This window comes from Erigeron canadensis, chromosome 1 (genome assembly GCF_010389155.1).
Source record: "Erigeron canadensis isolate Cc75 chromosome 1, C_canadensis_v1, whole genome shotgun sequence".
NCBI lineage: Eukaryota > Viridiplantae > Streptophyta > Magnoliopsida > Asterales > Asteraceae > Erigeron > Erigeron canadensis.
This window is the reverse complement of record NC_057761.1, coordinates 30,975,220-31,047,308: the sequence shown is the minus strand read 5'-3', so window position 1 is coordinate 31,047,308 and position 72,089 is coordinate 30,975,220. Positions and strand designations below refer to the sequence as shown.

General features: G+C 33.3%; 2 protein-coding genes, 1 non-coding gene and 1 pseudogene across 6 annotated transcripts; 1 reads left to right on the top strand and 3 right to left on the bottom strand.

Annotated features, from left to right (window-relative positions):
* The first annotated feature begins 1,170 nt into the window (after window positions 1–1,170).
* Window positions 1,171–4,656, top strand: LOC122589732 (annotated as a pseudogene).
* A 338-nt stretch (window positions 4,657–4,994) lies between these two features.
* LOC122585542 (general transcription factor IIF subunit 2-like) lies at window positions 4,995–9,701 on the bottom strand. Its single transcript, XM_043757671.1, has 6 exons — window positions 9,239–9,701; window positions 6,835–6,943; window positions 6,482–6,612; window positions 6,028–6,099; window positions 5,765–5,911; window positions 4,995–5,283 (listed from the first exon to the last, which is right to left on the bottom strand). The coding sequence occupies exons 1-6, from the start codon at window positions 9,509–9,511 to the stop codon at window positions 5,158–5,160; spliced, it is 858 nt and encodes a 285-aa protein (XP_043613606.1). The 5' UTR covers window positions 9,512–9,701; the 3' UTR covers window positions 4,995–5,157.
* Window positions 9,702–34,996: 25,295 nt separating this feature from the next.
* Window positions 34,997–49,059, bottom strand: LOC122585468 (E3 SUMO-protein ligase SIZ1-like). 4 transcript variants are annotated; one of them, XM_043757596.1, is made up of 18 exons: window positions 48,915–49,049; window positions 48,758–48,793; window positions 47,101–47,181; window positions 44,256–44,298; window positions 44,007–44,085; window positions 43,633–43,780; window positions 43,180–43,310; window positions 41,678–41,746; window positions 41,223–41,310; window positions 41,073–41,148; window positions 40,231–40,304; window positions 40,007–40,114; window positions 39,658–39,819; window positions 38,361–38,465; window positions 38,197–38,277; window positions 37,525–38,098; window positions 36,172–36,311; window positions 34,997–35,279 (listed from the first exon to the last, which is right to left on the bottom strand). In XM_043757596.1, exons 2-17 carry the CDS (start codon window positions 48,782–48,784, stop codon window positions 36,175–36,177), a joined length of 1,983 nt encoding a protein of 660 aa, XP_043613531.1. In that variant the 5' UTR covers window positions 48,785–48,793; window positions 48,915–49,049; the 3' UTR covers window positions 34,997–35,279; window positions 36,172–36,174. The 4 variants fall into 4 exon arrangements, 3 of the variants coding, with proteins under 3 accessions (XP_043613531.1, XP_043613530.1, XP_043613532.1); XM_043757595.1 differs by having other exon boundaries at window positions 34,997–35,290; window positions 48,915–49,046; XM_043757597.1 differs by having other exon boundaries at window positions 34,997–35,290; window positions 44,007–44,079; window positions 48,915–49,046.
* A 5,088-nt stretch (window positions 49,060–54,147) lies between these two features.
* On the bottom strand, window positions 54,148–54,219 carry TRNAP-AGG. Its single transcript has one exon. It is a non-coding gene; the product is annotated as a tRNA-Pro (tRNA).
* Window positions 54,220–72,089: the final 17,870 nt, after the last annotated feature.

Sequence of the window (72,089 nt, the reverse complement as noted above, 5' to 3'; positions counted from 1 at the left end):
TAAAATAAAATGATAAAAATAGAATTATAAAGTAGAAATACATAGAAAATAAGTTTCTAACAAATAAAACTATTCTTACTGAAATTGAATAAAAGCAAAACAAACAAGATGGTATAATGCGAAAATATGTTTGATGACTACATTCTCGCCCTAGGTTTGTCACCGGTCCAAGTGATTACAGCTAGTCGATCAGTGTTTTCGATTATCAGCAGTCTGCGTTCATTTAACGATTTGCAAACACTTGCTGATCCTATTAAAATAGGCAAACTGTGTAATCACGGATAGTTAAAAAAAAAAAAAGAAAAAAAGAAAAACAAGCTAAAAGTTTAAGCATCCACAAAACCAATTGAAATTGAAATATCATGATACTGTGATGGGTGTGCCTGTGGTAGGACCTAATATGTTTCCATTAGCTATGGTTGATTCCTTGCAATCTTCATTAATAATATTTATTGAAACCTTTTTAACTAAAAGAATTATATTATACTGTATTACAAATCAATTGCAATCTCCATAGTGCGACTTATGTACAGTTCCCCATTTGGATATGAAGCAAGTATAACAATAATAATGTTAAAATTTTTGGACCCTTCAGTCAACACGATATATTTCTCGTTCGATCTTACTAATATGAACCATTTTTTATTGTAATTTGTAAGCTGAGTCTGGTTTTGTTATGACATTTTAACTAATTAATCATCATACTTACATAAAATGTAACATGAAAGTTTTCGATCGTATAACAATTTTTGGATTGTAATTAGGAAAATGACTAATCCTCTTAACAAAATAGCCTAAAAATCCTCCTAACATTCTAAGAAAGTAACATGTGGTATCCACTAATTCTCTTTTCTAATTTTCCCCTGATTTTTTCACATGTCATCATGGAGGATTTTTAGGCTATTTTGTTAGAAGGATTTATCATTTCCCTTTGTAATTAACATATGCATAGAATATCTAAATTGATAAAACCGCTTAAATATGATAAATCATTACAAGTTTTTTTCTGTTTAGTAGATAGAAACATAAACATTTCTTTCATGATAGATCACATCAGATACATAATAAAGCTAAATAATGTATACAAACCATCATCACTTTCCCACTAGATTATGATATATAACTTTGTAATTAGTTAATTATTAATCTCCACATAAACAAAAACCAATAATGAAGATACAATCCATGTTTCTTGTATTATTTTCATATGCTTTAGTTGTTCTGCAGTCAAGTAGTTATCTAACTGCAGTAGTAGACAGTACCATATATGCAAATCAAGCTATCAAAGATGATGGCACCACACTTATTTCACCTTCCGGGGTGTTCGAATTAGGACTTTTTAGCCCCGGAAAGTCCAAGAATCGGTACGTAGGAATATGGTACAAGAATATATCAGTGTTTACTCCAGTATGGGTTGCTAACAGGGAGACACCTATTCTTGCTGATGAAAAAAGCAAATTTAAACTCACTCAAAAAGGCAACTTGATCATCTTGGGTTGCAGAAAGACTAAAATAATTTGGACATCCAATTCGTCGTTATTCGTTAGAAGCATTGGTCCTATGGCTCGGCTTTTGGACACTGGAAATCTTGTTGTGTTGGATAAAAATAGTAGTTCTAATGAAACCCTGATCATTTGGCAAAGTTTTGATTATCCAGGTGACACATTACTACCAGGAATGAAATTTGGAAAGGACTTAGTAACGGGTAAAGAAAGGTTTATCACGTCATGGAAGAGTCCTGATGATCCTTCTCGAGGTAGATATACACATTGGATAGATACAAATGGATATCCGCAATGGTTGGGGAAGAAAGATGATTTTTGCTATCGAGAATTGGACCATGGAACGGTGTAGGATTTAGTGGCCGGCCTAGTGACCCTTCAAATACAGTGTACATTACAGAGTTTGTTGTTAATGAGAAAGAAATATATTTCAAATTTGAACTTTTAAGTTCAGTTATGCAACAGGCACATTGGACATGGGACGGAAAGTGCCTTCTGATGCATTGGATAGAGCGGTTACAAAAATGGGTTGTGTATTCAGATATTGAAGTGGGCAGTTTTAATCGTTATGGAGTGTGTGGTCCTTATGGAAGAAGTAATATTAATAGGCGTCCCCTTTGTGAATGTATGGAAGGTTTTGAACCAAAACATCTTGATGAATGGGAAGCATCAGAGTGGTCAAGTGGTTGTCAACGAATAAAGCCTTTAGATTGCGGCAGGGGAGATGGCTTTCAGAAAATATCAGGAGTGAAACTTCCAGACACACGACGTTCATGGTACGATGTGAGCATGACCCTTGCAGAATGTGAGACAACGTGCAGAAGGAATTGCTCTTGTACAGCTTATGCAAATTTAGATATAAGAAAAGGAGGAAGTGGTTGTTTGTTGTGGTTTGATGAGCTGATGGATACCGGAGAATATGATGGACAGGAAGAACTTTACTTCCGAATGGCTGCCTCTGAATTAGCAGGTACACACCTAATGATCTAAAACAATCTTTCTATAACTAGCTAGGTGATTTTATTTTGTGCTCAAAACTTCCTAAAAATAGAGAGATAGATAGGATGTCAGTTAAAGTTTATGTAAGCTTTATCCAGTTGTAGCAAAACTGTACTGACTGTAGTTATCCCTCCTAATTTGTAGATAATAAAGTACAGCAATTTAGCTACAACCAGAAGAAAGGAATACTCACAGTAGCTGTCTCAACTTCGTCAGTTGTGTTGCTGTTGTTCGCAGTCATTGCTTATGCTTGTAAGAAGAAAAGACCTTACATGAAAGGAAGAGGTAACGGAATTTAGTTTTAATGCATCTAGAAATGAAACAGTAGTAATCAGCTATAACGTTTGATACATGCTTGTGATGAACTAAAATAAAACGTATTACATTGTAGGAATATGATATGCACTTGATAAAAAGAATAGCAATGTTCAGATGGAAGATATCGATGAGCTACCCTTTTTTAGCATATATGATATAGCCAAAGCTACTCATAACTTTAGTATCAGCAAGCAGATTGGAGAAGGTGGCTTCGGTCCTGTCTACAAGGTAACTTATTAATAAGTTATTAGAAAACGCAAGATGCCAACATGTACATATCGGTATCATGAATCGAAATTTGGGTTAAGGGCTTCAAAATGCAATCAATTATGCACGAATGTCTATTGTATGTACCCAGCATAAACTCTGTTTATCGTGTGTTTCCAACTTTCAAATATTTGTAATTGGATGTATCTGGATATATCGCTGCCATGTAAGTGGCACATCAATGGCACATTGTCAGTTAGAAAGTTTTTGATTGGCCATGTACATCCGATAACAAAAAAGTTGAAACTTAAATATCTACATTAGACAAATTCTTAGTTGGAATGTTGGATACACATGATAGACATATCTGCATAGTTGGTTGCATTTACAAATCCCTAAACCTCAAAATTTTGATATAAACTTACCAGAAATACAAGCATCATAAACTTTATCCTCAATATTTCAGGGTGAGTTGGAAGATGAGCAAGAGATAGCTGTAAAGAGGCTGTCAGAAACATCACAGCAAGGGATTGAGGAATTCAAGAATGAAATCATTTGTATTGCAAAACTGCAGCACCGCAATCTTGTGAAGCTTCTGGGATACTGCATTCGTGGAAATGATCTGATTTTGATATATGAATACATGACCAACGGAAGCTTGGACTCATTTCTATTTGGTTAGCTTCTCTCTCCTAGGCTTCAGTTACTACATTACTTTCACTCTTCATGTTATAAAGATGTTGGGCTTTATACCAAAATTAGGCTCAATTAAGTAGTTATGTTTTGTTAGATGGAACCAGAGAATCAATGCTTGACTGGCCTCAACGTTTCCACATCATGAATGGCATGGCTCGGGGGATTCTATATCTACATCAAAATTCCCGCCTTCAAATCATCCACAGAGATCTCAAGGCAAGTAATATCCTGTTGGATGCTGACATGAACCCAAAAATCTCAGACTTTGGCCTTGCTAGGAAGTTTGTAGGCCTTGATACTGCTGATAAGACAAAAAAAGTGGTTGGAACATAGTAAGAATCTTGGACCATGTTCTGTTTAAATTAATATTTCTATTAGTCCTCCTAATTTAGTCTCTAATCTTTAACTTTTTCTACAGTGGTTGCATATCTCCAGAATATGCAGTACACGGACGATTCTCTACAAAGTCGGATGTATTTAGCTTTGGTGTTCTGGTTTTGGAGATAGTGAGTGGTAAGAAAAACAGAGAATTCTCTCATGAAGATCACAATGATAACCTTCTTGGACACGTAAGTTACTCTGATAGAAAGCTAGTAGTTGCTTATAACAAAATGTTTCTAATGTATACTTATTATCATATATTTGGTATGATTCAGGCATAGAGACTCTACAAAGAAAATAGGTCAACTGAACTCATGAGTACGTCTTTACATGACTCATGCATCATATCTGAAGTACTGCGATCAATACATGTTGGACTGTTATGTGTGCAACATAACGCAAAAGATAGGCCAACTATGATGTCGGTGGTTCTGATGTTGGTCAGTGTGGGTGTGTTGCCTCAACCTAAACAACCTGCCTTTTTCACAGGAGAAAGTCATGGCGAAGTTCGGTCCATGTCATCAGCCGACTAATACATGATAACACAAGTTAATGCTCGATAGTAACCATACGCTAATGTGAAAAGTTCATGGTGAGTTTGACTTTGACCGTAAGAGCCAAAAGTTGATGCAAATAGTTTTTATCTGATCTGATGTTTCTTTAAAATCACAGTCAGATAGTTTCATCTGATATTGATCAATCGACGAATCATTGTATTTCGTTAGTATAGAATCTTCTATGTATGTGCTTGTAATGTAATTTAGATTAGATATATTGTATATGAATTAGGCCAATGAACCATATTGTATTTTTGTAAGTGTGTTTAGTCAAAGTTATAACCGGTAGATGGGTTGTCATTAGAAAGATTTCCAGCAGAATGCAATTATAGAATGCAAAGTAAAAAGAGCACGATAGCTCACATATTTTTCCCAAATTCATATGCAACAAAAAAAAACTAGTTGCTTAATTTCCTTGAAATGGGGAGGAATGATAAAATCTGTTATCAAAAAACATAAAGACCAATGTTAGAGCTTTTTTCTCTGGATTCCAGATGCTATTTTGATGGCAGTTCTTGTTCATCTGTTGATTTCTTGTATTCCGGCTTCAGCTCATATTTCCCTTGGTTTGATCCTTTGTTGTTGTAAATGCATAGGTCCTTAAGTATATCTTTCAGAAATTGCTGAAAGCAAACATAGTATAATGTTTTTTCTGTCAATTGTACATGCCCAGTTCATTTTATAGTCTCAATATAAAGATTCATGATCAACTTTGATTGCAATGGTAATACACTAGGTATATATTTGTAATGGTAGTGCATAGTGTATACCCTAGTCGGCCACTAGATAACTGGCCTCTCGAACAACTAACCATGATTCTTGTGATCATACGACAACAAAAACACTATAACTTGCAAAATAGCGACTTTGAACCTTTTGCTCAATAGCACTACTTTAGTAATTTTATGAAGTCCAGTGTTTTGTTTTTGCATTTTTGCAAGAACGATAGCCATCTTATAACAAAAAGACAAATTTGTTTGAAAAGTCTATCATTCTCTTATCGGAAATGGAAGTCATTTCATCTGATCTGATAATCAAACATTCATTAATATAGTCATTTTAGACCATTGATCTGTTTTGGAATAAGGAAAGGAGAAAACATACTTCAGGTTGGTCTGTCTCGGAAATAAGATGCTTTAAGGTCCAATTGGATTGTCTCTCAAAGAGTTTGAACATTATCTCTTCCATCTCTCCACGATCCCTTCTAGTTCTTTTTGTGTCTGATCCTTTCACTAGACCTTTCTTCCTTTCCTGTAAAATGGTTGCCATGTTTCATTCAGGTCTAATACAAGATTTATTGATAAACAGAACTTGAAATACTAAACTGGATGATAATCAAAAAATACAAAGAAAGAAGTATCAATTACAGTCTGTGAGAGTGGTTTGACGATAAACCCTGGCATCGGCCTCATATGTGCTCCATTATCATTGTCAATAAACTGAACAAAAAAAGGATATAACTCTAAATGTCAACACATTTATGCATAAACATGTTAATTGGCGTTATAGGAATCAAATGGGTAAAACTGAAATAGATTAACTATAAGGAAAACCACTTCAATCATTTTATTCAAAAATGTAGATTATCATTGTCACAATACAATTTCTTTTGAACATTTATATACTTGTAGTTTATTATTTAAGTATTCAAGGAAAAAAGTGTTTGTCGGTTGGGTCAACCCTGCCCTGCCCAACGTGACCCTTTTTTTATCCAAACCCATTTGACTCGTTACAGACCCAGATTGACCCGTCCATTTTTCTGCATCAAGCCACCAGCAATCCCAAGCATGTAGCAGTCATTTATAGGAAAAGAAAGAAGACCTGTATTTGTCGTGTTTTGGTCATATACTTGTTTGTTCTTTCACGACAGAGTTTCCCATATTCTTCTATGTTTTCGTTATGGGGCTTCATGTCAAATTTATGATATATTTTCCCTTCAACAGAAAGCCGACCTGAAGTAGAGGAGTGTTACATTACCATTTTTATCCCAAAAACAAGTCTCGGGTAATAAGGAAAATGACCAAACATAACTCATGCTTTAAGGAATAAACAACAACCATTTACTTTCAGCTAGAAGTAGACACATTAAATGTACATTCCAGAGTATGATCCATAGCAAACACGAGTATATATATGACTCGTCATACAAAAAGTTGAAGAAGGCCAACGCTCACCTTGTTTGGACTCAGAAAATACAGACATCGGAATGAAATCTGTTGACATGTCCATAGAGTAACATTTGGGAACTTTCCCTGACTCAGTGCCAAGTAGCTCCATAGTAAACTGGTAATGTAAGGATTGCATAAGTTGCAAAGAAAAACAGGACAGAGACAAGATTAAATAAAAGTTCCATTAGCAGAACAAGGCTTTTATACTCTTATTTGTTTACTTCATTAAGCATAGAACAAAGCGTTACACAACAAAGAAAATCACAAGCAGATTGGCAAATCAGGCGTAATTATCAGCAGGGAGTAAAAATCCCATCATTGTGGAACTAAGACATGGTAGTGCCACTTTTGGTCTTAAATTTGCAGATTATAATAACAACATAATCCAGCCTTATCTCTTAAGAGGCCAACATTAAACTTCTTATAATGAAAATCGAAGTATATATTTTGCATCACTCAATATCTGCATATGCTCTAAAAAACATGTAGCCTCCCACTGTCCCACATGTAGTCTTGGGAATTTTGTTTATAGTCTTTTTCTTTTTCCCTTTTTCCGTTTTATTATTTACCTTTGTTTCCTTAGGATGGCTTAGGATGCTATCCGAGGAAATTTCTGGGATATGGTAGTCATTTTTCCCTTTCAATTTTCCTTCCTACTTCTCACTTTTGCTTTCTTCTTTATATTTTTTTCATTTTGTTTCTACCACACATACTTGTTTTATGTAATTAATCATCTTCGCCTCGATTTAATATGAAAAGAAATTCTAAAATTCTCACAAGTTTTCATTCTTGGTAACATATTACGCTGACAGTGTGCACATCTAAAGCATCAAAACCAATAGTCCTTAATCCCAACCCGGCTAATTCCAGCAAACATATATGTTTCTCTAGACAAGTACAACAATTAGGTAGAATAAAGAGAAAAGAGAAAGCAAACAACAAAAGAAAATAAAATAACAATTATTCTTTCTTTCTTTCTTTATTCACTTCAGTTAACATGTATCTTGAAACAATTTCAGATAACACAAACTCCCTTTACTTTTGCTGCCTTTTTCTTTCAATTAGCAAACTTCATCAATCAAACATTTATAGCCCAAATGAAGCGTAAAATGAACATCCATTACATTATTTGTAATAACCCGTGTCATCTCGGAATAAGTCAATACGAATAGAACTTCTAGGCCTTATAAAACGAATATCTGGGTATCCTAAGACTTCTGAACCCCCCAAAAAATAATGGTCCACCTTTACAAATGTAAGAAGTAGGACTCGAACATGAGTGGAATACCCCTAGGTCGAAAGACCTTATTAATGGGACACTAACTCCATTGTCAATTTTAAGTTAATCGTTATCTGAAAGTATTAGACCAGTCAATGTCTTTCGGCTTTTGGGGTGTTCTAAAACAACATAATAATAAAATTACGCGCCATCATTGCACCTCATTAACACACACAATCACATATTTCATGCAAATCCACCATTTTAGGTCAATTAAGCTCGAATTAATTCGTTTCAGCATGCATGCATACATACATACATACATAAATCAAACTTCAAACCAAAACCAATTAAAACACACATTTAGGTCACAGTTTCAACCCACCTACTTCACTGCAACACGAAACAGTATATATTTACTGCCTATATATATATAGATATATAGATATGGGGATGGGAATGTAAGGCTGTTAGGTAGCTAAGCACATATTGTTTTTTTAATCCATATAAATCAGGGGCCATGTGTTTTAATTAAAATTCAACAAATATTAAAAAATTAGTATGTGAGGGGTTTCATACCTAAGCTTAGGTACCGAACAGCCTTATATTCACTTTTCTATATATATATATATATATATATATAGGGAAGTGAGTATGGGGTTGTCCCCCATCTAAGCTTAGATGGGGAACCCTCACATTTGGTTTTTATAATCATAAAAATCATGGGGGCATATATATATATATATATGGGAAAGGGAATATAAGGCTGTCCGGCACCTAAGCTTAGGTGTGAAACCCTCACATACTAATATTTTATTATTTTTTGTTTAATGAATAAATGCATGGGCCCCCATGATTTTAATGGATTAAAAAAACAATATGTGAGTGTTCCACACCTAAGCTTAGATACCCGATAGCCTTATATTCCCATCACCTATATATATAATATATATATAGGCATATATGTATATACAAAGGGAAAAGTGAATATCCGGCACCTAAGCTTATGTTTTTTTAATACTTTTTGTTTAATATATAAATGATTGGACCTCCATTAATTTTATGGAATAAAAAATTATTATGTGAACACCTATGACCATGCCCCACAAACAAAATAGGGTTCGTATGTTGATAAAATTTACAACTTTGAAACAAACAATAAAACACAATGACAATGTATAATGTAAATACCTGAGTGGACGAAAAATCGTTATTGGGAAGTAGCGGATCAACGGTCACGATAACTTTGGCACCAACTGGACCAGCAGATGAATCTGTTTGCATTGTTATTTCTGATTGGGAGAGTGACCGAGATACAATTGGAGGACATTTCATTAGCCATACGTGTCTCTCCGATTTCATTGTTTCCAACGGCGGCGGCGGCGGTGGTGCATTGCAGTTGTTCGCCTTGACAGCAGCGGTGTTGAAGGATTTCGCGTCGGTGATTGTGATTTCATCGTCCATTTTTGTAACGGTTTTTTTTTTCCTTTTACGAGGTTGTTTGTGTTTGTATTGATGTATATAGATTGTAGAAGTTGTGAATGTATGTGAATGGGCCCTTTGGTTTTACTTGAACTCACGCTTATAATCGTCAAATACATTGCCTGCACAATCGATGGTAGTCGTGTATATTGGTGGAGCGGTAGTTGTGTATATTGGTGGAGCGACTCTTAGTAACAGATGCCGTGTCAAGTGACGTAAATTATTAATATAAAAGTAATTGAAGTAAACATTAAAAAAATATTTTAAAAAATAAATGAATAATAGTGTAAGGGTTAATGTAAGTGAATATATATTTTGAGGAGTGATAAGTGCAAATATAACAAAGGTTTCAATATTTCCAAAAAAAAAGAAAATTACGACTATTTAGGAAGATTTACATATATATCTTATTTTTTAGGCATAATTACATATTTACCCAAAGTACAAGTTTTTAATGCATAAATACAATGCATCTACACATAGGAGAACAAATCTTTTAGGACATTGCCAAGATTCGAATCCAGCGTGGGCGCATCAAAGTTGGGAGTGTTAGACATTTATCCGTTCTGCCTTTCAAAAAAAAATACAATGCTTCTAAAACATGGTTTGAGTAAATATGTAATTATGCTTAAAAAATAGGATATATATATAAATCTCCCTTTTTTATTATACAGTATAGAATTATAGATAAGGACGTGTTTAGTTGTGTCAAAAGTTTTTTAGTTTTGTATTTTTAATTTTTTTATTAAAAGGGTTTTTTATTTCTTGAAAACATATAAAAATTTTGAAAACACGTTTTAATTAGTAAGTGGTATTTTCTTTTTTATTTTAGAAAACTAAAAAAAATGTCAAAAAGGGATTGAGAAGAGGAGAGGGAAGAAGGAAAATGAAAATGAAAAAAAATAATAAAAAGATCTTTTAAATTTTCTGTTGAAAAGTGGAAAACATTATTTTTTGTGATTTTGGAAAAAATTTGAAAAAACTATCATTAGATACCGTTTTCTATTTTTATGTTTTAATGGAAACAAAAATAGAAAATAAATGTGTTTTCTGAAACTAAAGGTACCCTAAATATTTTTGTTTCGTTAATCTCAACTTTATGTTGAGCTAGATTTATATGTCATCTTCCCATATAATAAAGTAAAACCATGTGAATAGTAACTCGTTTATTTGGCGAGTGCTATTCGTTCATGTAGTACAGTATTCAAATTTTACTATATTACATCCTTTTGGATTTTCTATTACGGGTTGTTTTTTGATTTTTTTTTCCACACTTTTATCTCATCGAGTCATCTAATCTTTTGTGGTCACACCCTGTACCATTACTTGCATTTTACTACATCATGTCCGTTTGAACTCTTAACTAATATATTGAGATCTTTGCCTTATCACATCCTACTTGAGTTTTCAACTATCGGATATTTTCCGGATCTTTGCACACTTTTAGAAAATTTGGGCGATCATTGTTCGTCCACGTCACACACCCCATACCACCACTTAGATTTTGTCATATCGTATCTCTTTCGGGTTTTTCTTATTATGGTTTACTTCTTGAGTTTTTTTCCCCTGTACCGCTATTTGGAGTTTGTCTAATTGCATCACGCCTTGAATTCACAACTAATATATTGAAGATTTTACCACATTGCATTTGGTTTGGGTTTTTTACTACGGGTTACTTATTGGTTTCTTGCACACTTTTAAACAAATTAAACATATTCATGAGCAGATGATTTTTAATTAAATGGTTGAAAGTTCAATGCAAATACACTAAGATAACGTAACAGTTTTAATAAGACAATTGAGCCCCAAAACGCGGGGACTGAAATCTACTAGTTTTGTTTATGAAAAAAATTGAATGTTAACGGTGAATATTCACATAACTTTATCCGTTGTTAAGTTATGTAGTTGAAATCGGGCTTTACTTTTCATATGTTAAATCTTTTTCAAGTGATAGTCTAGTCCATTTCCGGGCTGCACTTCCAAAAAGAACCCATATTAGTATCATGTTTTTTTATCCATATACCAATTGATACAACTGTAGCACACTGTATAAACATGATATGCATAGGATTGGTGGATTGATCAAATGTTATGGTACGAGTGTACGACTATCGATTCATTTCCAAAAATGAACCTTCATGTGGAGAACTGGAGATTAACATGAAGTATAAGGAAACAGAACCATGGTACATAGATACATTATACACACTAACAAGACAGCCTAAGGTGACTCGAAACAGTAGCATAGATGACCCGATACCATATGATTTGAACCTCTTTGATTTCCATTCCCCCTTTTTTTTATTAGTGAAGACCTGCTCGTTGCTACTTGCTAGTATCAAAAGGCCCCAAAACCCATTCATTTTCGGGTTTTACAGGTCAAACCGAGTTTTTCCCGGGTTTTAACACGACTAGGATTGAAACCCGAAAATTACATTTTCTATGAAGCGAAGACTGGCCCCTATGATGGTCGGGTTGGTCCAGGCTCGATCGGGCCTGAATCAGGCTTTGGGTCTCCAGTTAAAAGAAGGGTTTAGTGCCCCGGAATGCAACAAACTATGCCCAAAAGGTTATAGTGTGCACGAATTAACGTTTTTCTTTATTGTATGCATAAACTTAATAAAAATGTTTATATCATGCAACTTTTTGTGACCGACCAATAAAAACCTTACACGTGGCCTGTTCAAAAAAAAATTTACATGTGGCAGCTCATACGGGCAGCCACGTATACAAATTACATGATTTGAACATTTTTACTAAGTTTATGTATACAATAGAAAAAAACTTTAGTTCGTGCACACGATAACCTTTTGGGTTTAGTTTGTTACATTCCGGCACACTAATCCCTTAAAAGAAACTGAACACACCCCAAAAGAAACATGTATGTCATGTAAGGCTGGCATAATAGGTCACACGAAACCTGTTAAGACACGAACTTGTTAAGGTCAAACACGAACACGACATGTTAACTAATCGTGTCACTTTTCAAACACGAACACGACACGAAAATTAGGGTGTACCTGTTAAGACCTGTTAAGGAACCTGTTAACATGTATATTATAGAATTCTTGACTAATATTAAAAAAAAAAAACTTAAGGATACAAAAACTCTTACAAATCTCAACTATTATATAGTAACAATAATCCTTACATTACAAAAGTTCATAAACATCTTACCTTATAAAAATTATATATCAAATCATAATATCAATTCTTAGTATTTTATATATATATATATATATATATATGTATAATCTTAACAGGTCTTAACAAGTCCAGACCTGTTAAGACATGAAACCTGTTAAGGTCAAATACGAAACCTGTTAAGAGCAGGTCGTGTCATGTCGTATCGTGTTAGCAGGTTCCGTGTCAAAATTGCATGCCTTAATGTCATATTAAAAGAAACGGTAAGTCGGTAACACAAAAGAAAAGTAAAGAGCGTAAAACTGAAATTGCATGTATGTCTAGCTAGTAATATAGATTCCAGATTTAATGAAGAAAATGAAAGAAGCATAGTCTAATGCAACAATGAACTAATGGTAATCTCGGTAATAGATTTAACAAAGATAACACGAATTTAATTTGATGCCTTGAATCTTGTAGCTGATCGTTTTATCAACCAGATTCCGGGGAATTTTTTCTTTACAACTGCTAGTAGAGAAACGTTGATCTCATGCTTAGCGGGTGCTACCCACGCGAGGCTGTCAACATACGGAACAACTTTGGTACACATAACAACGCTAAACTCACGGGGTGCCGTCATCTCTAAGGATTTCACTTTAGCTGTAACCGGATCATACAAAGCTAAAGACCTATCATCAGCTTCAAAAAGAAACTTGTTGTTGATCGTGAATCCAAACAGTCTTTCAATGCGAACATGTTGTGGGAAAACATGGTGTCTCACCCAGGATTCAGCCACCCGATACTCGTTCATCACCCAAACCTCACACGCATCATTTTCAAAGTGTGACACTAAACAAAGTTTTCCGGCCATAAAAGCCATAACAATTAAGTGAGCGATAATGTTGTATTGAATTGAAGCAGGAAGAGATATCTCGTGAAATCTTTCCATACCTAAATCAAATGCAATGAATATGTCCATTCTGCCCATCAGAACAAACTTCATTTTGATAGAAAATTCTTTTGAATTTATGAATGATCCTTCTGTTTAGTGTCACACTTTGAATGATCAAGATATGAATTTATGTATTGAATGATCAAGATATGAATTTATGAAAGACGGTTGAGATAAAAGAGCATTCCATGATTTAGAGACACACCTCATTCGAGCAACAAGTTTTGAAGGTAACCGCATTGCATAAAACTGTTAGAATATGAACACATAAACATACAAGATCACGAATAAGCGCAACGGAAGAAATTGAAACATATATGCAATCACATTAATTAACAAAGAGAGAATCGAGATGTGTACCTTATATGCAAAGATCCAATAAGAAAATAATAATAAGATTATTATTAATGCTTAGGGTTTAAAGCAAAACCTCTCCACGATCGCACACTAGACACTCCGAATAATGTATGCTAGTACCCCGATCACGAACCTAAACAACCCTTTGTTTAAAACCCTTAAACTTAAAACCGAAACCGAAAACCCTTTTGAATGGGGTGTTCGGCCGAACTAAAGAAAAGAGGGAGAGAGGAGAGAATTTGTTTTGTGAATGAATGAATGAAAACCTTGTAATTAACCCTTGTATTTATAGGGAAAATTAGGTTAACAATAACTTGGAAATTAAGCAAACATCAAGGCTTTGGAAAGCCTTAATGTAGCCGTCCCCCATGATGGACTTAGGTCCAAGTCCACTTTCCAATTTTCATATTTTAATCCTCCTTTTTAATCAATTATATATAATTAACTCTTTAATTATGTTTAATTAATTATTTCGTGATCAAACTAATTAATATATTACTTTAATATATCAATTGTTATTATCGAGTTACCGAGTCATATCGTGTGACCCCGTAGGCTTAAACTATTCCCGGACATGCGACTTATAGTAATATGATCATATGCCAACAGCTCCCACTTAAGCATGTTATTATAAAAGCAATAACATTGGTTGGCATCTAGCAACACTCCAATGCTCCTGGAAATATTTAAGAATAGATTCTTAAACTTGCCAAGTTGAAATGATTTAGTCTTTAATATCCCTTTGTTCAGATACCCTTGTTAAATATGAATATGGATCAATGTCATTTCATAATTTAACAATTATGTTTCTCATTTCTACAATTAATCAAGATTACCAAATTAGTCAAGACTCCTCTTGAGTTCATTTGGGTATGGTCATACAAACATCTTAATTAATCAATGAGGGCGCCAAATGGTATCATACTTCAGTTGCAAATTGAAGGAACAAATCCTGTATTGACTACAAGTGTCTGGCCATGTCGTTTCTTAACATTTCTGAAAATAGCCCTTTATTACTGCCTTGTTCAGGACAGTTAGGAACTATATCAAGAAATGCAATCCTCACATGCATAACTCACTTGTATCTCAAGTCAAAGGATAAATAAAGTAACCATTTCACGAATTTCATTTAATGACGCCGATCCATAAAATGATATTTCGTTCTGTGGGGTAAGTCCAATATTCACCTTTTGAATATCATGTGAGTTTGGTACGATCTACCATTTTCAAAATATTCCCTTAAATATTTTCACCAATCTCTCACAATTGTCTTACTTCAATTATATTCCCATATAATTAATCGACAATAGACATTTAGAATATTCAACTAATATTCATGGATTTAAACATGCAAATATAGGACACAATTATTATAAAAATGAAACCACTTATACCGCGTATAAAAATTCATTTATTGAAAATAACAATTGTTTAACATCCCATTATCCAAATACTAATCACAGATTTACATGAAATAACTTAGCAATATCTAAGACCTAAGCCTTCTGCATGCTTGTTGAGCTTTCCCTTTGACAATGCCTTTGTAAAAGGATCCGCGAAGTTATTATCTGTGTGAACTTTGAGTAAATTGATTTCACGTGATTCGATTTGCTCTCGAACATAGTGATATCTCCTTTGGTAATGTCTGGCACCTTTTTGAACCCCAGGTTCATTGGCAATGACAATTGCTCCAGAATTGTCACAGTACAGATCCATAGGTGTATTATTCGATGACATCACATCAAGCCCAGAAATAAACTTTCTGATCCAGACAGCTTCCATTGCTGCATCTGAAGCAGCTATATACTCAGACTCTGTAGCAGACATAGCAACGGTAGATTGCTTCTTGCTCTTCCAATCTACTGCTCCTCCATTTAAAATGAAGACATACCCTGACTGAGACTTGGTATCATCCTTATCAGTTTGAAATCCAGCATCACAGTATCTAGTGACTTTAAGCTCTTGATCCGGATTTCCTCCATACACCAAAAATAATTCTTTAGTAGCACGCATGTACTTAAGAATGTTTTTCACAGCAGTCCAATGATCCTCTCCGGGATTTTGCTGATATCGGCTTACAATATTTTGCGCGAATGCAATGTCATGTCTAGTGCATCTAACAGCATACATGATAAAACCCACCGCCGAAGCATAAGGGACTCTCTTCATACGCTCCACCTCTTCAAGTGTAGAAGCACCATTCTTGTTGGATAAATTAAGTCCTTCTTGCATAGACAAGTTCCTGCGCTTAGAATTCTCCATCTTGAATCTCTTCAAGATCTTATCTATATACGCACTTTGACTTAATCCGATCAACCGTTTACTTCTATCTCTATAGATTTTGATTCCAAGTATGAATGCTGCTTCACCAAAGTCTTTCATAGCAAAACACTTTCCAAGATAAGATTTAACGTCTTTCAACATTGGAATGTGATTTTCTATTATCAATATGTCATCGACATACAAGACAAGGAAAGTAACATTACTCCCACTAGCTCTGCGATATACACATGGCTCATCAGCATTCTGAACAAAATCAAACTTTTTTTTCTCTTCATCAAACCTTTTATTCCAACTCCTTGATGCTTGCTTTAGTCCATAAATGGACCTTTGAAGCTTGCATACTTTGTTGGGATGTTCCGGATCGACAAAACCTTCAGGTTGGTCCATATAGACTTCCTCGTCTAGAAAACCATTCAAGAAAGCGGTTTTGACATCCATTTGCCATATCTCAAAGTCATAGTACGCTGCTATGGCTAAGATGATCCTAATAGCTCTAATGTCCGCAACCGGAGAAAAGGTTTCCTCATAATCAACTCCAAAGAGTTGAGTATAACCTTTCGCCACAAGATGAGCTTTATAGGTGTGTATATTTCCATCCATGTCGGTCTTCTTCTTAAAGATCCATTTACACCCAACGGTTCTACCATTTGGTGGAAGATCAACCAAGCTCCAGACTTGATTGTCTTTCATGGATTTCATTTCCACATTCGCAGCTTCAAGTCATTTTTCAGATTCTGGATCTGATAATGCAGCATTGAAATTAGGAGGTTCATTCAAATCTCCTACCACGTGTTGTTCAGACTCAATCATAAGATTTAATCTATCACGAGCATGTATGGTCCTTGAGGACTTACGAAGTGGAATCGCTTCATCTTCAACTTGAAGTTCATCTTGAGATTCATCCCTTTGAACATTCCCCCCCCCCCCAAGTTGAAGATTGCTAGTATCTTTAGAAGTTGACACATCTTCATGATGCTCATCAAGCTCAACAATCCTCCCACTGTCTTCTTGAGATATGAGTTTCTTTTCAAAGAACTCAGCATATCGATGAACCTTGAAAGTGTTTTCCGTAGGAAAGTAGAAGTAGTAACCCATCGTTTCCTTTGGGTATCCTACAAAGATGCACTTAACAGATCTAGGTGCAAGTTTGCCAGACGTATCTCGTTTCACGAGCGCCTCACATCCCCAGACCTTTAAGTAAGACAATTGAGGAACACTTTCATGCCACAATTCATGCGGTGTCTTGTCAACTTTCTTTGTTGGAACCATATTGAGAATGCGAACAACAGTCTCAAGGGCATAATCCCAAAACGAAAAAGGAAGAGTCGTATGAATCATCATCGATCGAACCATTTCCAACAAGGTTCGATTTCTCCTCTCCGAAACACCATTGTGTTGAGGAGTATATGGAGGAGTAAGCTGTTGAACTATTCCACAAGCTTTAAGATAATCCTTAAACTCTTGACTTAAGTATTCACCACCTCGATCCGAACGAAGGATCTTGATGGTTTTACCGAGTTGATTCTCCACTTCACTTTTAAATTCCTTGAATGTTTCAAAGACTTGATGTTTATGCTTAATCAAGTGAACATAACCATAATGACTGAAATCATCCGTAAAAGTGACGACATAGCTAGCACCTTTCCTTGACACATGTCTAAATGGGCCACATACATCCGAATGTATTAGTCCAAGTAGATCTTTTGCCGTTTCCGGTTTATTTTGAAAAGGTTTCCTTGTCATTTTGCCGGAAACACAAGATACGCATTTTTCAAATGATTCATCATTTGATTGCAAGACACCGTCCCTTTGAAGTCTTTCAATGCGTTTCTTGCCAACATAAGCAAGTCGACAATGCCAAAGATAAGTCGAGTCCGAAGTGGACTTGACTCGTTTGCTAGCATGATACATTGAATTATCCTTTGAATCACAACCACGCATATCAATTTCATAAATACCATCACAAGCAATAGCATCAAAATAATGAACATTATTTCGAGAAACTGAAATTCCAATATCATTAAAGACATTAACATAACCGTTGTTTTTCAACAAAGAGACTGAAATAACACCTCTAGTAATAGAAGGTGCATAATGACAATCGTTCAAAACAATTATTAAACCACTAGGTAAAACCAAATGATAATCGTCGATCTCTTCCACAGCTGCAGGTAGGCCATTTCCCACGAACAGTTGTAAAGATCCCGGCTTCAGTTTCTTTCCCCTTCTAAGCCCCTGTAAAGAATTACAGATATGAGTACCACACCCAGTGTCGTAAACCCATGAATTCCGCTTAGAAAATGAATATAATTCAATGGTGAAGAATATACCTGAAGTCCCGGACGTACCGGGCTGCTTCTTCTTCAACTCAGCAAGATACTTGGGACAATTCCGCTTCCAATGACCCACTTCATTACAATGGTAACAAGGTAGGTTCTTAGCGGGATGTTCCTTCTTCGCCGGAGGGGTCTTCTTAGGTTTAGGAGCAGCAACTTGCTTTCCTTTACCGTCAGCCTTGCCCTTTCCCTTCGGTTGTTTGCCTTTTTGGACCTTACCCCCCTTGATCATGAGAACGTTGGGAGTAGCAGTTTTCTTCGGCAACTTCTTTTCAAATTCAATAGCCATTGCAAGAAGTTCCATAACGGTTTTATCCATGCTATGCATAGTATAATTGCGTCCGAATTCTTCAAAATCCTTAGATAAGGACTTGAGAACCAGACCAATTTGTACTTGCTTTGCATAAGGATAATTCAACCTTTCCAACTGCTCAAAATATCCTTTCATCTTAAGGATATGAGCGCTCACCGGTGTTCCTTGTTCATGTCGCAAGTCATGAAGTACATCGATAAGATCGTATAACTCCACGCTAGCTTTCTTCTCGAACATAGACTTGAGTTTAGTAAGCATACCACACGGAAATAAATGCTCAAATTGCTTTTGTAGGTCAGCATTCATGTTTCCCAACATCAGACAAGCGACCTCATTATGTCTATCATATGCAGCCGCATATTCTGGTAATGCTTCATTAGAAGCATTGGCAGCAGGAGCAACGGGTCTTGGCTCTTCAAGGACTTGGTATTTCCTCTCAGCTCTCAAAACAATCCGGAGCTGACGATACCAATCGTTGAAATTCGGTCCTGAAAGCTTTTCCCTTTCCAACATCAGCCTGAATGCCGATTGATGTATGTTTTGAGTGGTATTGTTTGTTCCCATCTACAAAACAGACAAAAGTTCAATTATCAGTATTTCGATAATTATCCTTAAGAAATATAATTTTACCCTTGTTAAATTCATCTAACAAATTACTTTCACTAAGGCTAGGATCCAACTTGACATACAATCATTTCATCAGTTGATCTGCTGGAAATGACGGCATTCAAAAGGTAATCGAGAATCGATAATTGCATTCATGCAACTCCTAGGTTTATGGGACTTACAACAACACTGTAAAGGGGTATTAAGTGTTTTGTAAACATGTTTTGTCCCATCTTATGCCACGGGTTAAGGTCTCACCTCTTAACTCGTTTTAAGTCGCCCAATTAAGAACATGTAGATAGTCCACCGCTGTCTCACAACGAGTGGTAATCCACCTTGAAGAGATACAATTCACCTACGTCTCACGTAGAGCAAAAAGCACTGGCAAGTGTTCTTCGCAAAATGGGTGGCATTGACTTAACTTTAAATGGGTAATGCATTTGATGTGAATCAAAAGTTTATGTTTGAAGACTCATGCATAATCTTCGAAACATAATATTTAATAAAATCATTTGTATAATCTTACAACACAAGAGAGCTCGGTAGCTCCATTTGAACGCACAAAGAAGCGCAAGGGCAAAGGTATGCGATAAACGCGATTTAAAAACCCGCCCTTTTAGAAGGCTCGCGCACTCCGACTTATACCTCTCTTAGAGTTTGTTCAAATTGGTGAGCCGGTGTATCTCAAGGTTGCAAGACTCCAATTTTATTAATGAAATCTCTATTTCGATAGTTCTTAGTCAAGTTAATTTTCAAAACCAATTTTTGCATCACCTTTATACAACTTATAAACAAATACAAAAATTAATAAACTTACTAATTACCGAACTATTTAATCAAGTAACAAGTTAAGGTGGGCCACCTAAACATGGTCACTATGGTTAATGCAAAAGTTCAATCCCGGCTTCCCCTTCAGAAGAAGAGGACCACATGCATCAAGTTACCTTGATTGCGTAAGCCTTTAAACAATTAACTTAACAAGTTGCATATAAACACATAAACATGCTGACTGGAAATTTCCAGTAGCTTGACGACCATTTTACTCCTGTTTCTGGTCCGATTCAGCTTTCGACCAAAACTACAAAGTTGTAGCCCTATGTGTTGGGCTTCTACAGTCCAAAGAACAACTTCTAACTCATTACAGATTAATTTATATGATTTTTCTAGTAAACTGTCACACATCAGAAAATTTACACGCAAAAATCACATTGTCACATAATTATCTAATAATTAACCCTAATTATTGGATCAACATGCTTTGCATAATATAACACTTTATATATCCAGTAAAATCACAATAAATTTTGCATTAATTTCTTGTGATTTTACTATTTATTTAACAACTGTAAATAAAACGATACACATAATCATGCAATTCATCACATAATTTATATCAATTCACAATTCAAAACTTGCTTGAGGGTTTCAATCTCCATTGAACAAGGTTAAAACTTTAATTAAACAAAAAATTAATTTTTATTTAATCAAGATCCGATTTAATTAATTAAAAAAATAAGAAAAAACAATCTTTTGATTATTTAACAATTAATTAAAATCAACCAACCCTTAAACCCCTCTTCAAGTTTTGATCTTTGTAATTAATAGATCACATATGTGGCTCGTGATACCACTGTTAGAATATGAACACATAAACATACAAGATCACGAATAAGCGCAACGGAAGAAATCGAAACATATATGCAATCACATTAATTAACAAAGAGAGAATCGAGATGTGTACCTTATATGCAAAGATCCAATAAGAAAATAATAATAAGATTATTGTTAATGCTTAGGGTTTAAAGCAAAACCCCTCCACGATCGCACACTAGACACCCCGAATAATGTATGCTAGTACCCCGATCACGAACATAAACAACCCTTTGTTTAAAACCCTTAAACTTAAAATCGAAACCGAAAACCCTTTTGAATGGGGTGTTCGGCCGAACTAAAGAAAAGAGGGAGAGAGGAGAGAATTTGTTTTGTGAATGAATGAATGAAAACCTTGGAATTAACCCTTGTATTTATAGGGAAAATTAGGTTAACAATAACTTGGAAATTAAGCAAACATCAAGGCTTTGGAAAGCCTTAATGTAGCCGTCTTCCATGATGGACTTAGGTCCAAGTCCACTTTCCAATTTTCACATTTTAATCCTCCTTTTTAATCAATTAAATATAATTAACCCTTTAATTATGTTTAATTAATTATTTTGTGATCAAACTAATTAATATATTACTTTAATATATGAATTGTTATTATCGAGTTAACGTGTCATTTCGTGTAACCCTGTAGGCTTAAACTATTCCCGGACATGCGACTTATAATAATATGATCATATGCCAACAAAAACATCATAGGGAGGTTGCTCAAACTTGGCTGATCCTCTTTGTAAATCCTTTGTAAAAATTCCTTAGTAGCAAACACTATATTTGAATCATGTGTTCACAATATATGCAATACTATTAATATCCCGGAACATTGCCAAGAAAAGGTGACATAAAATACCAATTTTGACAATGTGAGCTATGGAAAACTTTCTCGACCTCAAAAGGGTAACATCTAGTTTCTACATCTCTGGCTCCATGGAAAGGCAGGTTTACTTGCAGCTCAAGTGAGTTCCGGAAGACATGTTATAACTATACGATTTCTAAGAGAGCGTAAAATAATTATCATTTGGAGACAATTATTAGATGTTATATCTTCTCATGAACACAAATTAATGTATAATTTTTTGATATTTAAATCCCATGAAGACCAATTTTGCTCATCTGATCTACCCAAACCATTAAATCATCACATAAAAGCATATATCAATGATACTTAATTCTCCAAACATCATTGAGACTCATAACGAAATCCCATGATTTACCCATATCGCCTAGTTGCCACTTCTTTGAATAAAACTGAAACCAGTATATAGTCTTGTCGATCATTCACAATTTAGGCCAATGTCTAGAATGAATTATGACTTTTTAGTATCACAAGAACCTGACCTGACCCTGATTTGACCCATTACCTAAAAAAAAACTAACCTGACCCATTAACCAACCCATCCTAACTCGTTACCTGACATCTTAACCAACCGGTGGTCGATATTACAACTTGTCTTACAAGAAAATAAATGAACTAATAATTGTTAAGTTTTTAGACTAACTGCAAAAACTTAAACAATTTTACAATAGAAGCAAGTGACACACACTTTATGGTGACAAACACAAGTGTTTGTGTTGCAGCTGTGTTGCCTTATATAGGGGAGGAATTAGGGCAACACAACCTTACTTTAATAGTGATTGATGGTGGTTGTCGAGATCTCATTGGCTAGCAGTACTTGAAACCAGGAGTCATTGTCTTCTTTACCAAATCGGATATGAGAGAGAAAACCCTTACATTTGGTCTACCTACATCTTTACCTTCCAAGGTAAAATACAGTTGGAAGAACCACCATGTGACTCGTGTCTTCTTCTAATTCAAATTCTTCCCGCGTTAACTAGCTTGCAATTTGGGATGAATCCACCGGCTGACAAGAGTCATTGGACTCGCTGATGAATCATCAACGACCAAGTTTATCAGTGAATCCTTGACTCAACAGTTTGACAGAGTTTTACAAGCAACCAAGTCATTGACCGAGTTTGCACCCGATTCTAGCCAACTCAGCTCGACCCATTTAACCCCCGATTCCAATTCCGAGTTCCCGGTTGAGTCGGCCGAGTTTTACAACACTGTCTATAACTACTGATAAAGCAAACTAGGTTTTCTATTTTTAAAATCTATTAAAACATTTATAACATACATTGTTTATTTACTAAATTACCTTCATTAACTCCTTAAATCACATGAATTATTTTACATCAAGCATCTATCTTACTTGTCGTCGTTGCCACAAGTCGTCAATGCCACCTCCACGCCGCCGCCTACAACGCCACATCTAGTATTTGTAAAATGAAAAAGTCAAAGCTCTTAATGATGGTCATCAATTTTAAATTCAAATTTAAGATGGATCTCAACATTTCGGTAATAATATATTGACATTAAAACATTGCTAACAAATATGGCAACCGGTAAGTCAACTTTAAAATATGTTAATAAGAATGTGCGGTTAAAATTAATAAATTATCTTCTATTTATTCTTTCACAAACTAGCATTTGTGTTTTATCTTGATCGTTAATAAGTGGACTTGTCTGCAACCTATATATAATTTATTCGAATTTGTACAACTTGGATTTGAACTGAATGTGGTAAGTGATGAATCATCTTGATCTTGATTTTTAAGTTGATAATAATTTTAGCAAAATCATGCAAAGTAGGAGTTGAAAGTCGTGATAAGAAAACTAGTGTGTCATGGACAATTTGGGCGACGAGCCGACGAGTCCACCTTTACTATTTTTCCTTTTGTATACTTCGTCATCTTGACGAAGCATAGTATTAATAAAACTTCAGCGGTTCCAAAGATAAACTGAAAGAAATTCTTGATTTATTATTATATTTTTTATAATATTATAAGGGATAATGATAAATTACTTAATTGGTGTGCCTAAAGATATGCTTAATGATAAGATGATGACATGTGAAAAAATCAGGGGGCAAGATTAGGAAAGAGAATTAGTGGAATCCACATGTCAAATTCTTAAGGTTTTAGGTTGATTTTTAGGCAGTTAGGTTGATTAATCATTTTCCTATTATAGGCTAATCCGCTAATGAAGTTGTAAAGAATACAGAGCTAATATTTATGCACATGCTTAAATTGTTCAAAATTATATATGCACATGCTTAAATTGTACAGTTTTAGTGTTCGTTACTGGATTTTCTCTTTTTTTTGCCGACCTAAATTTTGAAAATCTTAGTTCACAGAATGTATACTTCGTTTCAATTTAACATGTCAAACATATCAAAATGGCCCAAAAGTGTAGTTTTAATTCTTAAAAGCCTACTAAATCATCTTATTCAAAGATTTAGATTATTATTGAAATAATATAGTTTTTAAACAAATTTTGGACAACAGATAATTGTGGACCAAAAATGTTTCAGGTTAACTCATCCAACCTGTCTAAACTCTAAAGTAACCATTCATTTTACCACTTCAACTAAGACAGAGAATCCCCGCTGCATAAAAAATTATCAAGAAAGGTAACAGAATATTCCAATACCACGACACACCTTTTTATTACATACGATACACACAAAACTTTCAAATGCACTTTGTGTTTAAAGAGTTAATGCACATTAAAATTCAATTTTTTTTAGAATATAGGCATCCTTGTTTTGAACTACTACATGCTATATTGGGACAACATCCAAAAGTTTGATACCAACCAGGTAACCAGATAAAACAGATACAAGGTACATTTTTGTATATTTACATTTTATGACATAGGGTAGGGTTAATATAAGAATCAAAACATGAAAAAGAACCGTGAAAGCCACTAGTTTCCACTCTCTTTCTCCTTTTTTATGGTGTGGTTTTTATTTTTTATTTTTTGAATTCTTTTTATTTTCTTTTAATAAAAAACCCATTCCAATTGGCACCGATCCAAAAGATGGTGGCGGTTGGATATAGTACGGGTGTAACCCTTAACTCTAAGGAATAAACTCTTAAAGATGGTTTTTAATGGTTTACACGGTTCTCATCATTACATTGGTTCTCACTTGATCACTTCACTTAAGGCATAAACCCTATAAGGAAAATAAATGAATTTGACTTGCTTTTATATAACATAAACCCCCAAAAGATGGCTTTTATAGACTTTAGCTTATTTCATCATCAAAATATACAATAAGTTGAACAAAACATATTAGCTTTATTTTTTAATAAAGTTAAATAGTAAGACCTATAAATTTGTGAAAAAAACGGAGGAGACGAAACTTGAATGGAGATGATAGACGCAGTTGCTTCCTCACACCCATTAATTTAATATATTTAATTATAGTATAGTATGTCCTTTTGATCTGCACTTCTTTTTTTTTCTGGATAGGGACAATTATTAGTCATCTACAACAATTATAAATTATCCAGTAAAACATGTACATCTCCGTTTGGATACCATCAAAAAGACGTGCACTGTTTTTCCACATTTTGCAAAATTAGAAAACATTTTTTTTCCCACTTTTACTTTTCCATTTTTTAAATTTTAAAAACCTCAAATTGTTTTCCAACTTAAGTTTTGAACGCGTTTTCAAAATTTTCTTTTGTTTTCTAGAGATAAAAACTCCTTTTATTTTCTAGAAAATTAAAAATGTAAAACTAGAAAACATTTTACGCGACTAAACGCGCTAGATATTCAATAGAAATTAAAAACGTATCCATGTTTCATGTATCATTGTCAAATCCTTTTGCCACAATGATTTCAACAATCAGTATTTTTCAAGGGTACTCCTACTAATCCTACGATGATATTAACAATCAGGATTCTTCAAGCCTTAATTGTTATCTTGGCCTTATCTTTTGTAATTAGATTTTAGACTTGTGTCATATACATGGGTTTTACAACACTATTGATATAAGAATTAATATATAAAAAAAAAACTTATACGTTAAAAATGAAAAAATATACTAAAAAAGGAATTAAGATATTCAAATGTAAAATAATGAATGATAAATCATATCAAGGTTAAATGGTGTAGTAGGGTTTCTTTTATACAAATTCTTTGAGAGAAACAATATCTTAACTTTGATACATAATTAGCCGAGTTTTCCTTGATGTTTTGCAGAAAAAGTAATTTTATTCTGGTTAGCCATGATTGTTATGAACAATAAAAGTAGCACCTAGTTCGTGGATTTTCAATAATTTTGTATGTTGTGATTTTATTTGTAGGTTTCAGTTTATATAGAATAATAAGTATCTTAAATATAATTTGATTTTAACTACTAATAACAACAATGATTATCCTAATTATAGTTTGATTACAATTACTAATAACAACAACATACAAATAATTTGATATTTGTTGATAAATATAAAATAAAATATTGATATAAATATGTAGTCTTCTAAACTTTTTGCTATATTTTGTTATTAGATAAACATTATGCAATAAAATATTAATTATTTTTAAATTGGATTAAGTGTAAATTAGTGATGAAAAACTAGAAAGGCAAAAAGTGTAAATTAATGATGGAAAACCAAAAAGTGTAAATTAATTTAGACATGTATTGATTTAATTAATTTTGTGGAATTCAAAGTTGTGATTAATCAATTGAGATTAGGTCAGTTGTCTTTTAGTATATATTAAGATTAAGATTATTTGAGTGATTTTTTTAAGAATAAGGTAAAGTTGTTATTGTACCATAAATTTTTTAATTAAAGGTACACAAATAGGATAAAAGATTAGTAATAGAAATTCTATTATTATTGTTTTCTTGGTGCTCATACCCTGTATGCAAAATTAACAATAAATCAACACGGATACTAATGTGTATAGGTAAGTGTGTGTATGTTTTTTATTGGTATTCTATCCCGTTGTGTTGGAACCACGTTAGTGTGACCGTCACTAATCATGTATCATTCCTGATATGATAATTGACCATAACTGAAATCCTTATGTCTAGGTAAATATATGATGGACGTATTTACTCTTAGAGACGTAGTATAGGGTTTCCCATTAGGTGATTGTAACTAAGAGGACTAATGATACACACATTAAACACCAGAAGAGTTGAATGTGTAATTACTCTCATTATAAATAGAGGGTAATTAACCTTAAGTTAAGGTTAATCTTAACACATAATAAACCCTAAAATTCGTGTGTGTATTCCTCTCAAATTCGGTTATCATGTTCCAGCCGAATTACTCATCCCATTATTACTCAATCACCTTGTTATGGGAACCCGAAATCAATAGCAATTATGCTTTATGCTCTTACAGGTTCCACAGGACGATTGGGGATCTTTTATCACTCGAATCGAATCATGTTTATTCCAACATGTGGTATCAAAGCCAGGTTACGAGCTATAAGTCATGATTTGGTTCGAATTTGATGAATTTCGCGAACTAAAAATTTGCAGAATAAGAACTTCGTGCTGACATCACACGAACTTCGTGCTGACGTCATCACGGACTAATGTTCAATTCGCGCTGACGTCATCCTCGCGCTGACGTCATCTTCGTGCTGGCGTCATCATGTCTTCTGCTCATTTTCGCGCTTACGTCATCTCTAACTCCCGCTTACGTCATCGGGAACTTATGCTTATGTCACCACGAACTTCAGCTTAATTTCATACACGAACTAATGACAACCACGTGCTTACGTCATCACGAGTTAATGACACCTTCGTGCTGACATCATCATGAATCTATGATAACTTCGTGCTTACGTGTTCACGACTTAGATGATGTTTTCGTGCCTATGTCATCACGACTTACTGATGTCTTCGTGCTTACATTATCACGAACTATTACTTAACTTCGTGCTTACTTTATCATAAGTTATTACTTAAGTTCGTATTATACTGAAGAAGATCTTAGCTGATTAATGTGTTCGTGCTTACTATTTTACCCTATAATTTTGTGGCTGAATTTGTCTCTAATTTTCAAAAATATTTTTTTCTAAGACATTTTTGCCATAGGACTTTAAGGGTAAAAAATTTTGGACAGCTCGATCCCAGCCAGGGGCTCTGCCCCTTGGACCCCGTCAGGGGCTGCCGCCCCTTAGACCCCGCTCCCAAGGGCGCTGCCCCGGACCCCCGTAATGTGTAGGGGCTTCGCACTAATGTACATGGTTTCATCATTTGTGCCCAAAGGTCAAATATGATTCTCATGGTGCGTTCTTTTCCTTTTGGATAATGAACACTAAGTATATTAATTCTGCCCAAAGGTGATTTAATACACTTTGTGTGCTAAAAGGAATATTTTTTCATGCATAAGATACACGATTATTAATTTTGTGCCCAAAGGTCAAAAGATAAGCGTTGTGCCGCATGACCCTAATGCTCATGTGTATTTAGATATTAGTTACTTCTGTCCAAAGGTGATGTAAATCTAAGTAGAGCCTTATGTCAACTTATTGTTTTGGTGTTTACAATAGGTTACCTATCACTGGCTTCATTAGTATAATGGTCTTAGTCTCATTACTTTTAGGAACATTACTTTAGCCTCTTACATATTAAGGCATTACGTTAGTTCCATTACTTTTAGAGACATTACTTAATAAGCCTTAGATATCTAATTATGAGGAACATTATTATTAGCCCTTAGTTAAGTTTAAGCATTACTTTAGTTCCATTAGTTTTATAGATATTGCTTAGTCTGCCTTAGATAGCTAATTATGTCACTATAATCTAATTGCCCTTAGTTTTAGGCATTACTTTATTAATCTTTAATTACTAGTATCCTAAATCTATATCCTCCTTATTTCCACTGTAGTACCTAACTTAAGCATTAAGCCGCTTATTGACGCAAACTTTACTTCATGAAAAGGTTAATTACCTCTAACTCTGGAGATGCTAGACCTTTACTATGTCATTCGCCATAATGAACCCACTGCTATTACTATTAACTTTTCTGCAGCTCATAAAGCGAATTTTTAAGAAAGTGGGAAAGGGCAAATCACTTGTCACTAATGATGGTCAGGAACTTCATCAATCATAGTATCTGAGGGAATGTATAAGGCGTATGCAAGTAGCTTAAATACAAAGGAAATAGCAGTATTTGTGAACACATAATGAATATGACTGACATGACTCATAAGTTTAAGAGTCCTAAAATGGAAGTCTTTGACAATTTTCTTGTGCATTTTCTAATGACCCCATTGCATGCTCATTTTGATACCTTCAAAAATTAACTTTAGCGCTATGAAGGATAAATGGTTGATGAGTAAACGAATAGCAATGTGTGTACAAGAAAATGGTCGCCTTAAGTTGGGCCAACCTAAATTTGTTCACCTTACTACCACTGCTAATTCCATTAAGAGGAAAGATATAACAGTAATAAGACTGCAATTAAAGTTCAAAAGGCTAATCATGGTGCTTTTGCCTCTAGCTTTAAGTCCTTGACTAGCAATCCTAACTGCAAATTCTCATTGTGCCCAGATTGCCTTAATTTCAAGGAACTGCTAGCTAAGAAAGGTTACTTATTTCATGTAATATTTGATTCTTTTATGTTTAATGTATCTTCTAATACATGTGTGAGTGATTCTAGTTCTATGGTTCATGTGATTAACTCAACATAAGCATTCCATACAATCCAGAAGCTATCAAATGACCAAAGAAAGCTTAGAGTTGGAAGGATTGATCTCTTATATGTCGAAACCATGGAGACTTATGATTTACATATAAACACTTGAAAGTGTATTAGACTAGTGGATACCTTATGTGTACCGAGAATTTCTCGGAACATTGTGTCTATTTTTTCTAGTCTAACACCTTGAAAGTTATGTAATTATTCATGGTTACGACGAGATTGCCATTACTGATAATAATGAATTCCTTGGTCCTAGTTTCTTGAATGGATTGTTGTATAAGTTAGAACTAGATCATAATGTGTCACAGTCTTTGTTGTCTCTTGATATTGATGACATAACTAAAACAAAGACAAAATCACCTAAATAATTTGAGAATTCCTCCATGTTGTGGCATAACACCTTAGCCACATCTCACGAGTTCGCATGATACGACTCATAAAGGATGGAATATTACATTCTCTTGACTTTAGTGATTTTGAAACATGTATTCAATGGCTTAAGGGATTAAGAAAGGAGCCAATAGAAGTTTCAACTTGTTGGAAATAATTCACTCTGATGTTAGTATCTCCTATCCCGCAACCATCTCAGAACATACATCACTTACTACATTCATTAACAATTATTCATGTTATATGCACCTATATCTGATCTGAACCCTTAGAGACTTTTATTGATTTTATAACTTTGGTTTTAAACCAACTTGATCATAAAATACAAGTTCTGAGATCGGATAGAGAAGGTGAGTATTATGGTTGACATATTGATATTGGTTAAGCTCTTAATCCTTTCCATAACTTTTGAAAGAAACAAGACATAAGTAACCAATATACCATGTTTGGTTCTCCTCAACAAAATTTAATGTTGCTAAAAAGGAGAAATAGAACCTTAATGGACATGGTGAAAAGTATGTTTGTCAACACTAACTTACCTACTTTCCTTTGGACTAAGGCCTTACGCACAGCTGTTCATATAGTCAATAAGAGTTCCATTACAATCTGTCCTTAAGACTCATGGACAGAAAGGAAACTGAGTCTGAGTTATATGAACGTATGAGGTTGTACTGCCAAAGCATAACTCTATAACCCTAACTTAAAGAAACTGAATCCTAAATCCTTTACCCATTTCTTTATCGGTTATTAGTTTTATTGTCTTTCCTACACTACTAGCATTATTGACACGTAGCATGTCACATTTCTTGAGAACTAAGAGATCAGTGGGAGCACGACAAATCATAACTTAAGATTTGTAGGAAGTACAAGAAGCGGGGGGAACCACTCGTCGGTTATTATTACTCCTCCGATAATTCCTCTTGTACCCAACGCTGCTCCTAATATCACTGATCCACCTTCTCCATCAGAATTCTAAACCTCCTAATTAGAATACTACTAATGATAAAGCATCTTACTACTAATGCTAAAGCATCTTCCTTATTGAACCTGAAAATCAACTCAGGAGATCATCTCGGTCACTCATGACCATAACTTTTGATGATTTCATAACTTAACTGAAGTTGGGGACATTGGAAAGCTTACTGATCCTACCTCTTATTAAGAAGCCATTAATAGCGATCATGCCGCTTAGGGGAATGAAGCCATAATTTGAGCACTTAATTCCATATAACATAATGACGTTTGGGACTTGGTTGAATTTCTTGAAGAATCCAAATCTATAAGTTGTAAGTGGATCTTCAAAACCAAATTAGACCCGAACGGAAACGTCAAACGCTATAAGGCCATAACCATTTGCGAAGGGCTTTACTCAAAAGGAAGGAATCGATTATCAAGAGACCTTATCTCCTGTCTCATAAAGATTCCTTAAGGATCGTCATGGCATTCGTAACTTATTATGATTTAGAGTTACATTAGATGGATGTCAAGACCACTTTCCTAAATGCAAACTTGCATTAAGATGGATACATGTGAACCTAAAGTTCCATAAAGTAAATAGCACATGATCTGCAAGTTGAATAAGTCCATATACAGGTTGAAGCAAGCATCACTAAAATGGTACGTTAAGTTTAATGAAGTCATAAGAGGACAAGACTTCCTAAGAAAATCAAGTGTATTAATGCACCTATCTCAAGATCAGTGGGAGTAAATTTACAATCCTTGTTTTGCACGTGGATGATATACTTGCAAGTAACAACTTGGATATGTTGCATAAGTCGAAGCGTTTACTTTTCGCAGAATGTCGACATAAAAGATCTCGGTGATGCCTTTAATGTCATAGGTATCGAAATATATCGGGATAGGCGTAATGATGTTCTAGTTCTTTCTCAAAAGACTTATATTGAACGCATCTTTGAACGCCATAGCATGCAACACTACACACCCACTATAGATCTATTAGTAAAAGGAAATGTATGTGATTATTTCCAAAGTCTGAACATTGAGATTAAAGAAAGGGCAAATGAGGATGATACCTTACTCGTAAGTAGTTAAGAGCATTACGTACGCTCAGGTCTGTACTCGTTCAGATATCGCTGCTTGGGAGTTAACTATTCAATCCCATAATAGCACACTGAAAAATGGCTCAAAAGGTTCTAAGATATCTGCAAAGGACTAAAGACTACATATTAACTTATAGAAGAGGTGACAACTTAGAAGTAGTGAGATGTTCTAATTCCAATAAGAAATCTACTTCTGGATGTATATTTATGATTAGCTGGCAAACCTATCTTTTGACAGAGTCATAAGTAGAAACTGACTGCAACATCTACCATGATGTCTGAACGTTCATAATTTCATGTCATGAGATGTTGTTAAAAAACCTGGTCAGTGGACTCGAAAGTCGTCAACTTTGTTATTAGACCATTGAAGTTTTACTGTGATAACTCAGCTACCGTAACTTGCTTGAACAGTCACAGTTCAACTGGTGCTGAGATGTATCTTGATACAAAGTATCTGCTTTATGTGAACGGAATGAGGAAAATGTTCTTTGTATTGAGTACATAAGTACACATAATATGCTACTGGATCCAATGACCGAAGGTCTTCCTCCTAAAATCTTCGTAGGATACGTATCGAAGATGAGGCTTACTTAAAGACATATTATGATAGCATGTTGTACTTATTGGTCATTATTATTATGTTAATTAAAATTTTCCTCCTTATTCAGATTTTGTTTGTCTATTAGTTACACTTCGAGCTCATAACAGTGTAAAGACATTATATAACAAAATTTGTCTTAGTCAATTGATCATTGCTTATTACTTTTAAATTTGAGTCATAGTTTGACTAGTGGGGGTCCTGAGTTGATGTTCTTCTCTACGACTGTACTTATTGACTATGATTTCGGTTTAAAACAAAATGAGTATTATTCCGGAACTTATTTGAATACTCATAGATAAATGATCGCTCGGTCAAGTGGGAGAATGTTGGAACTACGTTAGTGTGACCGTCACTGATCATGTATCATTCCTGATATGATAATTGACAATAACTGAAATCCCTATGTCTAGGTAAATATATGATGGGCGTATTTACTCTTAGAGACGTAGTATAGGGTTTCCCATTAGGTGATTGTAACTAAGAGGACTAATGATACACACATTAAACACCATAAGGGTTGAATGTGTAAATACTAGACGGTTGAATGTGTAATTACTCTCATTATAAATAGAGGGTAATTAACCCTAAGTTAAGGTTAATCCTAACACATAATAAACCCTAAAATTCGTGTGTGTATTCCTCTCAAATTCGTGCATCATGTTCCAGCCGAATTAATCATCCCATTATTACTCAATCACCTTGTTATGGGAACCCGAAATCAATAACAATTATGCTTTATGCTCCTACAGGTTCCACAGGATGATTGGGGATGTTTTATCACTCGAATCGAATCATGTTTATTCCAACACGTTGGTCATATCAACCAATTAAAAGATGTTAAATATAATAATCGTTAAAGTATTTTTGTTTTTTTTCTTACAAATTTGCAATTTCAGAGTATCTTAATTAGTTCGTCGGTAATTTTATCAAGAAGCGTGAGAGAACTAGGTATGGCTAATGAGTTTAATTGTTCTTATAGAGGAATACATAGAAGTAAATAGTTAGCACCCAATATCATCTTTTACGGATTTTGGGTTATAATACCTCGATGGTGTATGTAAGAAGTTTAGTTGTATACAGTCTTACAAATACGACGACGGTGTAGATAGACTGCTTTCAAGTTCTATCTAAAGATAGAAAATAACTTACAGCCTTATAAGCCATGAGAATAGATACTTTGACCTCCGTCTCCAGAACCACTTATCCAACCTTAGAGGAATACTAAAGCATATTAACAAGATTCTTTAACCAAGCAATACATAAAGGTAACTTGAATGCCGAATGATGTAGGTTCAAGACCTCTAAGGCAAGCCTGTTTCAAAACAAGATTTTTAAAAACTCAACTAATATATCTCAAGTCAAACGCTTAATAACTAAACGTGCCTAAACAGCGAGAAAAAAAGTTGAGATTTATGAGCCAATGACGACATTAAAAAAACCTCACTCATTCATGTTACATGAATCTCGACTGTTACATTTGAAACTGTAAAATACATGACATATTTTTGTATAAAAATACAGCCATAAAGTAACATACATATAAACTGTACAGTTTTGGACATTTTTACTTGTAGATTTGGATAACTTAGTTTTTAGTAAAACTAGACGGATGCCCTCGTAAAAACGACGGTGATGGTGGTAGCGACGAAAGTGTGGCGACGGCGACAGTGGTGGCGTCGATATGCGGCGGTGATGTTGATGATGACATGGTGGTGAACGTAAACTAATTGTTGTAAGAGGGGTTAATATGGTTGTTTAAGAGTTGGAGGATTTATGTTGTAATTTATTTCTAAAAATGTATTATAAGTAAATAGGTGAAGATATTGTGAATAAAAAAGAGGTAATATGGTGGACTCCTCAAAATCTTAATTACTTAAAAGAGATGGTAGTTTATTTTATAGAGTAGTATTTCACAAAGACGACAATAGAAAAGCACAATACACGACCAAACTGGCTGTCAATAATTATCGTAATATCTATAACTTGTGATAGTGATTTGTGAAAGGTATGATTTTATGCATATTTAGAGAATCGGTTTATATTTACAATGTTTCAAACAAAACAAAAAATAGATATAGAACCAACCTTTTCAATTTAGTAAAATTCTTTGTTAGTCGCTCAGTCAGTCTGTCCTATAAATAACAATGATGCTTGCATACTTTTAATGTTTTTCTTTATCAAGGTAATGTTATTAATCAGGCTGTCACAATTAAATTCAGATCAGTCTAACCATTTGTGCTTCTGAAGGTACAGGAAAGAACATGTATGGAGATAAATGCAAATGTGCATTTTAACTGCCAACCAAAACTCATAACGCCAAATTAAGGTTTACAGTACACCATATGTACAAGAAAACTATTAGGATTTACATAGGCTCTTGAAAGAACAAAAATATGAAGATCTGTGAAGCAGGGCATCTTCAATTTACAAAACAAAGAAAAATATGAAACTATACCTATTGTAGCCCATTTATAAATTACTACCGCTATCCTTCAGAAACTACAAGTTTGGCTTATAGATTATATTGCGCCACATATACTCAAATGGAGGGCCACCTGCAAGGGAACTGATTTATATAAAACCACATAAGTTAGCCGAAAGGAAAAGCAATACATAATGAGAAGTGGATGATTTCTCAGTATAACAACATTCGGCATTTTTAGATACAAGCTTTAAAAAGCAGCTCAAATGAATGGCATTCTACAGATAGATTACCAAATACCAAATTGGCATCATTTCCATTTCCTTTGAAAATATTGAATAGTCCAGATTGTTCAAATAAATAGAACATAAACCAATAAGCTTATGATAAACTAAGTAATAAATTATGATAACATCACAATATAGCAGAGCATTATATCATCAAGTAAAACATAAGCCATGAAACGTAATGGGATACAATTGCAGTTTGTAAAACTACTTGATAGGGCATAATCATATTAGAGTTAGAGATGCATAACCTTACAGTAGGCTTTTATATTTGTTAAGTATAAGAGAGCTGGTAAGTTTGAGACTTCGAGCCATACGGCCATATATATACAAATGGTTAGAACCCATTTGACCCACGCCCCAACCTGACCATTTTGCCACCCCTAGCCTATGCCCTGAGAGAACATTTAACATGACTCAATTTGCAACGAACTATCGATGCAAGGCGAAAAAAAACCAATTAAATAAGTAACTTGGACAACTAATAGCATGGATAGTATCACCATCAATTTGGTGCAGCGGTATTGGGAAATAATGGAATGGACTGCTTGGGTTACCTATCGCTATCTGCGTTTCGCAGACGTCGCCTTTCGCCATTGGGTACCCAGGTAAATCAGATTTATTCGTTAGCCGTTCACAAAATAAATAGCATCGATAGTATTAGTTAATGCTTATAATCAATATAGTGCAGCAAACATTTAGAAAAAGAATACTACTTTGCTATTGTTATTACAGTACCTTTTAATCGCCTGGTACATTTTTTGTTGCATGCTGCCTCCTTACAGACCTTGGCTGGCGAGGAAATGTGAATGGGTCACCTGACTGTTTGTTATTACTTATGTCACTAGTTTCCGCTTCCCCACTAGGACGTGATGATGCTGTAAAACAAAACAGTTTTATGAGATTTCTCTATAATTAATTTCCAGTTTAACACTACAAATTCAAAAACCACACCCTGATGTTAAACCCGTGCATAAGAACAACAGTAAAACAATTTAGTTATTAATTGTTTCACACAAATAATAGCATTGGGATTATATTGTAACTAGAGATTCTAAGGTATGGCGCAATACGCTTGAGTTACTACTGAATTAGTGTTAATTGGGCATCAAAGGAAGAGATGGCTCACCAACAAAAACCTATTATAGAGAGACGAATGTCTCACAAAAGAGGGCCGATTTTGTATTTCTGAGTAAAATACCAATCGGGTCTTATGACCTGAATACAGTCTACAAGAACCTACTTTAGATGGGAAGTAAAGAAACTATCACATTAGCCAAAGGTTAATGTTCTGTAAGGACCCAAGGAATTTAAGGGCACAACAAAAAGGTGGTTTTTTTCATCTAGCACAAGAATACCAAATTCATAGGTTTAGAGAATTACACTGCCACTGAAGAATAGTAACTATGTAACTTATGTCATGACATAGTTAAGTTTTCACTGCACGCCACTAATCACATGAAACTTGGTGATATGTTACTTTCTAAAGTAACAGCAGAATGATTTCTGGATTGGCAGTTGCATCATAATTATGTTATCTGCGTAGAAAGGTAGCAAGCTTAGGTCCAAATTTTTTATTCTTGAACCGACTTTGTTTTCTAGCATATAACCCCCAAACTTACTATATTTTCAAATTAAGGACATTTGTACCTGTTACCTGGTCAAATGATGACTAAGTTAGTTATCTTTCTACGCAATTAACCCTTATTAACTTACTAGAGTGTTTTTAGCAAAAAGAAGGGACTGATACGAACCCATCCCAATCCCATAATAGGCTCGCATCATGCCATAAGCTAGGTGTAGAACTCACTCCCAAAAGCTAGCTCAAAGGAGGAGGGGACACCTTGACTTATAAACCACCAACCAATCCCATACTTGGCCGATGTGGGATCATATCAGGGACCCATGTATCTTATTTCGGATGTATACATATTTAACCTACATCTTATGAACAACAATTAAATAATTGCATTACATCTGTACAAAAAGGAAATGAGTATACTGGATGTGGTCATAATTCAATTTCACACAAGACATAAAGAAACTGAATATGAAGATCATGATGTTTGAAGAGGCCGAAAAAAGACATACCATCTGGAGCTACAGCATCTCTCACATGAATATCAGGAGTTTCAAGATTAGCAGTGAGTGAACTAAAGCTACCATTGGGTGGGCTCGGTACAGCAACTCCAGTTGCAGTAACTGTATCAAAATTCTCTTCTTCTGAATCACTGAGAACAATAATACTCGGATCTCCTATAGATGAAGAAGAACTTCTATTTGTGATTCCAGATGTTTGGTTATGGTTGTATGGTGTATAATCCATCACACAAGGATGGTCCACACTTTCGAACTCATCTTCCTGCATGTCATCAGAAGAGCCACTGCTCATTGATATTATTTCTTGTGCATAGTTCGTACTGTACTCTTCTATATGATTTCCGTGACCATTCGAAAGCCCGTTCACATTCCCATGTTCTAACTGGTGTTCACTTTTGACAGCAGAAACTTCTATATTTGAACCATCATTAGCTTCCAGAGCACACAACGATCCATCCGAAAGGTGCCATTTTTCAAGATCCTTAGAAGGACGTGCAGTCTTTACACGCCACGAACCATCGGATTTCACTTCGATCTCAGTTACATCCTCATCACAAGCTTGCATCTTTCATAGCATATAATACACAGAAGAGAATCAAGTGCTTTTAATGTTAAATTAAGAAAACTAGAACATTATGAAAAGAAAAGTAAGCATAAAATTACCATCTTTACGATACGATTTAAATACGGATCAATGATTATGTCTTCCAGAGAATAATTTTTTAGGCATATGGGGCATTGCCACTGCAAAAGAAAAGATTCTCATGCAAACAACCCAGAGGAAAGATAGCTTTAAAACAGAATAGTCAAGTTTGGTAAGAGCTTGCCTTTCTAGACCGTTGGTTAATTTCCACAAGAGTATGGAGATCAAAACAACCCAGATGGATGCATCCTTTAAATCTAGCAGCAGTTTTCATTCTACATCCACTCATCTAGCATTGATATCAACAAAATATAATACGTCACAAAACCACCAAACATTTAACATATGGAAAGTACTTGATGGTTTCATCAACAATCATTATACTATAAGCAACACTAAGAAGCTATAATGATGTACAGTACAAACCGTATACTCACTTCAATGACCTATCACTAAACAAGGTTTATAGCACAGATTTTGACTGAACACAAATACGCCTGTTCCTTTATAACATGGGTTGATATTTCTCAGACACTTAAGGGCAGGTAACCTTCTCACAGGAGCAGGGATTTCAAGGTGTGTTTGGCATGTAACTATGTAAGTGAGACTGTAATTGGGTACAGGTTTGAAAGAAAGCTAGGAGTATGATGTCTCAAAAAGATGTTACTTTAGAAGTTGGATTTGTACTATATTTGAAATTTCTTTTAGAACAAAAATTGGGGGCAGTATGTGATAGTTAAAGAGAGAAAGAAGAGGGTGTGTGAAAGCCTAAGAAGAGAGAAGAAGGGGATGAGATTTAGAAGAAAAAAAAACACACCAATTGGGGTGGATTTGCAAAAACAGGTATGTCATGGCTTTTGACTTATCATATAAATGTAAAATACTAGAGAATACACAAGCAGAGCCAAGCCCGAGCTCAACAAGGGTCAAGGTCAGCTCATTTCTAATAGTAGGGATTGAGCTCGCCACGCTTCAAGACTTAAATGTGAAACTATAGCTCTGCTTACATTTTCTAAGCTCGAGCTCCGCTCATTGACCAATCAATCTTTTTCTCACCTAGGCTTTTATAAGGCTACAGCTCATATTGAGCTCATTTATAAAAACTCAAGCTCAGTGACTCTATAACTCACAAGAAAGTAACTTACAAATGCCTTTGTTCTATACTTTCATTAAAGAAAAAAAAAGGTATCAAGGATTCTAGATAAAGGAGATTGCCTTTTAAAAACAACCTAAACACCAAATTGATTTTGGAATTTGGATTTGTAAAGTAGGTAAGGAAAAAAAACCCAACAACAACGATCCATGCCATAATTAGAGTATCAGAAGAATTGTTTAACTATAAAAGCGAGTATCTCGGCTCATTTACAACCCCATTTTGCAAAACCTATCCCCTTAAACACCCATTGCCTCATTCTGGAACCTCAAAGGCTCAAACCAAACACACCTTAAATTACAGAACTTGTAAAGTACAGAAGACGTACAGGGCACCGGAGATTAATTGTGACATTATCTGCAATAACCTCCAAATCACTGTCACTATCATCATTAGTGGCATCCATTCCACCACCAATGCAACGACAAACACGAGAAACAGCTTCGGTAAAAGTTTCACCTTCTTGCTCAGCAGGAATCATGCTGATAACCTAACAAGACAGTAAACAAAAAAAATTAGATGTATAAGAAAATACAAACTTAAAATCAGATCACAATAATTGCATTTATACTAATCATATTCAAGTATTTTTCACAGGAAAGATCTCCTGCATTTGGTACATGCTTTTAAGAAAGAATGTAGCAAAATGGCATCAAATGCAAAATAGCTTAAGGTACCTGTTGAACAGTTCGTTGCTTCACTAGTCTGACACCCACGCAAAATGTACGAGCATCAGAGCAAGATAAAGAAATGCTATTATAACCCTCCACCAGAAACACTGCTATCTGAAAGGAAAACAATATCCGTTTCAATACAAAAACGCCAACTGTTCTCGTCTAATTCAAATAATGAAGTAAGGCTAATATGAAGGCAAACAAGTAACAAATAACATAAAACTTACTGATGGACCATCGTCACGACCATTGGCTCCAAGCATCTTTGATCCAGGTCTGTTAATTGTCTTTACAGGGATGCCTGGACAATAAAACTTCTTTAAAGTCAATGCATAATTACTAGACTACATTGTCAGCCTTCCCAATCCACCATTGCATTATCCCTCAAATACTAATCAGACATAACATATATATTGCCTTTGGGAATTCAATCAAGTAACTGTAAATCCGTGACAAAAAACTTGTAGCATCTTAATGACGATATTCAGTTAACAAAAGAATGAATATAGCCAAATTAAAACCAAACAAGTATTATAAAATTCTTTTAGCTTTTCCAAAAGATGTATAAGAGCAGAACAAGTATATAAAAAGGTAAAGAGAATATCAAATAAATAAGTATCTAGCAGATATGAAATGTATGAATGTCTGACTGATGAGTCTACCAATATTACATTCAAAAATGTATCATAGTATCCGTTTATAAAGATAGATTTCTTATATCCGGCACCAATTCAGAACAATTAGAAATTACATTTGGATATATATAATATAATATATGAGGAATGGGAATATGTGGCTGTTAGATACCTAAGCTTGGTAATAGAACCCCTCACATCTTAGTATTATGATCCATAAAAAACATGGGGGCACAATCATTTATTCATTATACAATAAATATTAAAAAATTAGTATGTGAGGGGTTCTATACCCAAGTTTAGGTATCAAACAGCCACAAATTCACTTTTCTCAATATATATATATATATACACAACACACACACACACACACACACACACATATATATATATGTATATTCAATAATCCCTAGATAATGTTAAATTAAATATACCATTGACTTTTAGATCAGAATATTGAGGCCATTGCATCCTAAACGGAACATTATCATTGAGAAGAATACACCATGCCTGCTCAAGAAATTAAGAATACATAAAAGATCTAAACAACCAATAAGGATATAATACAACTGAACAAATCTCACCTGTACATCGTATCCTGAATTCTCCAGCAAATGTACATTTGCTCTAGTGATTTGGAAGCCTGTCTCCGCAGTCTGTATTGGCTGTGAACTGAGAAACACAAGTTTGGGAGTAAATGAACTCGGAGGCTAGAGATTCAAGTAAGATGTAGTTCCTAGTCATTTTAAAAGAAACAACGTTTATGATATAATGGAATGTTCATGCCACCAGAAAATCTCGGGCTCTCGGCAAACCACTATCCCAGATCGAGGTTATCCATGCACAAACCACACCTCAGTTTAGTCAAACTGGGAGGCTAAAAACCACTCTACTTAACTGACTGTACTAACTAGAAATCGAGAATACAATCCAAAGCATTTTATTGAAAACATTAATTAGCAGTTGTCCTATCTTACATGAAGAATCTAAAGGAATGAAATACTCGAGCAATAAGAAAGATCAAACCCAACTAACTTACCCATCATCCGGTGTACTTGAGACAAGGAGCTTAACAGGATATAAAGGGTGTGCCAACGTTTTCCAAAATCTGACCAGATAAATTTCCATAATATAAACCAAGTCAGCTGGTCCACCTTAACATGATAAAAAACGATAAAGAAGCTGCTGAATGCTGAGTTACCATATATTTAGATTTTGTTCAGCAAAAATATATAGTTATAGAAAGTAAAAAGGAGGTGTGTTATGCCAGAACAAAATATGTAATACAAATCCAGATTGATTAAGAAACATTTCGAAGTGTTCAATTATTTGCTAAACTTAATTTGAATACAGTAATACTTCTCAAGGCTCCTTAGTAATGAATTTATTATCTTTAAGTAAATATCATTAGTTAATGGGGAAGAGGTGGCTTAAAACCTTTTAACTAAATTAAGTTTGGAGAATACTTATGTTTATTCTCACATTAAGGTTAGCTATTCATGCTATCTGTTGCTAAGTATAACTTAATTACAGTAATATTTCTCAAGGCTTTTTAGTAATGAACTAATGATTATATTATCTTTAAGTACATATCATTAGTTGATGGGGAAGAGGTAGCTTAAAAACTTTTAACTAAATTAAGTTTGGAGAATACTGATATTTATCCTCACATTAAGTTTAGCTATTCATGCTCTGTTTCTTTAACTGACGTATTAAGCTTGTAAAAGAGGGGTTCTGATACGGATATGCAATGTGATTATGTCAGATGTACTTGTTGAGAGATTATATTTAATTTCTGATAAGAGAAACTTGACACAAATGACGAACCATATATAAATAGCAAGTTATATAGGATCTTTTAGAGAGGTGTGTTGCACAGTTCGGCTTAACCAGTTGGCATGCTATAGAAAGGCATCCATCAATCTTACGGCATATTGGTAGGAATTACTCTAAAGATGGGGTTGCATATAAAGTTAAAGGATTCTTAATATAGGTAACCGTATCTTGATAAACAATAAATGATTTAACATGTTTCAAGTTCATAATGAGCATAGGCAAAGTGAAATCTACATCAGTACACCAGTATGTTGCGGAAACTCTTCAAACAGTGTTCATCGCTCCCTCCATCCCAAAACTATTGTACACTAAACAAATAAACGCAGTTTATGAAAATGAGAATATTACAGCTTACATTTGACTAATATGGCACTTTTTGCCCATTTATTCAATGCTTCTTTGAGTTTTATAGCATTAATTTCAATTAGGAGTATTATTGGAAACTTATTCAATTATATCTAACCACTTTTAGAAGTTTACGTTTAGTTTGGGAGATACTAAAAAGGTGAAGTGGCCATTACTTTGGGAAGAAAGTAATATATATTTCTTCATGCTTACTAATTAGTTTGTGATTTCCTAAGTATTCTGGTTACTCGAACTGTGTAATTGGTAACAAGGACATATGATTATATACCAAACCATGTAGCATAAATTAATTAATAACCACATAGTTCAAATAATGAAAAATGACATATAAATTCATACGGGTCGCATCGATCGATTCGACAAACTTCACAATAATGCTGAGACTGAGCAGGTGGGGCTCCCTCGGTGGACTCCACTGGGATAATAACACAGGAAATGTGTTGTAAAACTTGACAATGTGAATCTGCACACTGAAAAGAAACAAACTTCATATAAGTAAAAGTCATGATGACACTCAAAAGTGCTACTTTATAAGATGTAAACAAGAACAGAACTGCAAACCGTGAATTATAGAGAAAAAAAAACTACTCATAAAAGTGTTTCAGGTACGAAGCATAGAAACAACCCTGACAACATCTAAGTTCACACCAAACATAAAAAAAGAACATTTGTGAAAAGCATTATAGCACAATCAGAAGAACTCAAAAATTTTAAAATGTAAGGGAATGAGACTACAAAGCCTGTGGACAGAAATAAAATTAAAGACAATAAGAAGACAAAACGCAGTAAAACCTGAATCATGAACTCTGTTTTCAGTGGACTACCACAAGGACAACGCATTTTCTGATCCACTGTTTCCTCTTTAGTTGCAGTGATGCTACTGTCAGAGACACTACGTCCACCAGTTACAGTATCATTTGGCAACATATGCGACATTTTTCTGAAACAATAAGACATACAAATATTAAATATTAGCAAGGATCATTGACGTTGACTTGTTTTTGTGCAAAAACAGAATGACAGCAGGGGTTAACTTGGGAAAGATCAAGATTTATGAAACAAGGTAGAAGGAACGGGACATAAATGATACGTACAAATGATATTGTTGTTACAGAAAGCATGATCCACTGTCATGCCAATCTGAAAACAAACCAATAAACACTTACTTGTGGGTTTCATTAATTATATTTGCCACTTCATCCTTTCGAATCAATCTATTCTTTTGCGCACCATGAGTACCTGATGCTAGAAACAAAATAGGAAAAAACTGAATAAGAACAAACACTTAAAAACATAAAAACTGAGGTTGTCAAAGCATCCAACACAAGGACACTAAACTAGATTCCATGTATACAAATAGTAATGACAAAGTTTAGAAAATAGGCCTAAAACAAGAATCTGATAGAAATGCTTACCTCCTTCGTCAGAAAGCAAAGCCAGAATCCTATCCATGAGGTCCTGTATTAGAAAAGGATGCAAATTAAAGTAAACTTATCATCTAGTCATGTACTTCAAAATATGTGGATTTAATGCCATTTATATATAATACTTTATAAGCAGATAAAGCTGTGACTCTGGCATTGTGAAGAATATCAAATATCACACAACTTTACAAGTTCGCTATACGATGGCACCAAATGATAGGTGAATACTGCCTGCAGCTGGTCCTTGGGGAAGGGTCAGATTGTGTCCAAAGGGCACACAAGGTCAATGGTTTCTCAGCCGATTTAAATCTTTTGGAACTTTAAAAAGTCACCATTTGGCTTGTGACTGCACTTAACAAACTAAACTTTAGTCTTTGAAAATGACTAATTGCTCAAGCTGCAAATAGAAAGGGCAATGTTGGGTATACACAAACACACACACTCGTATCCTGCTACACACTCTTGTGAGAAGTCTTCCTGGAAGCAACCTCCCTACCCTCGGGTAGAGGTATGACTATCTACATCCCACCTCCCCCATACCCCACCTTTGACAGGATTGTGCATTGTTGTAGTGCTTTAGTGCGAATTTCTTGAAGTCAACAAACAAAACCACATGAAATATGCATCAGCTTTATTACCCTCATTGGAAAAACTCATTAAAAAGTGTGACAAAACCTAATGTTCATGCATTTAAAGCAGAACTATGTAAACACTAATTTATTATGAAAAAGTTTTAAAGAACTGCTAGGAAGCATTGGGAAGATCTAGACATGTTATTGCCACAAAAGGCGTAATCCTATATTACAGTTTGACATCCTGGGGAAATCCCTTTTCTCAATACTCTCATTGCCCTTTCATCCGGAACTGCCATAATTGGGCTCATCATGCTATGCTCGCAGGAAATAGTAAGAACCCTTTTCCAAAACATATTTTTAGAAAACATTAGATGAAAAAACAGAAAGAATAACCCTCGAAGATTACAAAAGAACTTCGAGAAATCGAAGAAATAAATATGAAAATAGTCAAAGGGCCTTCTGTCCAACTGACACAATAGGTAGTTGTTTTCTGTAACATCAACACATTAAATGCTTTTTCCTATTTGAGCTTGAACAGACATTGTTCAACCATTCATTAGATTTCACATTTGGGTATAAATACCCATGTCGGCCATTCGCTTATATCCAACACAACTATAAAAATTTTCTTAGATCCTCTCAATTATTTTTATACTCATCATTGATCAATCAAACTTAAAACATAGCCTAAAATTCGCAAACTGTGCTTATGACAGTTGTACTGACTGAACTAAGGTTGTACATTTTAATTAGTTGATCAAATGTGGTGTAGAGCTGCAATCCAATTGTGAGCAATGCTATTCCGCCACAAGAGAATGTTTAATTATAGTGGAGAAAATCTACGGAGTAGCGAGGAGTGGATTGGAATAAAATATTGTCCGAACTACTATACATTGGCTGTTGTATTTATCCTATCTCTCTTATCTTGTCTTGTTATCTGACTGGCCAAAAAAATATACTGGTTAATAGATTCTGGACATATAAATAGTAGCAATGGCAAGAAGACTAATCCCGATATTCTTTCCCTGACAATTGGAGAATTCTACGCATAAATATGAAGTAAATGAAATCACTAAATTAAGTTTGGATAATACTGTTGGGGAAAGACATAAAAGAAGAAGGATGAACTACAGAAAAAATCTGACTTGTCTAGCAACCATAAGAGCATACTCTAGAAGTTAGAAAACAAAATGGGGATGAAAAAAATCGAACATGCGATAATGTGCCAAATGGCTAACAGCCAAAATCAAAATGTGGTCTACTATAACAGCGTAAAACCACTATATCATTAGGTACATACATTAGATTGTCAATACAAACTATCAAAACAATACAATATGCGTAAATAAGCAGTGTTTGCTACTAAAAGTATAACGGGGAAATGATCTCAATTAATAAGTGCAGTACTATGATTTATGGTTCACACGTATGACGATATAATTACTTGCATTAAATTAGATAGCAAGGAACAATCATATCATACATGATACATAATAGCTTTCACTTTCTATTAATTTTACTGCTTAAATTTAATCATCTCTACTTGAGATATATTAGGTAATTTCGGGCTTATACTCATCTTTTATTTGAAAACCTAATACCATAAAAGTATTAAACTTTAAACCCTTCCATATCTTGGTCTTTCAAATACACACCCAAAACAAAGATCAAAAACTAACAACTTTTTGTGTCTGTGTTTGTAACATAGTGTGAAATATAAAAAGCTAGATAGGTCAAATAAATATGCATATCCTTTTCCTTTACAAGTATAAAAGACGATAGTAAGTTTAGCAAAAGCTTGATTTTTTGAAATCAAACAAAAACATACCAGGCCCCAATTTAACAAGCTCATTTCAAATAAAAGAAACATCTGTGTAGCATTAATTGGTAATGAACGAGGCAATCAGCGAGCTACTCTAAATTTGCATAAATTACTGGCTTTCATGCAATATGCGTGTTTTCATGACCCTTTAAACAGACTTTCTCTAATCAAAACCAAAATTAGACAAACTCAAGCATATGTGGTCAAGTATTAAAATATAGCCTAAAAAGAACTTCAAATAAATATATTTCCCTTCAGAACATGCCAAATCACATTACATAGCCATAATTATAGTATAAATTAAATAGATAACCAGAACCCGAACAAATGGTTTTGAAGTTACAGAGAACGGTTACTCCAGCCTGTGATTCACGTGCGGCATTCACAAGATCCCTATTCCCTAATCAAGAAAGTAATATTTATGCTATAAAGATTTTACCTGCTTCCTCCCCGTTTTCGGAACACCAAGATGGCTGAGTACATCCTTAAGCTCTTGTATTCTAAATCGTGCCAGTTTTTTCTGATTGATAAAACATTGTTACTAGGATAATACTATATCATATGAAACATGGAAGGAGAACAAAATAAAATTGCAAAAGAGAAGCACATTAACATATAACTATCCAGAAATGGAAATACATATAACCTTAGACTACAGATACACAAAGGCACATAAACAAATGACTACTTGATGTAAATGTAAGCCAAGCCTTTCGACTAGACGCATACAAGCATTGTTAGTTCTCCCAAGGCTGTGTGGTCTTTGTGAATTTTCAGTAGTTCATTTAATCATAGATATGACTTAATATAATCTATCTCAACACCAACCATAAATAACAATATGTTGATGCTATGCCCAAAGCCCCAAAGCTTATCGATTATAACACATTATCATGATATCCTTGTGAAATAATCGATCTTTATTCAGAGCGACGAGGGAAGCTATTAATCCTAGACATTGACTCTCGACTTTCTAGGAAGAAATTACTAATGTTTACTTTTTGAATTTGAACAAAACAAAGCACTTATGAAAGAAGGAGGCCAATCCGCATGCAAAGACAATAACTTTTAATTTTGGCAGCCCAAAAAGCATAAAGCATCCTTACAAGCAGAGGCTGATACGGATCTCACTGACTTTTTTTGAAAGGCCGTTGACTTGCATATTTTGTGCTAACATTTGATCTTATTAACTGTCTTTCTAAATTTACATATGATCCAAAAACGTCAACCCAAATATTTTGTAAGTAAAATCACAGTACAAGTTTCTAAACTACCAAATGTATTTTCACTTGTACAATGAATTTACTTTCTGGGGTTTCTTCGTCTGGCTGAAAACTACATTAGTTAGTTTCCGTAAAAGTAAAGAAAACCTATTCCTACACCACCTCAATGGTGCCTCGCTGCAGATTACTGTATTGGAGTCACTCCGTTATAAAAACTGAAAAAAATCGTATCAATTATAACTATCCCCGATAACTTTACTAACAGTCGTTCACTACCACCATTTATCCTTCATGATTCAAGAACTATACTACAATTTCAAAATGTTAGAGCAAGTACATTTTTTTGCAAAATATCGTTTTCGCTTTCGTCTCATAAACACATACGCTCGCACGACACATGGCAGTTATGCCTCAAATTCTGAGCAAAGGCGAATCACCGTGCCACGTGTCACCTTCTCCTTCTTCCCTACTTGGTTACTATAAGATTTGTTTTATTTTACAATAACCAACCCGTATATATAAGGGATTAGTACCTTAAAATGTAAACAACTTTACATGAATTGTCAAAGTATGTATCGAACCTCAATCATGTGCATTGTCAGTAATGAACTTTCAAATCTTGTGCATTGTATGTATTCAGGTATATGTGCCAACCATATAAGTTGCCGCTTGTAAGTTTTTGATTGGACAGATACATAAATGCACAAGATTTGAAAGTTGCACATGATTAAAGTTTGACACACACTAAGAAAATTCATAAATACAAATTATATATAAACACATTATATACAAATATATATAATTCATAAATACAGATACAAAATCACAATTAACAAAAAATAAAAACTAAAAAAGCAAGATAAAAGAAATTACCTTGCATTCAGGAACCAAATCATCCATCTCTAAATCCTTATTTAAAAGAAGGAAAAAAACAAAAAACAAAAAAATGCAAGTTAATTATAAATAAAAATATTTCAGATAATAGATAATTAGGATTCAGGTAAATTAGGGATCGTGAGTGTATAATTACTGTGTGTGTTAATTATATAGGTTTAACTGAGCAGCAGCGGATAGTGAGGGGCCAGAGGGACGTCAAACGAGGGTTTTTCGCAATCTATCAATATCAATATGATATTTTATTTATTTATTTTTATTTAGTTTTGGTTTGGTCTAGTTGTATTTATAGTGTCAGTGTGGTATTCAGGTTTTCCCTAGTCGGACAACCAGAACAACATTAGCCAGAACAATATCAGATCTTACTTACGGGAGGTGAAACGTTGACAGTTATATTTTCGTTTAATATACGAGTCATGTGCTCGCGTAATGCGATAGGCAATGGTGATGGTAGCGATGACGGTTGATGGAGGCGACAATAATGGTAAATATAAAAGTAACTGATATTAGAGTAGGTAGTGTGGTTATTTTGAATATTGGAAAATTTATGTTGTAAATTACTTGTATTTATTTAAGAGTATCATAAATATATTAAGTGAAAATGTTTTAAAATTAATAAATATAAAGAAGAATGGTTTGTAATTTTTTATTTGAGATTTTTATAGATGAGTTCCTCTTTTATAGGGTATTATAAATTAATTTGGAAGGATAATGTGATTAAAAACGAAAATAAGTGTTAACACTATGTTCTTTAGTTTTTGTGAAGGGAGAAAAGAAAAAAATCCAAGTGATTTTAAAACAATGTGGGTTCTTGAGTTTTTTTTAAAGTGAGAAAGGAAATGATTTGAAAGGAAGTTTTACTTGTTTTTGTTTAAAAAAATCTTACTTCCATTATTGGGATGATTTGAAATGATCGAATCTTATCTTTTCTTATCATATAACTTTTTTTTTTAAAAAAAAATATATGGACTCAAGAACATAGCATAATAGTCATTCATATATCTTAAGGGAAAAGTATCTGTGTGTATATGTAACTTGTGACCAGTTACTATTGTATGAAAAAAACTTTAGTTAAGTTCATTGTATGTAAGTAACCTGTTAAAACTGAACGAATTGTGTAAGAAATCAAGGTGGCACCACCAGGCATCTAATACATGGCCCAATGAGAGACCTCTACATCAACTTGTTTACACAATTCATTCAGTTTTAACAGGTTACTTACATACAATGAACCCGACTAAAGTTTCTTTCATACAATAGTAGTTGGTCACAAATTACATACACACTCAGATACTTTTCTTATATTTTTTTCTTTTTTACTTAAATGATTTATGACATCATTTATTAATTAACTTTTAAAATTTTTTAATTCTTTTATTAAAACACAAGAAATTAGATATAGCTAATTAGACTGAGCGGAGTGGACCATGAAACCCTCGACCCTCGCCCTCCCTCGCCGACCGTCGCTCCCCACACCACCCCCGTCGACCGACAACCCATTCGCTCGACTTCTCCCTCTCGCCCTTTCTTCCTTTGACCATCACGTTGACCGAGGTGGAGTAAATGCCTACCGGCTAGTTTGACCAAAAAAAAAAAAAAAAAAATTTCCCCTTTTTTTTTAAAACAAATCCTTTCCATTCCATTTCCCTTTTACAATTCACACACACATATCCCTTTCTTCTTCCTTTTTTACTTTCATCTTCTTTATCTTTAACCAAAAATGTTTCCAAACAACAACTTCAACAACAACCCTTTAACCCCGGGTAATCATAGTCAACGTCCAAATAACCCAAATCAACAACCCGATATGTTAAACGACCTTAATTTACTCAATAACCCACAACTTTTCCAATTGAATCAACATATGTCTACTAATCAACAAATGGGTATGGGTTCGCTTATGGGTATGGGTCCGGGTATGGGTATGGGTATGGGTCCGGGTATGGGTATGGGTGGTTCGAGCCAACATGAAACTTTTGGTGGGTCGTCTAGCCAACAAAACACTCCCGGTTCATTTTTTGATCGTCAAAGGCTAGTTGAGACTCCACCACTAGATTCTCAAGATGATGATGTAGTTCAAGAGACACAACCACCCCCTCAACCATCAAAACCAAGGCGGCATAGGAAAAAAGTGGCTGGCGAAGACGAACCACAACCAAGAAATGTCATACAAACGTGGTTACCATCGGAAGAAATGAATTTAGCTACGGCTTGGCTATCGGTGACCGAAGACCCAGAATGTGGTATTTTTCTTTTTACGCATACTATTTTTTTTATATATAAATATGCCCATTTTTATAAAAAAAAAAAAAACTGTTTCGGATTTTTTTTTTTAAAAAAAAATTTGTTTCGTTTTTTTTTAATCTGTTTCATTTTTTTTATAAAATAAAAAACTGTTTTAGTTTTATTTTTTTAAATATATTTCGGATTTTCTTAAAAAGAGAAACAGTTTTTAATTTTTTTTTTTAAAAACAGCCGACTTTTTTAAAAAAACAAACAGATTTTTATATTAAAAAAAAAGTTTTTTTTTTTTAAAAAAAAGCCGAGTTTTTTTATTATATAAAACAGTTTTTTATTTAAAAAAAACAGTTTTTTTTTAAAAAAAAAAAACAGCCGAGTATTTTAATTAAAAAAAACAGTTTTTTTTATTTGAAATATTATTTGTGTTTTGTTTTTTGTTGTAGCAAATTATCAAAAAAGGGGGTATTTTGGTCACGAATAACCGAGGCTTTTGCGACATTAGAAGAAAAGCCGATAGATTACTGTGACCCCGAAGTTGTGAGTGCAAAATGGAGGAAGATACGTCCAATTATTCAAAACTTCAATCAAATCTATACTCGAATCGGTCATGCAAGTGGGGAAAACGATTTAGATCGTGTTAGAAAGGCCAACGAAGAGTATGAAGGAACTTATCGCAAGCCATTTCCGTATTCATCAATTTGGGGCAAAATTCGGTATATATTTTACTTTTTATTAAGTCTAATTATGTTTAATATATATATATATATGTATGTACATTTCATTTTATTATGTTTTATTATGTCTAGTATATATATGTATATATATATGTACATTTCATTTTATTATGTTTTATTATGTCTAATATATATATGTACATTTCATTTTATTATGTTTAATTATGTCTAGTATATATATGTATATATATATGTACGTCTCATTTTATTATGTTTTATTATGTCTAATATATATATGTACATTTCATTTTATTATGTTTAATTATGTCTAGTATATATATGTATATATATATGTACATTTCATTTTATTATGTTTTATTATGTCTAATCTATATATGTACATATATTACTTTTTATTATGTGTAATTATGTTTTATATATATTTATATAGGTAAAGTTCGAAGTTTTATCTCGTGGACAAAAGCGCTGTGAGGACCAATCTCGGTGAACCCACGACCAAAAGGTCGAAGACTTCATCATCCACCGACCCAGTGGCTAGTCAAGGGTCGGATGCTAGGGTTAACTTTGACTTTAACTCGTTTGAAGAGTTAGGTGATAATGATGATGAGCCGGGGCTTCAAGAACGGCCCATTGGTAGGGACGCATCAAAGAAAGCGTCGAGAGGGGAAGCCGGGTCGAGCTCGGGAGGCAAGGGGAAAGGAAAGGGTAAGTATATGGAGACGTTTGAAGGAATTGTGAAAAAGTTGGATAAGTTGTTTGATATGAGCTCGAAGAAAATTGAGTTGAAGGAAAAGAAAGTTAAGATCATGAAAGAAGACCGCGATTGGAAGTTGTTGGGTACCGACTATTCCCACCTTGAAGAGCCGGAGCGAAGCATCATGGAACGCAAAAAACAAGCGCTTCGTGAAAAATATTTGTCTTGATTAGTTTTTATATTTAATAACTTTGTTATTTATATGAACTTTTTTATTTTTCGAACTTTGTTATTTTTCGAACTTTGTTATTTTAAGAACTTTGTTATTTTTATGATTAACTAGTAGTAATTTTAATTATGTTTAATAAATTTGTTTATGTTTAAAATATATATGTATTTCCTTTTTATTATAACAAAGTTTACAAAAAATCAAAAATAAAATTAAATCAATCATTACCACATGCCACATGACACAAGTCGCCCACCCCTTAAAAACCCACCCATTTCCACCTTTTTTGAGGGGCAACTCTTTTTATCCCACATGCCACATGGCACAAGTCGCCCCCTCTTTCTCACGACACCACTCCTCTTAGTCTTAGTATATGCATTAATCACAAATGTTAACTATAATACGTAGTACATCATAAATAATTTTTAAACATTTTTCTTGCCCGCGTAATACGCGGGTTATTAAGCTAGTAATCTTATTAATCAAGAATCCAACTAAAAACATACTATTTAATTTTTAAAAATTAAAGTTTTACCATCAAATTAAACAACCCTATCTTACACTATCATTACCATGACACATTATTAAAAATCGTAGTAAACTGCCACTTTGCTTGGCTACGAGGCCAACTTATATTAGCTAAAAATTTGTATTACATATATGATGATATGAAACCACTTACTTCTAACCGTATACCATCAATTGTCCAATTGTGCTTTAGAATACTATAATATACAATACCGTAAAATATGTTTGATGATGTACGGTTAAAACTAAGTGATATACATAATTACATATCACCACAATTGAACGTACCATATATTCATACATATACGCAAAATAAAAACAAATTTCCAAACCCACTTTGCTAAATTGAGAGAGCCAAATGAAGGTCCTTTGGGCCTAATGTATCATGCAACGATGTATGGTCCATTTGTAGGCGTTTTTTTAGAAATTTTCTAACCTCAACAAATCACATATTCAAGTACTATACAAAGTTACACGTGCTGATGGGTCCGATGTATGCTATAGAAACTATAAGAGGAATTTAACAGCTTGTGACATATGACGTAAGTAAAACATAACACTTTAAATTAAAAGACATGATATCTTGTAGGAAAAATGGAAAATGATACATGTATCACACAATTTGAAAAATACACCACAATTTCAAGCTTTATAGCATGATGTATAAATATGTAATGTGCAGTTGGTATTAAGATGATGAGCTCTCTACCTTGTAAGGTGAGATGCATAAGATATTCATATTGTAATTTGGTATAGTAATAATGTAATATAAATCTGCTTATTATAAAAATATTTATCATTTATGCAACTAATCGTTATTGATAAAAACCTCAACTAGATAAGACCTAACTACACTTTTGTTTTTCAGGTTTTTAAGAATTAGAAAAGATCAAAGCTGGGTGGAATCTGATAAAATGTGAAAACAGCAAGCAAATACGAGATGAATGAAAAAACTCAAGTTACAAAAATAAAAAAATTGAAAGGGGCATTCCGAGAATTGAACTCGGGACCTCTCGCACCCTAAGCGAGAATCATACCACTAGACCAAATGCCCGCTTTTGAAATTTATCTTAGACTTACATTTATCAATACGTGTAACAAGCTTTTTATCGCTCACATAAACTGCTTTGCCATTATATTACACATGACATTGACAATACTAGTTACAGAGTAAATTTAATTTGAATAATAAAATAAAATAGCATTGTAGCGAGAGCGTGAATTTTTTGAGAAAGAAGTCAAGAACAAAAGAAATACATCATCGTGATATAAAAAAAATAAACACCTAATATCGTTTTCTACGGTTTGCTTCCAAATTTTGTAAGTCATTCACTCGTTTGTCTTACTATCAGTTGATCTTATCGATCATCAGGTTACATGAGGACCATCTTTATATAAAATTTGAAAATTTAATAACCATCTTTGTCAGTAATAAAAGTAATACAATTAACCTTTTCTGTAAAAAGTATATTAACATTTTATGTCTTAAGCATTTTACTTATACTTATTTAATTAACCTTTAGTTTTACTAACTTACTCGTACATTTATTTACCATTTACATTACATATAAAGCATACTCTAAGTCAATAATGTATCTAGAATAGTTAAAATAAAAAATAAAAAGAAAGAAGTTATTGGTACGTATAAACAACTTAACATTGTGGCATGTTTTTCATTAACGAGTTGAATCATCGTCTCGAAGGGCTCTGGTTCAAAAGTCACAAACAAGACTGACTTAATAATGGTTCAACACGTCCAGGTGAGAGTGTGGGACACCTCCCATGTCATTGACTCTACTATTGTTTGCTTTTAAATTCTAATTCAGGCCTTCTAAAAGGGTCTAATTTTTGGCTCATTCGTTTGGACAAGCTAGGGATAATAAGTTAATGATTAATTATGAGTAATTACACATGTTACTTAATAATTACTAATTAAATATAATAAGATTATTGTTTGGTTTATATAGACGTGACACTTCCTACAAACTTCTAAACTTTGAAAAATGGTATAGTAAATGTTCATACCCTGGTTTAATTAATAAGAGAAATCAAATATAATCATCTAGACTATGTGTACCCGTGGTAAATACATGAGTTTCACAACATTATCAATATAAGAATTAGTATATGGAATAAAAAAAATACTTATACCATTAACATGTAAAAATATACTTCAAAAATATTTGAAATATTTAAATGTAAATATTAAATGCTAAATGATATCAAGGTTGAACAGTGTAGCAATATTTTAACATTGATTACACAATTCAAAAAAAAAAAAATGTCTACATGAAAAATCAGAGATATTGGTATGTTTTAGGGATTAGTTTCCTGGAATGTAATTATCTTTGACCGAATGTCTATAGTAGGAAAAAACTAAAGTTATGTGTATTGTATGTAAGCAACTCGAAAAAATGTTTATTATATGTAAGAAAACATACATGGCAACCATATACAGGTGCCACTTGTCAGATTTTAATTGGTTGAAACGAAATTCTTACATATAATAAACATTATTTCGAGTTGTTTACATACAATACACACAATTTTAGTTATTTCCTACTATAGACATTCGTTCAAAATTTCTTATATTCCAGAAAACTAATACCTATGTTTTATTATACACCCTTATGATTTTATATCAAGAAAAAAGTTGTGTATACCTTAATAATAGGTGATGATTTGTACATCACACCTTTTAGCCGTATAACATGAAATATGCTTTAAAGTCGTATACTCTATATTAATGTTTTGAGGGTGTAACCAGGATTTGGAAACTTGTGACTTGGATTCGACTCAGCGGGGGAGGGGGTTAGGAATTTTTGGAGAATTTGGACTCAATTCGGGGAGAACTCGAATTGGAATTATATATACAAACATAAGTATTTTTGAAATTATATGTAATAGAACTTTAAAAATATATTTCAGACTTCAAATTTAAGCATAGTTGTTTGAAAATATTAACATAATAATTCAAACTTGAAAATTAAACATTAGATTAGTTGATAGATTCACGTTTCATCATCATTTAATCTGTATCAAGGTTGGAGAACTCGTGACTCAGACTCAACTCGGCGATGTGGGGAGTCAGGAGTTTATTTTGGATACCCAGTCTACTCGAGAGAGTTTTATGACCTTGGATGTAACTGTGTAATTAAGGGTTAAAAAGCTACAAAACATGTTTATTTTACAAGTGAAGTTAAAATATATTATAAGTGGGAAGATCTTTCCTTGATCTTTACATTCATGATTTTCTTTTTATATTTGACCAACTAGTGATCACCATCTGGTTTTTCTATATCAAAAGTCATGTAGAGACAAAGTAGTTCCACTAATTAATATAAACTAATGATTTTAAAATTAAAACCCACATTCCCTAATAAATAGAATAATGCATATAAGATGCATGTATATATATATGCACACCTAGACATGATAATAATTCACTAATTTAATCATAAGCAAAACCTCCTAACTAATCATTCTCTTTTGAAGCTCTCATATATAGTCATGGCTACTAAACATCATCCTTCAAATCTTAATCCAAACCTAAATTCTCTTTGTGATCTTCCTATTTATGGCGATGAAACTAAATACATCACTACCTCCATGAAAGGTGAAGAAAGCTTTAGGTTCTTTAGTGAAGAATGGGTGAAAAATAATAAAGATTTAAACATATTTCCAAACAAAGATATCCTTTTTTGTGGAAAATTGATAGTTCCCAAACAACCCGTTTCAAACAACACTCAAGAATTCAAGAAACGTGAGAATAGAAGCACCAAAGTTGATGTGAATTCGGGTTATCATCGAGACAGAGAATTTGCAAAGTTAATTTCAATGAACAAAGGGAGAAATAATAATCATGATTGTGAGCGTAAAACAAACAAGGCTTTTCCGTCTTCATCAGGATCACATAAGTTAAAGTGGTACTATTATGGGCTTAAATTGGCTGGGTTTCATGTGGAGATGGACATGAGTTCCATTAAAACTAGACGAAACCGACACCAAAAAGCCCATGGGAAAGAGGGGAGTGGTGGTTCTAGACATGGAAAAGGGTTGGGTAGGGTAATTAGAGACCTTAGTTGTGATGGTCCAACCCAAGCTAACTTGATGGTGGAGGCTTCACATGTATGCATCCCAAGGGTCTAAAGTTTCATGAGTGTTTATAAGATTTGGAAGTTAAAATGCATCCTATAGAAGTTGATGTTTGATAAACTCCACTTCGACACATCTATTTCTGATCCCTTTTTTTGATGTTAGTTTATCTAGCATTTCTTGTAATTGTAATATCCTCTTCTTCTTTTCTTCCTTTTTTTTTTCATGCAGTACCAATCTTTCTGCATCTTGCAGGTTGTTGGCTCGTGGTGATTTTTGTAATTATATACTTATATCTTATTTATATTTATATAATTTCTACAGTATTTTCAACTTTACAGCTTTAGAGGATCCTATCCAACAATTTTTTTGTTGCAAAAGCTTTCTCCTTTCATCGTTATCAAGTTCTCGTATATTATGTTTATGTAGCTTTTCATCGGATAAGATATCATTCACATATGAATATAAATAATATTAAATATAACTTGATACGTTCATATGTAAATAAATTTATTTATATATATCATTCACATATAAATATTTATAAGTTATAATTCAAAGATTCTTATACTTTTTCAATTCAAATATTTTTTACATGAAATTTTTTTCTTTATTTTAGTGTTTTATACCAATAAAGTTATAATTTAGAGGATGTCAATGCAATGCAAAATTATTAGGCTTTTCACGTTCATGGTTCATACTTCATAGCATAGGGTTTATTAAAATTTTAGAGGCCCTATTTAAAAAATCTAAATAAAGCCTCAGAACAAAAATGATAACGGTCCAAACTCAATATAGGCAAAACTTATGTATAACTATGGGCTTGACTTAACTTCCAACAATCCAATTCAATTTTTATAGAAAAATTTTCAATGTTTTTATTTATAACTAGTTCTTTATCCGAGCGCCCCGGATTGATTTAACGATACGTAAAACTATAACGCATATAAGGTGGTTGATATATATAAACGATAAACGTATATTACAATAGTGTATCATAAATGTAAAAAAGTGCAACACAAAAAAGAAAAAGTAGTGCAAAAATCTTTTTAACATATATAGATAAACTCTTAAAATAACTACAATGTCATGTTTTACATAAATTAACTTTACACTGATAACCTACACCACTAGTCGTTACCGCCATCACCACACCACTACCACTACTACTATTATCGTCGCATCATGCAAACATACATCTAGCATTACCCAAACGTTTGATGGTAAAAGTTAGGAACAAAGTTTACTAAAGGGATCAAAAAGTAAAAAATAAAAATGGGTGGCCAAAGTTACAAAATCCAAAAGTTTAAAAGTAAAAGTTAGAAAAATAAGTTTAATTTAATGGGTAGAAAGTAGGGAAAAAAAAGTTGGTGGTCAAAGTTGAAAACTCAAAAACTTAGGTGGTAAAAATAAAAAAGCCATAAAATTTTACTATCTATATCTATTATCTAAAACCCCCTAATTTTAGAAAGTGTTATAAAATGGTTTGATGGAAAAGTATTAAATTACACTTAATAAACATCCTTTATGGAAAGGGTTATTAGAGATTACCAAATTTGCCCTTAATGAATTAATTTACACTTTAAACCCTTATCTTGCTAATTTACATTCTAAGTTCTTATCTTCTAAAATATTTCCAGTAGCACCATTACATCAACTTACACAGTTACGCCACTCGACACCAATTGTCGATGTCATCACCACCCGTCACCGACACCACTAAACCGTCATCGCCGTCACCGGATCCGCATTGCGCGGGCACCATGCTAGTAGCTAATATGTCTTAAATTGTTACATATAATACTGAGTAATAATTATTCTATCTTTTTTTATACTAAAATACAGTTGCTCAAATAACTTATTGACCAATCACAATTCTCGATTTCTTAACGTTGACTTTTGTTTTGAATTTTGACTTTAATTTACTTTTTTTTTTCTATCACAAATTTACACTTTTTACCCATTAATTTTAATATACCAAATAAATATTAATAGCTAATATATATCTGATAGAATAATAACTAATATTTATCTAATAGAATAAGAGAATTGATATCCGTACCAAACATTTTGATAAATTTACCAAACTGTACAAATTTTATAACATACAGTACAAGTAATCCATACATAACTTTGGTAGATTAATAAAAACAAATGGTACAAATGTCATCTCCCATAGAATAATAACTGATATATATATATCATATAGAATAGAATGTATATATTCAACAATATGTTCTATCATATAAATATATTTTTCTATCTAAGGATAAGATATTATTTCCAATAATATAAAATTAAAATATAATACACCATGTGTAACAATATAACAAATAAAATGATAGTGACTTATTATGATATTTTAACATTGAAATATTGTTAAGTATGTCACAATTTATAACTTTGATAAACATATTATATTTTATGATATTCAAATTTCGCTAAGCATGTCACAGTAAACAATTTCGATGAACATATTTTTTTTAAAAATATTTCATATAAAACTTATAGTGTTGATATATAAATCAAATTTGTGTTACTCAATATATTATATTAAGTTTTATTACTCAAAAGAATATATTAAATTTTAAACTATAATAATTAGTATCTAATATTAATAACTCCGTAAGTTCCGTATATTAGACACAAACCTAAATCTAGTAATTATTCTATTATGAATTTATAATTCATAATAATATTTGAAGGCCTTTAAATTCCACCATCATATTCTTCAACAATATGATCTTGATACAAATTTCAATCATCATTTCCAAAAGGGAAAAATTCATAAAAAAGTAACATTTTTACTTGAAATTCTTATTAAGAGGAACCTATTTTGTTTTCGTTTATTAAAAGGATTTTATTTCGAAATTTTTTTCAATAAAGGTAATTAACGTCAAATATTCGTTAAGTGACACATCACCTTGTCACTACATTAAAAAAAAGTGATATGGACAGCTAAGAGCTAACTCAATATACAATCTTATTTCTCTTTCAGTATCCTACACACCAAATTCCAAATCACACCTCTTTCTCTCTCCCGTTTGAAGAATCCTACTACCACCACTGCTGGCTGGCCAGCCGCTGCCAGAGCATCGCAGAAAGCCACCACTACATCACCATCTCCACCTTATTCCACTCCGTCACGATCTGTCTTTCTAAATACCATAAATTCTCCTATTCGATACGGCCACCACCGCTGCCAGAGCATCGCCACTCTTATTAATGAATTTGTACTACCACCCTCGAAACCCTACCCCTTGATACGGGCCTTTGGAGAGAAAGAAGGAAGAGAGAAAAAATTTAGGTAGATCTGGATATAAAACTCAAGAATGAGATACGGAGAAGTAAAGAAATATAGTCGACAGCTAGACAATGATTGTGTAGCGGTGGTGTAGGACGGCAGTGGGTTTGCAGGGCAGCAACGGCGACGCCGGTTTCTTAATATATATAAAGTACGGCGACGGCGGTTGGATGGAGGTGGTGAGCGGAGGTGATATTGAGAGGGTGATATTTAGGTGCCACCATCGTTTTTGATTGGTGTTCTTAATCTAAGTGTGAAATAGGATGATGTGCAAAATCGAGCTTTAAATTTATAAACTAAAACTACCCAAAAACTCACAACTACGCACTCACGGGCAGTGGACCCGATCGTTTGTAATATAGTTAAGAGATAAGTCTGAGTTCGTTCTCAGGGATTGGGAAATGATTAGTTGCTTGTGAAATGGTTTGAAAAACGGGTGTTGTTTCGAAAATCCTTTTGACAAATAAAGTAAATGGGTTTGCAAAATAAATTTAAAAGAACTCTTCAAACAATATATTTAAAAGTCATCCACCTTGATTTCCCTCGACTTCAAATGTGATTGCATTTAATGAAGAACAAATTCTCTAGAGTTTAAAAATAGTCGTGACAAGATAAAGCTACTCACGTGGTACCACCAACCGTGAACAAATTATCGAATCACCTAACTACTAGTCGAATTACCCAAGCTGGTACCACCAAAACTAAGTCAATTCTTCTAACAATCAGTTTTGTTGACTATCAAATTATCAATTGTACCTATGTGACAATAGCGTGGTACCACCAACCGATACCAATCACGTTGACAAAGTTAATCTTTTCTTAAAATGATATTCACTATCATACCATGAACTAGTGATAATTACTTATAGACAAGTAACCGTTTTAAAATCACATACACATTCAACTGGTACCACCAACGAAGAATCATATGCAACCAATATCAAAATTAATTAATGAAAAGAGTTAATATCATCAAGATCACAGAACAGCGATAATTGAGTAAACCCTTTTGAATTAAAAATATTGCAATCACATTATCCGTCTAGTTTCATCAAGGTGGATGATTAAACGCTTAGCCACTCATGATCAATTCACAATAATGAATAGAATAGAAGAGACACATGATGTACCAATCGTTTAAGGAAAATAAAATGCAAGACAATAAGTAGATACGATCTAGATGGGTGCCCGTGAATCTTCAACGAATTCGCCTAAGAAATAATCTTGATTGGAGGAAGAAAAACCCTTGTAGAACAGCTCCGAGAAAGATTTTTGATGCCTGATTTTCGACCTAGGGTTTTCTATTTATACTCCTCCAAAATCTGATGCAGAAACAAGGAAAGGTCTATCCTCCCGTGCACCCACTGCGGCGCAGTGGGGTTGAGCCTTCCCTCACTGCGGCGCAGTGAGGTGGTCTTGACTTTGACTTAATGGTGACTGCGGCGCAGTGGCTAAGCAAAACACCACTACGGCGCAGTACGTTTCCACGACTTCTTTTCTTCCTTTCCTGACTGCGGCGCAGTCATTTACTTACGACCCCCACTGCGGTGCAGTGGGGCAATCTTCATTTGTTTCCGAGGATTTTGGCTGCGGCGCAGTCTTGGCTTGTACAGAACCAACTACTTTCGATCTCGATACTTGCCAAACTCTGCCGTCTCTTCCACTCAAATCAACTCTCATCAACATAACGTACTTCTTGGCCAATAATCACCTGAAACTGTACCAAATGGACGCGTAACCTGTTTAGAGCCTGTAAACACTAACAAACACCATAAATGCGCCAAATGCATACAAAAAAGACTTAAAACATATGGTAAAATGGCTAATAACGATGTGGGTAATAGGTATAAATTAGTCACATCATAGGAGTAGATCGATTAGAAATAGATTGATTCTTGTATTGGAATTGGTTATTACAAACATTGTTTCTTCTTGTAGATTTGTTGTATTCGTATAATCTTGGTTATATTATATGAATATGAATAGATTTAAAGTCTCATATTGTTCTTGTTATATTCTCATATTTAGATTAGTTATGTGTGTTTTGAAAGCCTAGTTTTTTTTGCCATAAATTAGATGTGAAGAATATGAGTGCCGGAATAATTACCGGAATTTTTGCCTGAAAAATTTGATGAAGAAGATGATGACGTGACATGCCACGTTTGCAGTTAACGAAGATCTAGCGTTAAAAACTAGCGATATTACTTTTATTGAGAAATATTTGAAAATGGAATCCTTTTAATAAACAAAAACGAAATAGGTTCCTCTTATTAGAATTTTTGAGTAAAAAGATTCCTTTTTATGGATTTTTTCCTTTCCAACAAAAGCCGGAATGATTGTCCCTTTATTCCTCTTCGTCATCAAGCACATCATTCCACACGTCAGCCTCTATATCATTGTCGTCATTTTCTTTCATCCATTGTTCAAACTTCAAAAAAAAAAATATGAAAATTCTTTCATCCAAATCAAAATCCTAATGTGAATCAACGTGTATTTTCTTGATAAGTCATTCCACGTCCAATGCCCATAATTTTACAATCCAACCATGTCGTCTCATTAATTTCTAAACATATTCATCCAATAAAACAACATCGACTATCTATACATCTTAAAAAATAGGGTTTAATATCCCGGAGTATAAGTAATTTTGTAACTTTTTTTATTGTGTGTATGTATCAAAAATTTTAAAGATTTTATGTAAGTATTTCGCTATAATTGAACACTTAATGTAAAATTTTTACGTTGACCAATAAAAAACTTTTACGTGGACAGCTCATATAGTTGTCACGTATACATTTTTCCATTATGCGTTCAATTTAACGAAATCCTTATATAAAATGTTCAAAGTTTTTGATGCATACACACAATAGAAAAAGTTGTAAAGTTCCTTACACTTCAAGATACTTAACCCTAAAAAATATATAATACTTACTAATTAAAAAAGATGTACATAAACATATACGGAGTATCTTTTTGACAAAAATATGTCATCAATTCATCATAGATCTTATCACATTACTATTATTATGTAATTATAAACCATTTCAACGTACACTATCAATTAACGTACACCATCAATTCATCAAAATATTTTTAACTATTATTATGTGTATGAAATATTAGTTGTTATTCTTAACTAATATAGAGTATAAACTATATCACTACTTAAATAGTACGTTCTTGTTACAATAAATTAACTAATAATAAGTTTAGTTATTTTTAATTTTTCTAACAGTTTTTCTAACATGAAACTTTTAATTCACATTTACTTCATGAACTTATAAATTTGTAATATTTATTTATTTAATAATAGTTGGCATATAAATAAGCCATTTGAACGGACATGATACAACCTGATCCTATGTTGTTTGCATACAAAATTTCGATACGGGCATATTATAGCAATTTTGCCCATAGTATCCGATTCTTCAGGACCGACACTGATTAGGATGGAGCAAACCTCACGAAATACCGAAACGAAACTAATACCAAAATTCTGTATCGAACCACTATTGTACCCGCAATGTTGGTACCCGATTCAGTATAGGAATTGGACCTTTCGGTTTTGATATTAATTTGACGTTGTCGGTACATTTTCTATATAGTATGCTACCGAAACCATCCTAACCAAATTTACAACCACAATGAGCTATAACCTCTTCGGTTGCAACAAAAATCATGGGTTACGTACAAAATGGGGTCATTCAAGATAAGACTCATTACCTATAGTATTACAATTATCCACTATTAATTAGCGTGAATAAATTATAATAATATGTTACGTTTATGTGCGTAAAACTATATTGAATTAAAAGTGTGTAACAATGTAAACACGTGCACTAAAAAGTGTGAAGTTTTAAAAGTTCACACAAACAAGTTTAGATGTGGACTTTCATATTTAGTTTGTCACACATTTTTGTTCACACTGCAAATAATAGTTATTGTGGACAAAAGTGTTGTCATAAATTAAATATAAAAATCCACATATGCAATTGTGGATTTTTTAAACTTCATAGTGTGGATGAATTTATACACTTTTGGTTCAATATAATCAAAGTTTAACTCTAAAAGTCAAAATCCACAAATTATCGAAAAATTTTAAATCGTCTAAGTAAACATATAAGAATCATCGTTTAATATTAATAACATAAACGATCAAGTATACACATAGACATATACAAATTATGTTTATATATAAGAATTGAATGAAATAAAAGAGTAAATATTACAACCAACAAATAGAAAACAATTAATAGATTATGGTGAATTTCATTTAATCTTCAACCTCTTCAACAACTCTATTCCAAGCTAAGACAATCATCTTTAATTTAGTAAGCAGTTCCTAAAAAAAATAAAAGAGTGGGTGATTTGTGGCCTTTTTTCCAGTCAAACAAATGAAATATCCTTCTAATCTGTCTGATAAAAAAAACATAGCTCTCCCAAAATAAAAAGTGTATTTATCCCCAAGTGGTCACTGATTGGTGGGTTCCTTCCTTTGTTTCACGCTAGATAAAAAAAGAAGTATTAATATTTTAGAATGTAAACAACTTTACACGAATTGTCATAGTGTGTATCGAACTTCAATTTCGTACATTGTATGTAATAAACTTCCAAATCTTGTGCATTGTATGTAGTCGGGTGTATGTGGCAACCATATTAGCTGCCACTTGTAAGTTTCTTAATTGGTCGAATACATACAATGCACAAGATTTGAAAGTTCATTACATATAATGCACGAGATTGAATTTTGATACACACTATGAAAATAAATGTAAAATTGTGTACATTTTTAGGTACTGATTACAATTGTTGTTTTTAACCACTGACTAATAGCCAGTGACCACCAGCCGCCATTTTCCAGGGGATCCTGGGTTCAAGTCTTGTTAAAGGCAAACTTGAGATAATCTGGGGATTATTAAGTGATTGAAAACTACTTGGACACTATCAGTAATTAGTGGATACCAAATGGTACATGAGATCATGGAGTTTCTATCCAATTATCCTTTTTTGCAATTGTTGTTGTTTTGTGCGCGTGTCCACTATCTAGCCGCAACAACTCATCTGCTTTTGTTGCTAAAATAAACTGGGCTCATGGGTTTTGATGGGCTCCTGGTTTCTTCAGATGGGCTTGTTTCTTTTCTTTCGTTCAAGGCTCCAGGCTTCAAATAAAAATGAGATCACCATAAATCCAAATAAAAATAAACATGTTGTGTGCCCATTTGTTTGATTCCTCATCTACGCGTAGTCCAAAGACTAAAAGAAATCTTGTGATTGGCCAGTGAACATAATAAATCTTCCAAAAAATTGAAATGTGAAATGCTTGTGTTGTGTGTAGTTCGTCGAGGAAACCCACACAAAACTTCGGCTTCTATGTTTTGGTCCAATGAAAATCAACAACATTAGTCCACCATGAAGTTCAAGACTTGATGAGAAGTTCTCGACATCAGTGTCCACTTATGTTTCTTGAATCAATTTTGGCAAGTGCTATACCCGAATATCACCACTTTACTTAGATTACCATTTCAAACCCGTTATTTGCACATTCTAGCTAGCCTTTGGTCTCGAAATCATCCAACTCACACATTGGACCTACAAAATACTTGCACAAATAATAACTAACTAAAAAGATACAAATTGGACTTAAAATGCAAACAAGTAAAGAATATAAGTCATTGAATCAATATGCAAAATACTATAATTTGGCTACTATCAAAAACACCTCAGATAAATATTATATGACTACATTATAACTGAATTTGGTGATATACTAAAAGCATAGTATGTTGGGAATTTTAGTGGAAATTGTTTATTTCACTAACTTTAGACACAAATTAAATGGTACTTGATCGATTAATAATTAATATATGTATATTATATTAATGAGGTCGGTGTGTTCACTTTGATTTTTTTTCTCTTTGAAGGACAGAAGAATTGATGAAACTCTCTGAAATTGATATTGCCATCTTGAGTTCGAATCTTGGTGTGTTCACTTTGATGAGAGACTTGTAATGTACAAGCTAGAGTGTGTCCAAAATACTGAAAAATGGAGATAAGGAAAATGTGATATCGAGTCTCAACGTGATGTATTTGTTGCATAAACTTGCATTAAGTCCAAAGAAAACTCAAATTTGTTTCTTTTGAGTTGCCTATTGGTATTATATCTCCACTTAATGAAATAATGTCATTATTCGGAGTAGTGAACAAGAAAATATCAAAATGTAACACACTAACACCTATGCTTAATGATAATTAACTTTATATATAGTTACTATTTTTATTATATATAAGTGTTTTGGTAGTTCATTCAATCATTTGGTGATGGTGGAATATTAGAATGTTGATATACACACAACCCTCCGTCAAAACACATATATGACAGTGTAGCAAATTTTGAGACATCGTTGTCAAGTCCGACATTATTATTGGCCTACTACCTCGGCCAATGTATTAGGAGATGATAGACGATGTATGGACATGAATCTATTTTAAAGAAACTGATCGAGTCGAACACAAGCCTCAAGCAAATTCTATGTTAAATAATATTTCGGATTGGAAGTAGGTATTCCATAAACGACCGATGGTCATCCATATTCGATCCATTATAGGCGATAGACATCCATATCCATATATGTAATTCATAAATTTTTACCATCTATATCCGTCTACGGTAGATATAGATAACTCATGCCCATCACGTCAGATACGCATTGTCACCCCTATCAAAGACGAATAAGAGAAATTAAAAGAAAAAGTGTGTATCCCCCACTATACTTCACCTTTCACTCTCATGTCGCTCTTTCCTTCCCCTTTCTTTCTTCCTCTCGATTGGTTTCCCTTCACTATATTTTTATAGGTACAGACCGAATATCACAACAGAAGGTCCATACTTTGTTGTCTTAACCGGGTCCAAACTAGAAATCTCCCTTATCCAATACCTAGTAAGAAGGTAAACCCTGCTAGTTTGCCCAAATGCACGACAACGTATTAGAGTAATATTTTGACCCCTTCAACTCGAACCTGGGTCTTCCAAATCCAAACCCTCATAGAGAGACTTCGTTACCACTTCATCAATTTCTTCCATATACAATAGTGGATATGATGAACGGAAGTCGGTTGCGTCACATAAGCATTATTGTTATCCTTATCAAAGACTAATTAAAAAGAAAAAAAATAAAAACAAGTATTCTTCACTACCCCATACCATTTACTTCTTTTCCTTACTTCTCTGCCAGTTTCCCTCTTCTTTTTTCCTCCTTTATGTGCATGCCTACACAACCCTCTCCCTTTCCTTTGGCCTCATATATACCGTCTATGCTAAACATACTTGATAAGTTGTGATTATTATTGGGGTTGAGATACCCTCAAATTAGGGTAACTTAACAGGTAAAGTTAGATGACCTCAATCATTAATTTAAAATCAATGGTCAAGATTCAAAAATGATAAATGAATCTTGATCATTAATTTTAATCCAATGGTCAATAACCCTCCAACTTTACTTTTCAAGTTTGAATTTTGACCACTAGTTTTAATCCAATGGTTAATAACCCTCCAACTTTACCTCTCAAGTTAGGAATTCTCCATCCTTATTAATGCCACATACAAATGAATACAGAAAAATTAACAAATAATAAACGGGGAATAAAATTAAAATTAAGGAAAGATAACATTATAAAATTGCCATATATTGACATTGTCATATATTTCATATGTATATTAGAAATCGACGGTGTTGTCTAATAAAAAGATAATAAAAAAATATTTAGGGACTATACCATTCATGTACCATGTGTTTTAAAGTATCATATAGTAATAGATTTCCAAAATAAAAACAATAGAGAACGGAGGAGACAAACGAGACTTCAGACTTTTAATTTTGAATGATGACATAAACATTGAAGATATGTTGCTCACAATTATATATCTATATTATCTCATAAAGACTACGCAATACTAACCAGATTCACGGAAGACCCTGCGAATTTCGTTTTTGATTCGACGATCCAATTTGCGATATTTTGCGTACCGATTTGCGAACCAAAAACAAAAAACACAGAACTGGTAGAGGGTGGTAAATCGGGTTCAGTTAATTGTGTTTGGGTTCAAATTGGTTTAATTAGATTGAACTTTGCAATTATCAAATTAATATATAATAAATGCATGTCCAAAGAGATGGGTAAATTATTAAAACAAAAGGTTGAGTAATTATTAAGTATTTGTTTTATTTTATGTACTCGTAGTTGATTTTAATTTTTTAAGTTTAATAACTTGTAATTTTTTTTTTGAAATATTGAAAATCTTTAGACTTTGTAGTATTATAATATATGAGTCTATTAATGTATTTTTAAATTCGGGTTCACCGAATCGAAATGAAGAAAGCGAACCGAACTGAGTCTACCCTCTCCGAACCAGATTCGTGGGACCTCGCGAATTGCAATCCTGAATCACGAATCCGAACCGGAACAAATCGTAAATCAGGTGACTATGGATTACACCACCCATATTAAAAGAGTTACGAGTACATCTTTGAGATATAGAAATTGACCAGTAAATTGATATTAACAAGTCTAGCATTATTATACATTCAAGTAAGGTAAAAAATGAATTTCATTGCTTTTAATTTATTTTTTTTAAATGGCAATAAAAAAAATATATATACATATATATATATATGTATATATCATATTTTTTCAATTGAATAATTGATAATTATAAAATATCTTTTCATATAATCATAACAATAGCTCTAGACTCATCCCGGTCATTACTTTTAAAGTCTCATTAAATTCCTCCTCATAGATGGACCTAGACTAAACTCAATGCCAAGTTCATCAAATTTATTTTTTATTTCATTTTTTTTTATCAATGTGCAGTGTATGCATGCTATAAATAAATCGTTATACTCCACAATCTTTCCAAATGTTTGATATAGGTTATATTTGGTGAATTGAAGGAGATGATTATATATAATTCAATTTTAACCTCAAATTTTTTTGATATATCCATAGATATATATTATAAATATGAATATGAATATGAGGTTGTACATATCTAAATTTAGATGTGAAAATGTTACATGTTTTTTATTTTATGAGGTTTAATATTTATGTTTTGTTCGATTGGTTATAGTTTTTTGGTGTTTTGAGGTATAGCTTTTAGAATTATTGCTATGTAAGTAGAGTGACGCTGATGCGATTCTAATGTAACATATCAGTTTAATTAGGATAATGATGTGACGATTAATTGTTAATGGTCTTATATTATTAGTTTGTTCCATAATGGTTTCGCTAACTTATAATGAAGACAAACAATTTTAGATTCTCAACTAACCATTCACTGAAAACTATACAATTTGAAAATAGTGGATGAATTAAGTAACTACTAATACAAGAAAAGACAACTAAATTATTTCAAAATCTAACTTTATAATTTAGTAGGATTTTTTAATTAGTTAGTTGGAAGATAGTTCCTTGATCTTACGTTCATGCTTCTCAAATGTTTAATCAAATTGTCACCCGGCCACTAAAGGCTTCTATCCTTTTCTAATTTTAATTTTTTCTTCTTCCACAAGACATATAAAAACAACATTGTTCCACTAGTATTATAAAGTAAGATAGATTTGGAAAGTAAAGCTCACCTTCCTTTAAAAATAAAATATAATGTATATCATGCATATATATACACATTAGATGCCTATAAACAAGTTTCAAATCTATAAGCAAATTAAACCATCGATTTGGCCATCTTCTTTTTGAAAATTTCTGTAGTGGCTACACATAAAAATCATCCTTCAAATCTTGAATCAAACCACCCTAGTTCCATCATGCAAGACACCATAAAAAATGATGAAAGCTTTGAGTTCTTTAGTGAAGAATGGTTGAAAAACAATAAAGATTCAAACTTCTTTCCAAATGAAGATATCTTATTTTGTGGAAATTTTATTTTCTCTAAACAACCTATTTCAAAAGACACACAAGAGTTTAAGAAACAAGGTTATGAAAGCACCAAAGTTAATATGAATTCGGGTTCTAGCCGGGATAGACATTATGCCAAGTTATTGTCCATGAACAAAGGTAGAAATTATGGTGGTGAACATGAAACAAAAAGGGTATTTCCGGCTTCGGCGTCAATGAAATCAAGGTGGTATTATTATGGGTTTAGATTGGCTGGTGTTCCGGCGGAGATGGACTTGGGTGCCATGAGAAGTAGGCAAAACCGACATCGAAAAACACATTCACAAGATGGTGATGAGAAGATGGACAATAATATTGGAGGTCTAAGGCATGGAAAAGGGTTGAGTAGATTGATAAGAGACCTTAGTTGTGATGGCCAAACACAAGCTAATTCCATGGTGAAGGCTTCACTCGTTTGCATCCCAAGGATCTAATTAACCATAAATAATAATTCTTGTTGAATTTTTTGATTTTATTGTAGCATAAAAGTATAGTAGTGTGTAATTATTGGATCATATTATAAGACACGTGTTTTATATAGTTTAAAGATCTAAAAGGCATGTATTATATGGTCTATGAAGTTTGCTAATGAAAACTAATTTTAGTCTTTTAGATAAGCTAGAGTCGTGATTAGTGGTTAAAAACTTAAAACTTTCTCCTATATTAATATCGTTTCATTAATCGTATCTAAAATCATAATTAGCTAGGTTGAATCATATTTTCAAAAATACATGGAGATCGATTCCTTAAATATTTGTAAGTAACATACAAATGCATAGTTTGGAGTCGAAAACTATTATTGTTTTTTATAATTAATTATTATTATTATTCAAGCATCGAGTATAGGAACGTATGCGCGGCCTAACTAATTTATTCACCACACTTCGTTGTATTGTATAGAAAACCCTTTATATATTGGAGTTCAATCAAATGAGAAAAAGTTGTAACATACCTTCCTAACTCATCTTCTTATTTTGACCTATTTTATGTTCTCCTTTTCGTTTTACCGTTGGCCTACAATAATTGAAAAAATAAAAATTATTTTACTAAATGTCTTTAATGTGATTTGATTTTTCTATACAAAAATATTACAGGGGCTCTCAAAGTATCCTAAATAATCATAAATTACTTCATGCATGATAGATTGATAGTAAGAATTGAATCTTAGAAACAAAAATTTTTATCAATTCAGTTAATCCCATATTTTGAATGAGAACAAATATCAATCTATATTCCTTTATAAAAAATATCACACCCCATATTTTTAAAATAGTTACATAATAGTCAAATACGAAATTATTAAATTACTCTTAATAAACACTCAATATATAAAAAGTTTTTATAAAATATCAAATTTGCCTTTAATAAATTAATTTACACTCTAAACCCTTATTTTAATAATTAACACTTTAAACCCTTATCTTTTTAAATATTATACTATCACCTTTACATCAACCTACACCACTTGACACTGCCACCGCCACCAATAATACCGTCACCGATAACACTAAATCGCTGTCCCCGCCACTGCCGCAACATTGCGCGGGTACCATGCTCGTTATTAATAATAATAA

Coding starts and splice junctions, on each gene's coding strand:
- LOC122585542 (XM_043757671.1), bottom strand. CDS start 9,511: ATGGACGATGAAATCACAATCACCGACGCGAAATCCTTCAACACCGCT. Junction 6,613..6,834: donor ATTTTCTGAGTCCAAACAAG/GTGAGCGTTGGC, acceptor CCTCTACTTCAG/GTCGGCTTTCTGTTGAAGGG. Junction 5,284..5,764: donor CCGAGACAGACCAACCTGAA/GTATGTTTTCTC, acceptor GTTTGCTTTCAG/CAATTTCTGAAAGATATACT.
- LOC122585468 (XM_043757596.1), bottom strand. CDS start 48,784: ATGGATGATTTGGTTCCTGAATGCAAG. Junction 43,311..43,632: donor AAACAGAGTTCATGATTCAG/GTTTTACTGCGT, acceptor GTTTCTTTTCAG/TGTGCAGATTCACATTGTCA. Junction 38,278..38,360: donor TTAACCAACGGTCTAGAAAG/GCAAGCTCTTAC, acceptor TTTCTTTTGCAG/TGGCAATGCCCCATATGCCT.